Consider the following 51,974-nt stretch of genomic DNA (forward strand, 5'->3'; position numbering starts at 1 on the left):
TGAGCCGGTCGGCGCCGGTGTTCTCCTCGTCCTTGAAGATGATGTCGGGGTTGTAGTTGGGCGTGAGCTCCTTGAAGCGCTCCGAGTTACGCGCGATCTTGCCCTCGTAGCGGCCGCTGGCCCCCAGCGTCTTCTCGGGGACGTTGGGGCTGAACTGCTTGTAGGCGAGCGGGATGAGCTTGCGGGGCGGGCGGCGGCGGCTGCCCACCACCCTGCCCGGCCCGCAGCCGCGCACGGCCGGCGCCAGCAGCAGCGCGCACCCGCTCAGCAGCAGCAGCAGCCGCGCCGGCTTCATGGCGCGCCCGGCGGCCCCGGGGCGGCCCGGGGGACCGGCGGCTCCGGGGGCCCCGCTAGGCTCGGCCGCCGCTCCCGCCGCCCGCCCCGGGGCTCCCCATGCGGCGCGCAGCCGGCGGGCAGGTGCCGGTGCCGGTGCCGGCGGCGGCGGCGGGGCGCGGCGGCTGCCCGGCGCGGGTGCGCTCCGGCTGCCCGGTGCGGCGGGCCGGTGTCGGCCCGCTCTGAGCTGCCGTGGCCCGGCGGCGGCAATAAATAGCGAAGGGCCGTTTGTTTTGGCAGGCGAGCGGCCGCTTGCGGGGCGCGGGGCTCGGCGCTGCCGGAGCCCCCCGCGGTTTGCGCCCCGGCGGTCAGCGCGGCGGGGCTGGAGCCGGAGCCGGAGCCGCCGCTGCCTCCGCTCCCCGGGCAGGAGTGAGAGGGGAAATTGAAGAGATCCGGGACCGGGAACCGCCAGGACCGCACCCTGCCCGTGTCCCAGCCTCCCAGCGCCCTCCCTCCCTCGCCTCCTCCCCGCGGAACCTGCCACGGGCCGCCCGCAGCCTCCTCCCCCCGGCCGAGCCCCGCAGCCCACCCCGCCGGGGGTGCCCGCCGCCACCTGCCCCCCGGGGCAGCCCCGCCACCGCCCCGGGGCGCGCCTGGCCCGCCGCACGGCCCCCACGGGGCGTCCCGCGGGGGGTCCCCTGCGGCGGCGTGGGCGCAGGGTGGCACCCCCGGGGCTCCGGCCCCCGCCGCGCCGCCTGCTCGCTAGGGGCCCGGGCCTGCGGGCGGGGATCAAACAGAGCAGGGAGGCAGCTGGTTGAAATTTAACCACAATATTCTCGCTCCCCATTGTTTCCAGGGAGGCCCGATATTTCCACAACAGGATTATGGCATCTGATTAACTCGCTGAGACAACAATGAGGGGCTGGGATGGGCTTCCCCTTCTAGCTGCCAAAAGGGGAAAGTAAATACAACACCCTGATTTCAGGAGCGAGGGCTTGCAGGGCCCCCCCGGTTCTCCCCTAGCTGTGTGCCGGGGAGGGGTCCGGCACGGCTCTGCTTGCACCCCCTCTGGCTCCCTAAGACCTTCCCAGGTGAGGCAGTGCCTTGGGATGCCCCGGCGCACACAACTCTCTCAGGGATGTCCCCTCGCCAGCCTTCGGTGGGCACAGGGCATGGGTCACTCCTAGGGATACACAGAGAGGCCAGGCTGGAACAGCCCAGCCAGAAGTCCAGCTCTGGCTGCAGGGCTGTGCTGGCCTCAGCGGGACCAAGGAACTTGGGCAAGAGGGATGCAGGCTGGGCAGCCAGCAGGACCCACGGGTTTGGGATGCTGCTATCCAGTGGCTCCAGTGGACCGTTTCCTTTGCAGGAGCTGCAGGCAAAGTGCAGCTGGCCAGAGGTGTCTCCATCAGGTTTTCGTACGCAGTAGCCACACTCCATCAGGGCTTCGTGCTGGTTTTGGGTACCGAAAACCAGTGCCCAGAGCCTCTGTGAAGTCCTGCTACTGTGCAGGATGGTGAGGATGTCCTACTGCTCCTGCACTTGGTGGAGCAAGAGGGTCTGGCCAGCAGTCCCAGGCCACCCCACTTCCACATCTCTTCAGCTGATCCTTCCAGTGAGACGTCCTTAAGGGCATCAGCAGCAGACAGAGCAGAGGGGCCGTGTCACAGCACCACTCACCATCCCTGGCTTCCCAGGGCTGCGGAAGGGGCACAGTTCTCTGCGCATCACGGGCACCGGAAAATTGGAGCCTGGGCTAGGTCCACAGGGTCCTCCAGGCTGGTTCGTACTCCTACTGAAGGAACGAGCCCAGCTCCCCACCTAGCTCGTATCTGCTATGAGGGAGTGGGGAACAGGATCGTCTGGGGTGGCGCTGGGTCCGGGGAGTGCAGCACATCCCCAGGCAGAAGTGCCTTAGGGCTGCCAGTGACCAAACCCAGACTTCCAAATAACCTCTGCAGCCTGCAAGCATGCAGCGTGCATGTCACAAATGTCTGTCCCCCCTCCCAGGAGCTCTGGGCTGACAGCAGCCTTTCCCAGCCCTCACTGGTACAACATTCATGTCCCTCGGAGGCCCAGGGCTGCAGGCAGGGAGCTGGGTTTGTCCGTGACAGCAGCTTCTACCCATGCAGGGGCCCCGGCATCCTGCATCAGCTCTGGCCACAGCGAAGAGTGGCAGTGTCCTGTCACTGAGTGCAGAGTCCGTCACCTTCCCATGCAGCAGGGACCTGCTGGGCTGGCCCTGCTCCTGCACGGGACATGGGACACAGGAGAATCATTCCCGCTCATTAACCACTCTGTGCTGACGAAGAGCTGCTGACCAGGAACTGCCCCAGCTCCAAGGACCCCCGGTCCTGCCCCAGCCCCGCTGCCCTGTGCTGGTGGCAGGGGTGGCTCTGCAGCTGGGAACGCTGCCCCAGCTCTCTGCAACGCCTACCAGGGGGGTTGAGGCAGACTGCGGGAGCACCGCTGCCCACGGCATCAGCATTCCCAATGCCAGCCTGTGCCCCTGCCAGGCAAAGCCTGCTGGCACATGGGGCCAAGTGGGACAGAAGCCCCAGGCACGATAGGGCAAGCAGGGCTGGGTGGGTGGGGAGGGGGCTGGAGGCTGCGACAGGGTCCGTCTAATTAGGGGGTGAGGGGGGATTTCTGCTCGGGGGGGTATTTCTGCTCCGGGAGCTGGTGGGAAGGGGCACTTGCTGCCATAGCACTAGGTCACAGGGAGGAATTACCTTCCAGTGGAGGTGGGAGAGATGCAGCATCCATCCCTGTATCACACAGCATCTCCCAGAGTGCTCAGCCACTCTCAGGCACTGCTGGGATGCCCGGCCACTGCACACTGTTCCCGCCTGCGTCCGGACCGTGCCCAAGTCCCTCCTTCCTCTGAACCTCGTCTTTCCCTACCGCCTCATCCCCCTATCCCTGCCCTGAGCGGGAGGGCAGCATCCCGCAGACACCTCGCTGGTCTCCCCAGGCTGCCGGGGCAGGCAGCATCCCGCAGACACCTCGCTGGGCTCCCTAGGCTGCCGGGGCAGGGGGCACGGGGCTGGCACAAGGCCCCGCAGGGCTGCCCGGAGCCGGGCGCTGCGCAGGAGGAGCGGGCGAGCGGGCGGCGGAGCCGGGCGACGCAGTCTAGGTGGTGCTATTTCTCTATTTTTGCACTGGACGGGGTTGGGATTTTCCTCTCCCTACTCGTTGCCTTGGTCGTCTTCTTCTCCTCCTCTCTCTCTCTTTTTTTTTTTCTTTTCCTTTTCTAAAAATACTTGACAGCGATTGAAAGGTCCCTTTAATCGAGGCCACAGAGCCCTTATTAAGGGCACGGGTCGGGGTGCTGGGCCGTGCCCGGCATAACGGCTTCATTAAACCCTGCGAAAACTAATATTTATGGAATCAAATTTATGGAGGCCGAGGCCGAACTTGTGGCCTTTAATGTGTGTCGGGAGCTCAAATCCAGCCGGCTCCAGGGAGGAGGGGGTGGGGACAGGGAAGGAGACCCCAGCAGGACAGGATGGGACAATGAGTGGTGACACTCCCCGGAGCCGGCAGCAGCCTGGCCCAGGGAGGCACCAGCAGCCCCACGCTGGAGTCTCGGGGGCTGGGGTCCCTGCGGTGGCTGGGGGGGGGCATCGGCAGAGCTCCTTTTCCCGCTGATGTCTTCACTCTCCTGTTTTTATTTACACCCCATCCACGTTCCTGCAGCCCCACCTTCCCTTGCCTTGGGAGCAGGGTGAGTGGAGCGGGATCTGCCTCTGCAGCAGGTCTTTACCCCAACCTCATGTCTGCCAGGGTGCTTGCCCATCCCTTGGGCACAGAGCCTCAGGGGTCCCTGGGGGGACTTACTCTACAGCAGGACAGTGCTCTTGAGCAACACCCCTGCAGCATCCCTCGGACTGGCTTCCATGAGTTGAGCACCCCAGGGAGAAACAGAGACACAGCCTGGGTGCATCTGGCAGCCAGGATGACCCGGGGGTGCAGGTGCTGGTTTGCACCACCCACTCCCCTATAGAGCCCACCAGCCACTGGCACAGCGGGATGGGAATGTGTCCCCCGCTATGTGATGTCCCCTCAGCCCCAAAGGGGACAGATGAGTCCAATGCCCTTGCTGGGGTGATAAACCTTCCTCCTTCAGGTCCCAGCATGCATGGTGAAGCAGCACAAAGCCTGAGCCCAGCAGGGAACTGGGGGACCTGGCTTGGAACAGAGCAGCTCCCAGGCCAGGAGATGGAACCCACATGGGTGGAACAGAGGTTGCACCAAGGGACAACCTGGCGACAGAAGACACATGAAACATAAAGCTGCTGAACTGCTGCCCTGATCCTACCCAGCTGGTAGCAGGACCCTCCCTGGGTCAAGTGCCCGGCAGACAGACCCAAAGCTGCCACAGTAAGATGCTGGCAGGTGGGAGAAGGTAGGATATGCAGCTACAGCTGTCAGCAGAAGCTTCCCATCCCATGGCTTCCTCTTCCCACCATCCACCCTGCCTCGCACTCTGGTCCTTTGGAGAGGAAATATAAAAAGCAACCGACTGCTCTCAGCCTGGGAATGACCAGCCACGGCCCAGCAAAGGCCCTTTCATTCCCCTTCCACAGACACAGGGGCTGCTCCGGATGTTTTTGTTTCCCCCTTGCTGCCCAGGAGAGCAGGCAGGGTGACTGCGGCCAGCCCAGCCGCAGGGAGCAGGGCAGACAGGGGCACGGGCCCCTGCCCCAGGAGAGCAGCACGGTGGGCTGCAGCCTGCCTGCAGCAGCGCTGCCTGGCTCTCTGCCTGCTATTTTAGGACCCAACTCGGGCACAGGAGTGGGGTCCCAGCCCAAAGGAAGCATGTGGAGACAAAGGTTGGAAGAGGAGAGCAGGGATTAAAGGATGGATGGATGGATGGATGGATGGGGCATGGAGGGGCAGAGGTGGTGCTTTGTGTCCAGGGAGCATCTGTAAACTGCTCCAGGGCTGCTCTCAGGCCTGGGAACTTTCAGCTTTGATTGTCCCCTGCCCCTTGGAGGCCAGGGCATGGATTAACCCCATATCACCTGCCCACTAACCCTGGGGGAGCTGCCTGCATATGGAGGGTGGCCCTCGGCACAACCAGGCTGCCTTTGCCAACCAGCTGCTACAAGGGCTTCTCCTGGCTCCAGACACCAGCACATGGTGTGTACCCAGCATGGGACAAGGAGAACGTGGGCTCCACGCCCTCCAGCACGTTGTGCCCTCAGGCTCTGGGGGTCCCCTCATGCACACCCCACCTCGCATGCTGCTCAGTGTGAGGCACAGCATGGGCTGGAAGCTGCTGTCCTGCCCCACGGCAATGATCTGCTGTCACCTCCTCACTGTCCAGAGCCACTGCAAGCCCCTGGGACAGCAGGACTGGCCTGAGGGGGACCCTGCAGCACTGGGGGCTGCACCCCTGACTGGACAATGCGGGCCCAGGGGCGACAGAGCAGGAGGAGAGGGATCTCACCCAGACACAGCCCTTTATTGCAAACCCACACGAGTGCAGCCAAACCCCACGGCTCTGCTGGAGTCCCTGCTGTCCCACACCCACCTGGCAGCATCCTTCCCACTCGCCCCAGGTCCAGCGCTGGCTCCATCATGGGGCAGCATGGGAAAGCTCTGCACCAGGGGAGAGGCAGAAAAGAGGTTCCTGAGACACCACTGAAGAGAGGAGATGCCCCATCACTCCAGCTGGAGACACCTCGGGAGGGGACCATGCCCCAGGCCAGGGTCCGCCAGGAGATGCAGCTGGAGAGGCAGAGGATGTGTGGATGCTCTGCACTGCCTCTCTCAGATGCTGGGGGGAGCAAAGACCCTCGGGGTGGGTGGCAGCAACCTTTCAGCTGAAGAGGCCCTTCGCCTTCTTTGGCTTGGCCTTGGCTGCAGGCAGCTGGGGCTTCTGAGCTGGGGAGGCAGCCGGCTGGAATCAAAGCAGAGGCAGCATCAGTCCACTCAGGGGGTTCACGTAGGATGGGTGTGCATGTGCAAGCAGTGACACCCCCCCACACCCCCGTGGTGGTGTGCAAACCACACACGTGTGCAACAGACCCACACGCTCCCCAGCCAGGATGCATGGGGTTAAGAAGGAACTGAGCTGAGACCCCCAGCCTGTCCTGGAAGGATACAGGGTTGGGATGCAAGGAGGGGAGGGAGTTGCAGGCCCCTTCCTGCTGTTGGTAGGGGGAAGCTGTTTCTAGAGCTGCGCTCACCGTGATTCCCTCGCTGGAAGACGCTGTTTCATCCTCCTGGGATGGAGACGGTGGACAGGGGTGCCCTGCGGTTTCTGCAGCAGGCACCGGGATCTCAGTGGCCTCTGGTACCAGCAGAAAGAGATGCAATTTGGGACTGAGATGAGGGAGCACAGGGCATTGCCCAAACCCACAACAGGAATGGCACCTGGGTGGGGGAGCTCAAGCCCATGGGGGGAAAGCAAAGGGGGAGACTGTTGCATGGAAGGAGCTGCACCCAGGGCCCCACTCCGCTTCCCCCAGGATGGGGGCTCAGCCACAGGGAGGCCAGCTGCTTCAGCCCCTCCCCATCCCACAGCCATGGAGTTCCTCACCTGAGTGCTGCCGTTTCCGAGCCTGCTTGGCCTCCTGCTGCATCACCGCCAGGTACAGCTGCTGCAGAGCGGAGGCGAATGCCTGCCCCTCTCCCGCACCACAGATCTGGGGCAGGCTCTGTGGGAGAGAGCAGAGGCACCGTCACCCTGCCAGAAAATCACCTGCCAGGAGCCGGTTCCTGCCAGGACACCCTGCCACGGTGCCACAGTGGGGCAGAGAAGGGGCTGGGCATCCCTCTGCCCATTGGACTCCATCTGCTTCACCCCGGGGACTGCGTCATGGCTTGCGGGGCCAGCCAGCTCTGGCACTGGGCAGGACACGGCTGCTCCCCAGCCGTGCACACACACGCGTGTGCACACACCCGCACACCTGCTCTGGCCAGTGGGCTGCCTTCCCATTCAGAGGCAGACTGTGGAGGCTTGCAAGTCATTCATGAAACGCCAAAGATAAAATCGCACGGGAAGGGCTGCGGCTTCCCCAGCGGGATCACCGCAGGGGCCGTGGCTGGCTGATAAGGACAGTGAGCCTTGGGCAGGGGCAGGACCTCGGCACGAGGTGGGGACTGGGAAGCTCTGCCTGCCATGGCTGCCTCCAGCGATGTCTTTGCGGGGAGCACAAGCTATCCCCCGTGGACCCACGGCAAGAGAAGGAGATGCAATGGCAAGACAAGGGGTGCCCAGGTTTGCTCCCAGGCTGCCAGAGCAGCTCCTGGCTCCCTGCACACATTTTTGTCTCCATCCAGGCTTGACACAAGGAAGCCCCCCTCTTCCTGCCCTCACCCCCTGCCAGGGCTGCGGGATGCCACCCTTGCCCTCTGGGCCATGCCAATGTGCATGGGGGACCTTGGGTTTTGTGACCGGGAGGCTGGCAGGCTGGGCAAGCGCCATGCTCCACTGGGAACCTAACAGAGCAAACAGCCAGAAATCAAACACGTGCAGGGATGGGGAAACGCGTGTGTGCCCCGGAGGGGGCGGCTGTGTGGGGGTGCATGGGGCACGGTGTGGGTGCACGTGTGCAGGTGAGTGAGTATGCGTGTGTGCATGGGGGACTGTCTGCGCAGCTGTGTGTGTAGATGAGCGTGGGTCTGGGTTCCCAGTCCGCACAACCTGGCTGGTTGTGCGGCAGAGTGTACATCTCTGTGTGTGTGTCTGTGTGTGCCAAAGGTCTGCGCACTAATCTCTGCTCCGCTCCACGCCCAGACAGCAGGAGAACAAAGTGTAACAGATAAGGCCGGATCGTCTCTCGGCCAGGGGAGTGGGGAGGGGATGGGGACGCTCAGACCCACTCAAGGCCAGAGTCCGAAGCCTGGCCCTGGCTTCCCAGTGGCAGAAAGGGCAGGCTGAGCCCCCCTCGCTGCTCCCCGCCAGACGGGGAGGGAGGGCAGGGCTGATGCCAGGATGGGTTGGCTGGTGCCCAGAAAGGTGCCCTCCCCGCAGGTCTCATCCCTCCTGCTGGAGCTGCAGGCATCAAAGGACCCTTAGCTGTAGGACACGCATGCCATCGGGGTCTGCTTTTTGGCCAGCTTCTGTGCAGAACCTCCTGTGTCCCTGCCCACTGCCACAGGAGGGAGCGATGCTCTGGTCCCAGCACCCTGCCAGCATCACCGGGATTGCTTGCCACTGGGCAAACACACCTCCCAATGCCTCCTTGCCTGACCTCCGAGCCCTGAGCTACACTGGCCCATCACAAGGTCCCAGGGAGGAGGAGGGATGCTGAGCACCTCGGACACCTTGGGGATGCTCTTGCCCTGGATGTCTCAGCCCCACGGGGCCAGGGTTGCACCCAAGATTGCAAAAGCAGCGTCCGAGGCCAGGAAGGCGACCGCACTTCAAAGGCAGGAGAGGGGCTGGCAACGGGTGGCCGACACAGCCCAGATCAAAGGCACAAGCTGGAGTCATAATTCAGAGAAAAGCAAACAGCAGCTCCCAGGAAAGCCAGGAACGGTGGTGGAGTGAGCAAAGTGTACTAGATAGCAGTGCACGGGTCAATGCCCCAGGAGGGCAGGAGAGTCCCCTGCAGAGCCACCCGGCCCTGGGTGACACTACTCTGCTGCCCACCCCCTCTCCCCACCACTGAGGGATCCCCAGGGAGGGCCAAGGCAGTGGGGCAGGCTGTGCACCCAGGTGTAGGGTGCTGCCCATCCCCCTGCGCTCCAACCCAGCGGGAACACAGGCTGCAGTGCAGGATGGCACCTGGGACATGCCCCGAGCCCCGGGGCTGCGCAGGCTGCTCCTCTTCCCAGCATCCAAGTGAGGATTCGGGCAGGGCAGCTGCTCTCCCGGTGCTCAGCCGCAGCGGCCCGGAGCCAGCACAACGTCCCCATGGTGTCCCTGGGGACAGGGCAATGCTGTGGAGTGCCCACCACGCTTGTAACCGTCCGGTGTCCCTGAGACCTGCACACACGCACCTGCTGGGGTAGCACCCCGGGGAGGCGCTGGAGAAGGGCGCTCAGTACTGCCAGCCCCCCAGGGAGGGACAGGCATCTGGGGTGGTACAGGGGTCCGCAGGTGCAGGGCACCCACTGCCCATGCCTCCAGGAAGGTCCCAGCTCCAGCGAGCCTGGGGTGGAATTTGGGAGTCACTGGCCACCTCCTGCCATTGCCCTTCCCGGCGGACCGAGCCTGCGGGCTCAGAGCCACTGGGCTGCCGGAGCTGGCCCGCGCCGGGATGGGAGGGCCGCACTTGACAGCCCGGTAGGGAAATGGGTTTATAACCAGAGCTGGAAGCGTTTCCCTGCAGAGCCGTGACTCAGCAGGGAGCGGAGCGTGCTGTGCCAGCCACCGGCCACCTGATGGCCCCGGAGGCTGAGAGGGACAAGGAGGTGTCCCCAGAAGGGGCTGGGTGGGGGACAAGCCCTGGGTACCAGTCACTTTCCCCTCCCTCCTTGCCCCATTGCCCCAGCACATCCCCAACCTGAATCCCACTGCAGCCAACTTCTTGTCTCCACTGCGACGTCAGTCCTGGCCTCCAGTGACTTGTTTTTCTCTGATTACCCACCTCTGGGATAAACACGATGCCAGAGCTCCGGGAAGGAGCACGAGCAGAGAGCTGGCACCCGGGGGAGTGCCGGCCGGGTTGCCCCACGCAGCTCACCAGCACCGGGCAGCGCTGCCCAGGGAGCTGGCATGGCTTGTCCCACGTGTTATGACTACCTGGCCACAAGGCCAAGCGGGATGCCCTGGTATCAGGAGCGACTCAAGGCTGCGACAGTGGCACGGGAGGCTCCGCAGCACACGCTGAACTGCGATTAGCCCAGCTGGGGGGGGCTGCCCAGCGAAGGGGGGCAGGCACCTGACCTCGTGCTGGGAGCAAGCCGTGCTCGCTGGCAGCCCTGCAGTGGTAGGGGCAGCTCATGGGGAGCTGGACTGCAGCCTCACGCGGTGCCCCCCATCCCGGAGGGCTCTGCTATGGGGCTGTACCCCAGCGTGGAGGGCGCCAGGGCCAGTGGTGGGCAGGGTATAGCATCCATCTCCCCGGCATCCTGCCTTCACCCATCCCTGCCCAGACTCCCTTCTCAAGAGGCCATAAGAGACAGCGATTTGGATGTCCTCTTGACAGAATGAGCAGGAAGGGCACGTCACCCAGTCCAGCACTGTGCCACCGATGCAGAAACATCACCTTCCCTTGGCCTGAGCCCAGCGGGGGTTTGCAGGCAGGCTGGACCACGCTGGGCCCCCACACTGGTGCCGAGCACCAGAGTCTAAATCGGTCGTGCTCAAAGCTGGGGACTGACCCTTTCATTATCACACCAGACGTTCAAAGCGGTTACCAACATTCTTCGCTACAAACCCCACATTCCTATTTTTTAATATATTTTTAACTGGAAAACAGAGCAAACGGGGCCTGTTTGGAAATTACAGCCTGGCTGCTGTGGCTTGTATGTCAGATCTGCCCACATTCCCGTGGCCAGCCTCAGCACATGCTCCACAGGGGCACACTTAATAATTCCTGCCGGGGCCAGGAGCCAAGGGGTGTGGGCCGGGGGGGGCATGCTTTCCCTGGGCTCCCCCTGCCAGCGGGCTCCGCGGAAGCGGCGTGGTGGAGCGACAGCCCGGGAACGGCGCACCAGCTCTGCGGCGATGGGCACGGCCGCCACCGTGCTGGCACAGCTGAAGCCTGGTGATGCTGCGGCAGCCCCTGGCAGGCAGGGGAAGGGCTCCATGGCCAGGGCGTTCCCGTGCCTCGTGTCCAGGCTGCCCTCAGCACTCTCCGCTGCCGTGAGCTTTGTGCGTGCTCCTGGGAACGCGGCTGGCGTGGCTCGCTGGATGCGTGCTGGGCATCTCTGCCTGTGGTTGTGCCCGTGTCGGTCAGGCTGGGGAGGGATCCACCCTGGGATCCAGGTAGATGAGCACCAATTTGTGCTAGCCGCTCACCCAGCCTCCGACAACAGCACCGGACCAAGGGATCCCACCAGGATCTGTCTGCAGGAAGACAGAGGTGAAGGGGGTTGAACTGCTCCCTCCTGGCTGGGGTCAAGGGCAAGCAAAGGGGCAGATCATCCCCCTGGGATGGAGTAGGACACGTCAGCCTGGCCTCCCGCCCCAGCTCCCTGGTGGGGTGGTGACCCTCTCTCTTGGGGCAGAGCTGCCCCAAAGCACCCCGAGCTGCCCCGCACTGACCACCAATGGCCTTTCCCAGCTCCACCAGCCCTTAGAACTGCTTGCTCACGCTCACCCCAGCTTGCAGCAGACCTTGGGGCACTGCGTACCCCAGCGGCGGACTGCTAAGGGACCTGCTCTGAGCTCACGCAGTCCCCATCACCCTCTACCACGCACACCCCTGGGGATGCACAGCAGCAGCAGCTAGGAGAGCTGGCGGTGCTGCCAGCCCGCCCGTGGAGCAGGCAGGGGCAGGATGGCCAGGGCTTCCCAGGCAGGGAGCCAGGCTGAGCACACCTGGCAGGAAGCGGCGGTGCCGGCAGGGGAAGGCAGCCGGAGAGCTGCCGAGAGGTGAAGGGGTCACCCTGGGGAAGAGCGGGCGGTGAGGCCGGGACAGCCGAGCGTCCCAGCCCGACCCAGCCCAGCCAGGCATGGCCCGGCACTCCTCCCAGCGCCGCTCTGGCCCTGCTGCGGGCAATGTTTTCCTTTCCCCCTGACTTTCGGGGCCTTTCCAGCGAGCAAATGTCAGGAGCATAAAGAGCGGCACTGTGAGCGGAAGATGGAGCGAGAATGCCTGCCCGCGTCCCTCCGTAAGTGCTGTCTCACACTTCATCAAGGCAGCCTTTGCAAGCGAGGCACCCGCTTAACAACCAGCAGTCTATGCTGGCTGGCGACCGCAGCAGCCCCGCCGCTCAATACCCTTTTCTTTTCTCCTTGTGCTGTTTTCACGGCTTGGGTTACAGCTTTTCTCGTAGACACTGAGCGGAGGGGCGCGGTGGCAGCAAGGGCTCTGCATTGTGCCTCCTCTGTGCTGGGGTGAATGCCGGTTCCACCCAGTGCGGGGATGCTGGGGGGGTCCTGCCCTGCCCACCCACTGCTGCTTCCAGCTCCCAGGGATAACTCCCAGGGAAAGGAGGGTCAGCAGCCGCGCAGAGGTAGGGCAGGAGGTTGCAGCATCTCTTCCCTCGCCACGCGAGGACCAGCCCACCAGCAGCAGCCGGGGGCTTGATAGAGGGGCTAGTGGGGGGGCGAAGGCCTCCAGCCCCCAGTGGGCACAGCCCCTACCCCATCACACCTGGAGAGAGGTCATCCCGCCACACTGTCCAGCAAAACCACGGGCATCCGAGCCCTCCCGCTGCCCAAGTGCCAACAAACTCCCTGAAAATGAGTGAGGTCCAGCAGAGCAGCCCTTGCTACAGGCACCAGCCTTGCCTACCTTCCTGGGCAACTGTGCAAGAAGCTGACCATGGCCACATGTCCTCCCGTCCGGCAGCCCATGGGGCAACAGCAGGAGAACCTCCAGGGCAGCTGGCATTGGGTGCCAGTTCGGCAAGGGAGCTGGACAAGGAGGACACCCTGAAGAACAGCAGGTCCCAGCACGCCAGGACTTGTGAGGAGTCGCTGCTGGCTTCCAGAAAGGCAGAGCTACAGGCTGATGGCACCTATGGGCATCACCTCTGCCAACCTGGTCCACCACTGACGCAGGGTGCCTTCTCCAGGGGCCAGTGCAGGCAGGGGAGGGAGTGGGCAAGCCCAGGAGCAGAAGACATGGAGACCTGGTGGCCAGGGTCCCTCCTGTCCCAGGGGGACAGCTCAGGGACCCCTCTTCACTGCGAGGAAGCTGGGTGGCTCATACTGTCTTGTTATTGTAGGGTGGCTTGGTGAATATGGACACATCACCCAGGCTTATTATTGTAGGGTTCCTCCGCAAAGCGTGCCAGCTCATGCGGGTTTATTATTGTCTGTCCAGGAAAGCTGGACACATGGCGCTGGTTTGTTATTGTAGGACTGCTCAGGAAGGCCGGCCAGCTCATCCCAGCTTGTTATTATTGCGCAGGGCTCGCGGGGGGCTGGCCGGGAAACTTCCTGCAAAGTGGGGTGACGGAAAAGGAGCCACACCTGGTGAATCACAAGAATGCTGTGTGGCGATATGGAACAGAGAGGGGTGGGATCCAGCACCCCAGCTCCACCCGACGAGGACAGGCCACTCATTCACAGGCACAAACACTCGCTGCTCCCCTGGGACCCGTGGGGCAGCAGGGCTAGCGGAGGCAGCAGGAATGTGGGTCAGGGCTGGGGACTGGCAGAACAGCCCGCAGACCCCTTGAAAAGCGAAATCTGGGGGTGATGGGGGGAGACCCATGGGGATGCTGCACTCAGCGCGTCCCTAAACCCGGCACACAAGAGATTAGCGGAGTTAACAGGGCCCAGAGCGGAAGCTGGGGCTGAGCCAGGTGGGATTAGGGGCTTTGGGGGGAATCTGGGTGCGTTCAGGACCGGGCTGAGCGGGAGGCAGTGGCCGCTCCACCCCGGCGGCTTTGTAGTTCCTCCCAAGAGCGGGTGCAGCCGGAGGGGCAGCCCCTGGGGATGCTGCCCCATTGTGACCCGAAACTGCAGCAGGAAGCATTGCTGCGTGGGGCAGTGGCGGCAGTGGGGCTTGTCCCCGGGCTGGGTCAGGCGGCTCCCCAGGCACATGGCCCCGTCAGGGCTGGATCTGACATGCCCCAGCAGCCCTGGCACAGCCACTGGCACTGCCACTGAGTCAGCGTCACTTCCCCTTGCTCTGCGACAGCCCATGTTTCCCAGCCCGGGCAGCTCGTTGGTGTCCCTGCAGGCAGTGCCCAGCTGTGCCGGGTGCCCAGGTGTCCGCCAGGCAGTGCCCAGCTGTGCCGGTGCCCAGGTGTCCCCCAGGCAGTGCTGGATGCCCAGGTGTCCCCCAGGCAGTGCCCAGCTGTGCTGGTGCCCAGGTGTCCCGCGGGCAGTGCCCAGCTGTGCCGGTGCCCAGGTGTCCCGCGGGCAGTGCTCAGCTGCTCAGCGCAGATGTTGGTCCCCAGCCAGGCAACAGGATTGAGTGTCAGGCGAGCTCTCCGTGCGCAGCAGCGGCGGCAGGAGGCCAGGCTGCCCTGTGAGTACACAGCCCCTTCATTCATGGCAAAAAATAGCCCCCCGGGGTGTGGTCCAGCCTGGAAAAGCCCCCTCCAGCCCCAGCCAGCCCATGTTTATTCAGTATGGGGGGGACGCACTGCCCTCCCCCTGCCCACCAGCCCTGCGCGCCATCTCCCTGCCAGAGCAGCCGCTTTTGGATGCAGTTCCCCGGGTCCCCCCTGGCCAAAACACACAGGCTGGGGTGGGGGGGGATGGCAAACCCCTAAAAAGCTCTGGGTTTGTCTCTGGGAGGAGCAGCCCCCGGTGATGTCATGATAGTTTGCGAGTGGCCACATGAAACGGACTTGCTGCCCAGGAAATCCACAGGTCCATGCTCCGCCAGACAAGCCAGCGATTCTTCAGTGGGCCGGGAAGGAAACCTCGGGGAGCCCGAGCCAAGCCTGCCCTTGGCCCAGGGACAGAGCCTGCCCCCAGCCCCACAGCCCCCCAGGGTCCCCAACCCTGCTCTGCAGTCCCCCCATATCCCTTTCTCAGCATCTACAGTTCACGGCAGCCCAATCTCTGCCCCCAAATTGCCCCCTGATTACCAATCCCTGCCCTGTGGTCCCCAGGGCACCAAGCCTCGCCCCGTAGACTTCCAGCATCTTAATCCCTGCTCTGCAGTCTCCAGAGTCCAGACCCCTGCCCCACAGACCCCAGACCCCAGACCCTCTCTCTCCGCTGGCCTGGGGGGCAACACCCCCATTTCCATGGTGATCCATCAGGCTGGGAGCAGCAGGTGATTTAGGGCCAGGCGGCGCTGCCACCAGACAACAGGGATGCAGCAGGGCAGGGGATTCTCTTTCGTGAGGGATTACACTGGGGACAGCTGGGAACACACAGACACAGCCCCCCCGGCCCCCTCCCCAAAAGCCAGCCGGGATCTCGCCCCGCTCCGGCGGGCACTGCAGACATGGGCTGTGAAACCGAATCCGCTGCCCAGGGCCTCCCCTCTCCGTTTCCCACGGGCGCAGGATGCAGCAGTTGAAGCGATGGGGAGGCTCTGCTTTCCTACTCCTCTCCACGCAGGAGACACCCCTGGGCTGCCATCCAAGCCCAGAGCCCCAGCTCTGCACCCAACTCTGCCCTGCATGTCCGAGCCCCACCATGGATCCCTCATCGCATGGGAATTGGGGATGGAGCTGCCTCCCCCGCCCCATCGCCGGCTGCAGCCCAGAAGGAGACGAGTGGCCAGTGAAGATCAGGGTGGCTTTGACTTCATGCTCCCAGCACCTCCCATGCACCACTTCAGGAGGCTGCAAGCCCGTCCACCTGCAACTTGCCCATGGAGACACTCTCCTGCTCCACTTGCTCCATCTCCCCCTGCACAGGCGCAAGGTGACACCTCTCCACACCCAAGGGTGCCTGGGGACCAGTGTGTACCCCAGGCTGGTGCCGCGGCTCATGGGGACACCGGCTGGGAAATCCTCCGTGGAGCAATGGACACGGGTGTCTTCACAGCACGGTGCTGGGGCAGAGGAGTCTTTGGGGCCAGCTGAGCGGTGACAAAGGACCCTGTGACTGAGACCCCACTGCCCTCAGCAGACAGAGGGTTTTTGCAAAAGGGCCGTCTCTGAGCAGACCACAGCCTGGACCATCTAGGAAGTGGGGCATCTCCATCCTGGTGGTACCCAAATCCGTCCATGACAGCGCTGGGCTCACGGAAGGGGCAGGGCCAGCGGAGAGGAGCCAGGAGCCCCCAGGGTCAGCGCAAGGCTCGCAGGGCCGTTCCCTCTCCCTGACAGGAGCGGGGTGGGATGTTTGCTCCTGCTGTCCCTGTCCCAGCGAAGAGAGGGGACTCAGTCTCTGGGACTGTCAATCAGGCACCTTTCACCAGAGCTAAAAATGCACTCTCAGAAGGAAAACAAAATAAAAACACAAAACAAAACAGAGAGGTGAAAAATTCCTTGACATTTCTCTCCTGCAAGTCCCCAGGGCCGGCAGAGAGGCGAGAGCCCCCGGAGTTTGTCAAGCAAACACTTTCACACCCTTGGCCGCGCTCGGCACACTGCCACTGGAATGCCAAATATATATTTAAGCCCTGCTCATCAAAGGAGTCTGTTCGAAGTCGGTCTCGGGCAACGTGCATGTGGGTTTGGCCCGGAGAGAAAACCAGAGACGCTGAGAACATTTCTTGAGGATGGGAGACAGCTTGCACACACACACACACACACACACATACGTGAGATAAATGACAACCTTCAAGGTCGTGTGGCTGTAAGGTCGCGGGCTGGGCATGAGATACCTGCCCGCTGCAGCACTCACCCTTATCAGCTCCCGTCGCACCACGGGGTGGGGATGTTTAGGCTGGAGGGAGGCCAGCTGCCATTCTGCATTCCAGCGCACTATAAACTTTGTCAAAGCTAAATGAGCTCAGCCAACAAAGCCGGGGTCTGGGGAGACAAGCAGGAAGCGACACTGGGAGAGGACAAGCTTGCAGGGACACGGAGGGCTGGCCAGGGCTGTGCACCCCACGAGGAGGCGATGAGTATCCTCAGCCCTGGCACAGCACCGTGCAATAGGGAGACGCAGATACGGCGAGTCCAGGGTTGGTGTCTGCCAGGGTGCCACAGCATCCCTGGCTGCTGCACGGATCCTGCTCTGCCTTCCCCCAGCACTAGCTGCACCAGGCAGCCAGTCCCAGCCCTCCTGCAAGGCACTGCTGCTCAGCGGCTGCCAAACCACCCCGGCCCCTTGCTTGGAGGAGCTGAGGGCAGGGGGCTGCTCGCTGCATCTGCCCCACAGCTCCTCCTCCCAGCCATGGCTTTGCTGGAACAAGCTGTCTGGGCACAGCAAGAAGCACTTTGGGAGGGAGGCTGCAGGCAGCAAAGGGGAGAGCCTTTCTGCCTGGACGAGTCCTGTTCCTCTTGGTTTGCTGCAAGACGGCCCAGGGACCTACGCCCATCTCATGGACCATCTTAGAGCCAGAGAGATGGGGGAGTTTCTGCCTTCATCCTCGTCTGCATCAGGTTTGCTCCCAGCCATGGCAGTGCCGTGGTGTTTGCAAGGCCCTGGTGCTGGCTGCAGACCTGAGATGCTCCTGCCCCATCTCTGGGAGCTGCTGCACATAGGCTGGAGGGCAGGGCAGGAGCTCCATCTCCGGAGATGATGGGCTGGGCTTTCCCCTCTCTATCATTGCTTCAGCCAGGAGCAAAGAGGTCTTAGCCTAAATCTTGTGCCTAATCCCAGCTGACAGAGCTGCAGGTCAGGGTCTGGCCAAGGTCTGGAGCTGGCCAGGGCAGGAGAGATCATTGCCACGAGCAAACAGAGCACGCTGGAGCTGTGAAATCAGGCATTACGCGCCTGTCGCCTGCGGCAGGACCAGCCTGTCAGGCTGCTGGCGAGCCGCTCTGGTTACGGCGGGGGTAATCCCGGCACCGGCAGGGCCTGACCCTGTGCAGCCGTGCCCCCCAACCCGGGTTCATCTCCAGGTGAGGGGAGGGATTGCTGGGCCACAGGTTGGATTTCAGGCACCTGCTGCTAATAAAACACTCTGTCAGGGCACCTTCACCCTCTCAGCCCTTGGAGAGAGGGATGGGGTCCCTGCGGTGCTGCCTGGAGGGGCACAGAGGGCTGGGGGACCTGTGAGCCACGGCCCCAACCCTGCCCCATGCTGCGCCCCTCTGCCCTGGCGAGCAGACCTCCCGTTGCTGCTGCAGCCCCATCCATCTCTGCCCTGCCAGGTTCTGCCGCTACAGCCCGAGTTGCTCCTCGTTTTCGAGGGCAGGGATCCCAGCCCACTGGGAGCATGATGCTCCGAGCCCCGCGGCTCTCCCGTGGGCGATGAGGAACAGAAACCTCCCCCAGCTCTGGCGACCACTGCTTTTTCCAGCCCCCTGCCCACTCGTCACGCCGCTCTCTCCATTCACGCTTGCCTTGCTCCAAAGGGTCCACCCAACCCTTACCACCTCCAGACAGCAAAACCATGCCCTTTGGCTAAATACAGGGTTTTTTAAAAGCCTCACCATTTTCATCACTATTTTTCTAGGTGTTTTCTTCCATGCAGCACTATCTGCCATCAGCAGCACTGGAAAATAAGGTACTCAGGGTGCCTGCTTGCAGCTCCCCTGTGCTCATGTCAAACCGCATCTGTCTGTAGTCACTCTCTCCTGGACCACCATCACCCTCCAGTCTAAAAACTGGTTTATCTTTAACCTCATCTGTAATAACATGCTCCAACACATTGTGTCCTATACGGTGCCAGGCTAGAAAATCCTCCTCCATAACTTAAGCCCTTGCCACCCCCATGGCCCGGCTCTTTGCCAGCCTCAAAGACATCAGAGGGCTTGGCAAGCTGGATTGTGCTCGCTCCTGCCCCGGCTCCCCCTTGCCAGACCCCAGCTTTTGGTGGGGCTACTGCCTGGCTGGGGGGCCCAGTTTCCAGAGTTGCTAGGGCACTGTGCAGGAGGACCTTCTCCCTCCCCAGCCAGGTCTTTCCACAACCTCAGGGGAATGGGGGAACCTCTACAGCCCCCCTGCACTGCCCTCAGCTGCCATCAACTCAAAACAGGAGCCTGTCACTGGGAGACACAACAGTGACACTGGGGGAGCTGTTTCTTTCCTCCCCAACAACCCCACCTCCTCCAGCAGACCCAAAGCAGGAGCCGCGGCTGGGAGACAAGCTCTCCGAACACATGAAAACTCAAAAGGTAGCTCTCAAAGTAGACATCAGAGCCGCGGTGAGGGCTGGGCTGCTCCTCGCCCTGCCCGGGCTGGCTCCTGGAGCTGGTACCCACAGCCCGCTGCCTCCTACCAGGCTGCACATCTGCAGCCTCCACCCGGGCAGGAGAGCAGGAATCAATTACAGGGCTGGCAAAGGCAGGGCTGCCCTGGGGCTGGCGAGCGGCACCAGCTCCAGCGGCCGCAGAGCACATGGCACGGCACCGGAGGCAGCCCGCCGGCCGGCCCTGTGCCTGGGCTGAGCACAGATATGCCACTGGCTCATGGGGAAGAGGCAGGGGAACCACTTGAAAGCCATGGTATGAAAGCGCTGGTAAACCAGGGCCACTCCTCTGCTCTTCTGGCTTTGCGCGCTATTTATAGTGCTTCGGGTGCCCACCCTGGGGGAGTTCAACCCCTGGGGTGCAGACTTTTGCCAAGCCAGCCCTCCTGTCTGCCTTGCAGTTCCCCAGACCCCCAGCAAGGTCTGAAAAAGGTCCCGGACCCACCTGATAGCTAAGATATTCTAGGGTGGGGTCTCCCAGCAGGGTCTAGGACTCAGCCAGCCACAGGGGCTCACACCATGGCCACATCAGCCTGCACTGGAGGGACCAGCCTGCATGCAGCACCCTCAGACAAACCAGCATGTACAGCAGGAACATATGGACAAGCCCCACCACGCTGGTCTGGTCGCAAGGAGAGACCCAGCCAAGCCATGGTCACTCCTTGGAGCCCCACCGTCAGTAACCCCAGGTGGCTGCAGCTGGGTGGGGGGGAGATGTCCCTGCTCTCTCCAGGGCTGGGTGGAAAGGCTGTGGGGAGGCTCCCCTCAAGCTTGTAGGATGGTTTCCTTGTTGCATGGGAGGGTGTCAGGCCTCAGCCTCGTGTCCCAGCACCAAGCACCTCCTGGGCATTTGCAAGGGCCTCTTAAGTTACTGCAGGCAGAGGAGAGCTGAGCTTGCACCGGTGAAACATGATTCTGCCAACCCACCCCTCCTGCGGGCTGCTGGAGGGCTTCGGGGAAGCTGGGCAGCGAGGAAGAGCACCAATGCCATGCTCTCAGCGTCTCCCAAAGTGCCAGCCCCACATCCTCTCCTCCTGCCAAGCAGCATGCACAGGCATGGCTCTGCACCTAACCCCAGCTCTACCGGCTGCAACGTGGCAAGCACAAGCCGCAGGGAGGGATGCCAGCACCCCCTGTGATGTGGCTGGGGGGTCACAGCCATCAGCAATGGCAGGGCAGGGGACAAGGCAGACCCCTCTGACAGTCTCTGCGGCACAGACACCCACCGCTTGCAGCCCCATGGGGCGGGACAGCCACTGCAGTGGTGGTGGCAGCTGGGGGACGAGACAGGCAAACGCCAGAGCACTGGGTCACACCATGACGGCAGGGACAAGGACCCGGGTGCCTGGGGGAGCAAACATGGCCATAGCCCCATGCCTCCTCACCCCCGCCAAGCAGAGGTGCAGGGGCTCCCAGCATCTCCTGAGGGCTGCAGGGTGAGGATGCTGCCGGCACAGCCCAGAGCCGTGGTGACGCCAGGGGCGGGGGGGTAGGACCGTGCTGATCAGGAGCAGGTGGCTGCTGCTGGCGGTCCCCCAGCCAGCGGCCAAGGAGGAGCTAAATTTATTCCACCAATATGTGGGCAGCGGGAGGGGACCAGGGGGCTCCTCTAGCCCATCTGCCCCATGCACGGCGCCTGTCCCACCGCCCTCCTCGGCGCTGGCGTGGCCGACCCTGCCCCGACACCAGTGACGGGAACAGAGCCCTTCTGGACCGTCTCTTTGGCACCCGCGTGTCCTGATGACTGGCCCTGAGCGGACCCAAGTCCTTCCTCCCCCAACCACAGAGGGGAAAGTTTCCAAATTAAAAACCTAAAACTGGCAACAAGGTGCCCATGGCAGGAACCTTTTAAACTGGCCATTAAAGTTTATAAGTTAGACGGGCACCAGGAGTGAGCGTCGGAGCTGCAGGAAAACAGCCGCCCCTCCTTGAGCAGCCTAACCACGGCTGTCCCCAAAGCCGCAGGGCTGACGTCACGGCATGACTTCACCTCCATCACCCACCGCCTGGCCGGCCCCAGCCCCGTGTTTACCCCTGCCCATCCCGCCACTGTCCCTCGCAGCCCGCTTTTCCCTTTGAGGTCGGTCGGGCAGCCCCGGGGCCTGGCGAGGAAGAGGAAAAGAGCGGAGAGAAGGAAACCAAACCTCAGAGCCCACAAGGCGGGCTGCAAAACACGGAGCCCCAGAGGCTGTGCTGCGGGGACGGCGGGCTCCATCCCAGCCCTCCCACCTCTCCCTGGCTGCATCCCCCCTTCCTGCCCCCAAACTGCTGTCTCTGGGGTGGGAGACTGGGAAAACTCCTGTGGCCAGGGCTGTGCCTGTTGTTATTCTCCCATTTTCCCACAGCCAACACACTCTGTGCCCTCGGCAAGATGGGCTGTGGGAGGGTATCAGACCTGACCTGGTGTCCCATCCTGCCCCGGGACACTGGGATGCACTGCGGGTAGCTGGGAGGACCCAGCCTCTGTCCCAAGGGGTGAGATGCTATGGGGTGGGTGAGATGCACAGCCTGTCCCCAAGCCCAGCTGGGAACATGTGGCCAGCCCCAGGGTGAAGCACAGCATGGGATTGCAGCTAGAAGAGCTTTGGGAGTAGCAGAAACAGAAGTCTCGGGTGCCTGGGCACAGACCAGGGCAGCACCGTTCCCCTGTCCCCTGCCAGCGCGGGGGCACTTCGGCTCTAGACCTCTCAAAGAGGAGTCACCGGCATCAGTGAGGTGTTGCAGGTGTGTGTGATGTAGGTTTGCTTGGCACAGCAGGGTGGTAGGGCAGACGGGGGGGTATAAAACCCCATGGGTAGTGATACTGGAAGAGCCCTGGAAGAAACACCACGGTTGGTTTTGGAGTGGCTGTGCATGGGGGCCAGTGCTGAGCCCTCCAAGCCCTATGCAAAGCCAGTGCTGCACGCTGGAACCGGCCTGAACGACGCGCTTAGCTTGGAGACGCACATTGCCAGAACATGGGTGAGAGCCACAAAAGCCACACGGGTTCAGGAGGTGCAAGGCTGGGAGCTGCGCGGCCACAGAGCTGCCTGCAGTAAGCCCAGAGCACCGGTCAGAACAGGCTGGGAAAGCCACTGTCCCCATCGGCTGCTGTTCGGAGCCTCCCGGGGCACATTTTGCCCACTGTCATCTCCCAGAGAGGTCTGTGGGTTGCATTTTTAGACTCAGCCACAGACCCTGGTCCTTGTCCTCTGGATCACATAGTGCTGCCCCTGCATCCAGAGCATCTCCGGGAGCGGGGAGCTGCGCCGACCCCCTCTGTGCCCCAGTGAGTCGGTGCACACACGTGAGCAGCTCGCACGCCTCCCCACCAACATCCATCGATGGGGAAGCGCACACACGCGCGCGCACACACACAAAAACAGGGCAGTCTCTGCAAACAACTGCTTGTTAAGTTAAAATTAAACTCTGCACAAATATTGACCTTTGGAGGGGACAGAAACTCTGCCAATATATTTACCAGCTTTATAAATGGGCCTGACCACAGTGCCCTATACGCTGAGCTGGAGGAGATGAGGGCTGCGGAGGTGCCCAAACGAGGTGCATCCCTCCCTCCCTGAATGGTGCTCTCCCCGGAAAATGCCACTGTGGCCCCCAGCTGCCCCCCACCCTCCCCAAAGTCCCCACTCCAGCCTGAAGGAGGATGGATGGTGGGCATGAGGATGAGTTGGATCCACTCTTCCCCCCCTCAACTCGGTGTTTTTCGGGGGAGCAGCCAGCAGCTCATGGACAGCCCTGGAGCACTCAGGGGAAGCTCTTGTCCCCTCTGGGCTTGTGAAACTGGTCCAGCAGAGCAGTCCTGAAGCTGCTCCTCATCTTTCAGCCCTTCCAAACCTCTCCATTGACCAAAGCTTCACTGTCTGGCAGGGGCACCCACTGCCAAACCCCAGCTGCCCAGCATTCGGGCAGGCTGTTCTGCCCATGAGTGTCCCCTCCGCAGTGAGCCCAGCACATCCTGGGGGGTTCCCATCTCTTGAGGGGGGCCCAGAGCTCAGGGCTTAGTCCTCTGTCTAGGAAGGCTTCGGGAGCTGCAGAAACACCAGCAGCCTGCAGCCGAGGGGCAAAAAGCATCCGGCGACAGAAATGATGCGAAGCGAAGGCGCAGCACTGCTCTGTGGTGGGGAGTCACCGCTTGTGAACGCACCAGGGTTATCGGAAGGCGGCAGCATGTGCAGCTGAGGGTACAGGGGGATGCAACGGGACGGGGAAAATACTTAGGGCAAGGTGTTTCCCCAAGGATGGCTAAACCAGCTCAGCTGTCATGGGAGAAGAGGCAAGCTCTTCTCACAGCCTACGCCTAGGGTAAAGCACAGGAGGCAAGTTGGAGTAAAGGGTGGCTTTTGCAGGCAGAGGGTACACAGGAGGCAATCTCAATGATTTTAAACTCTTCAGGGAAGTCGGAAAACCTGCTGAGTGCAACAAGTTGCTGTTGAATAGCTGGGTAACGAAGGAGACATGAAATCAGTGCTGATAAATGCAGCACAAAGGACATGGGGAACAACCCCAGCTACGCGGTGCAAGGCGCCGGGGAGACATCCCCATGTTAATGCAAGGGGAACACACCAACCCAGGGCTCAGCAAGAGAGAATAGGACCCTGCGCATCCTGAGGAGGCCAGGATGAGGCCAGCGTGCCTGGGGCTGTCACTGCCCCTCAATCCTTGATCAAAGAGGATGACAGGGCATCGGGCACAGGGTCTGGCCAAGCATGCACCAGTGGGCAGTGGTGCTCAGCATGCAAGAGGGATGATGGGGGGTGGATTTAGGAGATGGCCCCGAGTAGCTGAGCGTGCAAATCCGAGGCTATGCATAGCCAGGAGAGGGGTGCAAAGAGGGTGTGCACGCAGCAGCCATAACTCCTGCTCCAAGAGCAGTGCATGCACCGGCTGGGTGGTGGGAGGAAGGCTTGTGCCCGTGCCAGCTGCCCAGTCCCTGGCCCCGGGGATGCAGGGAAGAGAGCACGACACATACAGCAGGGGATGCCCAAGTTCCAGCTCTCGGAAATACTGAATAGAGTCTTATTCAGGCTGATGTAAAACACTGTTAAAACACACAAAAATCCTTTGAGTAATGGGCGAGCGGGAAAGAGGCATCTATAATTAACAGTAACTGTTCGAGACGGTCGCTGCCCAGAGACGTGTACTGTGCAAAACCACTTGAAAAGGCCTCGTCTGAAAGGCGAAGCCTGGGGTTTTTCAAGAAGCCCGTCATGTAACGATCCTGGCCCTTCCAAAATAATTCTGCCATATTAAAAAAACCCAAAACCTCAGCTTAATCGCCCTGCAGCACTGGGACTGGAGAGCTCTGAGAAGAGGGGAAGGGAAGCACAACCGGCTTCCAATTAGAGCCTCGTTAGAAAGGAAAGCTGGGGAGCTATTAGAGAGCGGGCCAGGAGTGAGCTGAGCTGAGCTGAGCCAGCTGCCTGGAGACCCGCTGCAGGAGGGGTGTCCCCACCAGCCTTGCCCCTTCTCCCACCTCGGTGGGTGCTCTGGGCCCCCAAGGGTGGCATGGTCCCAGCTGTGGACACTTGGCCTGAGCAGATGGAGAAGAGGTTGCTGCAGTCGCATGCCTAAAAGCCCCCTGGGAAGTCCTGGCCCTACACAGGGCAGGGTCTGGGGATGCTCATGGAGCTGTGTAGGGAGCACCAGGGCTGGGAGAAAGGGGAACTGGGGCTAGAAGGATGCTGAAGCTGGAGAGGGGAAGTGAAACAGGGGTCTGTGGGCTTCACTGCCTCCTCCCGCCCTCGGAAGCACAGAGCTGGGACCAGAGACTGCCCCAGCCTGCGTGTCCCCATGACACCAGGATGGGGGTCCCGGCTCTGCCAAGCCCTTGGCTTGCAGCTGCGGGAGGAGAGGACAGTCCTGCCACGAGCGCATCCACCCTCCTGCCCCGCACGCACACCTTGCCACCCTCCCTAGCACCCTGGGTCCCCGTCCCCTCCCATGCAGACCAGTGTCTTCCAGTGCCCGCCATGCCTGCAGCCCAAGGGTGGCTTGTGCAGCAGCTACAGCCAGTCGTCAAAGTGCCAGAGCCCAGCCAGGTTGGCGTGAGTGCCAGAGCATCGTTGCCCACAGCACAGGTTCAGCCAAAGCATCCATCCCAGGCCATTTGCTTCATCAGCTCTGGCTTTAATTGTGCCCGCCACCCCTGCCTGCCTGGGCCAGGGCACTGGGCACCCGCTTGCCCGCCTGCAACACAGCTCCAGGGCCGGCCAGGCAGGAGGCACGCTGCCCGGAGCAGCCTCCCCTTCCCATCCCACAGCCTGGGACCCATCCAACACAAAGTTAATTTCTAACCATGGGTAACCACCAGTGCCCGAGCTGGGATGATTTATCCCCTATCTGCCTGGGTCGGATTTATGAGCCACACATCCCCTCGGCTGCGATAAAGGCCATGTCTGTGCTCCTCCAACCCCCCCCTTTCTGTAGCCCCTCCATGCGGACTCGCTGCCCCCCGCCCCCATTTACAAGCCTTCCCCCAGCGCGGAAACCTGACAGCCCACAGAAGAACAGTAAACAGCACAGAAAATAGAACATGCTGGAGGCCAAGGAGAGACGCACCGGCCGGGGAAGCCACAAATGGTTCCTGCTTTCGGGACCTGTTCAAGAAGACAGACTGGGACGTACCCTGGGCTCCCACCAGCCTTTGAAAGGGGAGAGGGGAGCTGCTATTAATAGCCCAGCCAGGGCGCTGCTCGCACGCAGTGCTGGGTCGGACGATGCCACGGCTGTGCCGGGGACAGCCCAGCAGTGAGGAGTGGTCCCCGTGGCACTGGCTGGAGGCAGCGATGGGTGGAAGCAGGCGTATCCCCTGCAAATGGGAATTCACACGCAGGGTGAAAATTCCTCGGTGCATTGGTTGCCCCAGTCCATCCTCCCCTGCAGATGGTGTTCGGCAGCCCAGTGCCTGGGCACGCTGTCATGGGGACGCCCCAGATTTGCACTTCAGGCTGCTCCAGGATCTGACCGTGGTGGTGATGAAGGCATGTGTCACCTGGCTCCGTTTTAAACAGGGTCTGAGGCTTCTCCCCTGTGCCAGGAACACGAGTAGCCACTGAGCAGCGCTGGGCATTACTGCAGTGCCAGCAGCCTCTGCAGCATGCCAAAATGTGCAGAGAGCTGAATGCACCTGGATTCGTTTTCTGTCCCTCCACCAGCCAGAGGCTGCCTTGCCAGCGCTGCGGTGCTCTGCATGCACCACAGCAGCCGAGATGTTCCAGAGCCTTGTGCCACCACCTTTGCACCAGCACCGAGGGCTTCCAGTCCCCGCAGCCAGCCAGATGCACAGCCCAACAGGTGGGCAAATGGGCCAGATCCTGGCAACCTGGCCATACAGACTGCGGTCCTGAGCTGCACCAAGCAGCCCAGCCCAAAGCAGCCCCCACCAGTGGTAGCCAGCTGGGGAGGGAGCAAGGGGCAGCAGTGACAGCCCTGGGGTTTGCAGGATGAGGCCGTAAGGAGCAGGATGGATGAGGCTGCGGGCAGCATCCCAGCTCTTGGGGTAGGCACCGCCAGCCCCCCTCCATCCCCCATCCCTCTGCAAGTGCTGATAGCGGCAGCCCCGGCAAGGGAGAGAAGAGAGCCTTGTTCTGGGGCCAAGACTAAGGCGATTCAGTGCTCCACTCCCCTGAGGTTTCTCAGGTGAAACCTGGCTCTGTAATGGCTGTGTCTGTAAAACGTATGGAAATGCCCATAAAACCTGTATCAAATGCTATATGGATATATATGGATATATGGAGAGAACTATGAAATTGTTGCACGCGAGGAATTGGGGCAGGACGGCTCCCTCCGAGCCGTAAATACACACAAGTGAAAGGCAGGGGAGGCAGCAGCGCCGGGAGCCACGCAGACAGGCCGGCACGGCCAGGAGCCAGGGGAAGGGCACCCCGGCTCCGTGTTGCACGGCTCTGTGGAAGCCGGCGCCCGCAGAAAGCCTCTGGGATGGAGGGACTTCTCTGTTGGGCTGCATAGGACAGACCCCTGCACAGGGCTGGGGAAGCCTCACCAGGGCTCTCCAGCAGCCCAAACCCTCACTGCGGCCAGGGGCAGGAGGGCCTGGCTGCGGGGATACCCCAGCGGTACCCCTGAACTGGAGGCAGCTTGAAGATGAGCTGCCAAAGTGATGAGTTGGAGGCTGGAGAGGGGAGATGCACAAAGGTCTCTGCTGTGGATGACAGCAGCCCACTGCAGTATCAATGTCTGAGAGCCCTCAGGAGCCTAAAGTGAGGGATGAGAAGACAGGGCAGAGGTGCAGGGGCAGTGGGAAAATAACCACTGATCCCAGTGGGGAAAAAAGATCCAGCACTGGCTGAGCATGGCAGAGCAGCTGATGGCAGCCCCAGAGATGCAGCAATCTATACATCCCTCCAAGTATGCCCTGTCCCCAAGGGCGAGTGCCAGCGCAAGAAGATGGCATGGCACCAACTAGAGCAAGCGAGTTCTCTTTTTGCTCCAAGGGCACATACCAAATGCAAAGCACATGTGCAACCCCAAACAGGCAGCGCTCCTGAGACGGGCCCACAGCACGAGGAGCTCTTGGGGGGTCTCTACTTGCGTGCTGGGCTTCATGCCCTCCTCTGCAGGGGTAGTGATGAGAGGACATGGGCAAAGGGACACGCTGAGCCACAAGCACAGCCTTGCTGCCATCAGCATCCCGTCATATATACCGGCCCTGAGCCAGCTGAGCCCCTATGATCCTATACAGCAGACTCGCCATTTCCTACAATTGTGTCACTTCGAGAGCTGAGGTTTTAGGAAAATCACTAATATCAACAGGTTTTGCAGCAAAATCATAAATGAATAGGCAAATAGAGGGCCGTTGCCAAGGAGTAAGCAATAAATGATGAGAGAGGAGGTAAGCCATGGCAGTTTGCTGTCACCACTGACACTGCTCCCTGCACTGTGCTGGGCAGCACCCAGTTGGCTCCAGTCCTTCTTGCCTTGCCTCACCTCAGCAGGGGCCGGGGAGCTGGGACCTCACATCCAGCCCTCTGCTGCTCCCACCGAAACCTTTCCTCTCCTTGTAGCCTTCCTAAAGTAGAAAACAGGCCCAGAATCCCCAAATTTGGGGCCTAACCCCACTCATCTTCCCTGATCCATTTGCCTTGAGAGCAGTGAGCATAGAGGGACCTGTGCAGCAGGGAAACCCACGGCGGGATCCAGACCCAGGCACGTCCCTGCTCCTAACCCCCATGGGGCTGATGCTGCGGCGATGGGGGAAAGCTCCTTGGCTGCTCCACTCGGCATCCCTGCTGCGTGACAGCCCCTGCGTGGCTCCCCGCTGCACTGCTAACCAGGGCGAAAGCACAATGCTGGTACCAGCCCCGCTGCCCAGAAGCATCCCTGTCACAGAGACTGCAGCCAGGGCGATGCAGAAATGCAGTGCCAGGGCTGCAGTGATGCAGTGCCCGGGATGCAGAGAGGCAGTACCATGGCTGCAGAGGTGCAGTGCCAGAACCGCAGCCCCAGGCGGCCTCTGACCAGTGACAGGGCGCCATCTGCCGCGTCCCTGTCACAGGCCAGTGCATGGCATGTCCCCAAACCCACCAGCACAGAGCCAGCCCCCGTACCCAGCCAGGCGGGCACGTGCTGCCTGCTCTGCTCACCCTGGTCCCCTTCTACCTGCGGGCATGACAACCAGGAGAGGTCACAGCCCAGCACAGGATGGGCGCAGTGCAAGGTTTGGTGCTTCTGGGGTGCAAGGGCAGCTGACAGCATTGGGGGGGTGTGGGTGACAGTGCTGAGCTGTCCCAGGGGGCTGCAGGGACAGCTCGGAGAGCCTCGGCCACCTCCCGGTGGCTCTGACACCCAGGACACCCATTTTCTGGCAGTGTGGTGGTGATGAGGATGCAAATGCCTCCAGGCTGTCTCCTTTGGGCTCCAAGCCCCTAGTGCTGGGGCTGGGGGAAGAGTTAGGGTTGTCCTACAAGATAAATCCGGGAAGCAGGGTGGTTAGGTGGCCATGCAGGGGATACTGGCAGCAGAAACAGAGAGGGACAGAGAAGGGGCAAGGGATGGAGGGGATGGGATGGAGTGTTACAGGGGATGGAGGTACCTGAGACTCTCCTGGCACTCCGCATCACCAGGCTCAGACCCTGCCAAGGGCCTCCAGATGCACTGGGCAGCTTTTGCAGGACAGGTTTAGGGGGGTTCCCCACCAAGGCAGGGGTGCCCGGCAGGGGCAGGCCTGCAGGGACTGGAGACCATGCCAGGCTGCCGGGGAGAGCAGGGAGACGGGAGGGTCCCTGTTCCCAGACGCTACCCATGGGTCTGCCCGCCTCCGAGCTCAACTGGGGGGCCACAAAACGGGGCAGCACCCAGGAAGAGCGAGTCCCCAGATCCCCATGGCAGAAGCAATCCACAGCTCAGCCTGTGCCAGCACCCAGGGCCATCATTCCCGGCACCACACGCTCAGCCCCAGCCAGTGGCAGGTTGGCACCTCCAGCTCTGCATGGTGCCACCTTCCTGGGCACCATGCTGCCAAGCAGGTGAAAATCAACACATAGGGGCTGCGCAGTCGAGGGATGCGACATGAATATGGATGAGGCGGAGTGGGCTCATGAATATTAACACCCGTTGTGGCTTTCAGGAACACTAATGCAACGCAAAGATTTAATATTACTCTTGGCCATGCAAATGCAGCAATATCCTCACGTCAACCCTGACTGCCCGCTGCCAGGACCGTGCCGGCTATGCCCCAGCTGGCAGGGCTGGGGTGGCATGCCTGGACTCAGTCCGTGCCCCCAGGCTCTGTGCCTCAGCACTCCGGCAGCCCGGGGAGTGGCATGAGACCCCTGCTCTCTCTGCAACCCCAAGGTCCTGAAACGCAGGGAGGAAGAGCCAGGTGGGCAGGGAGGTGACTGCTCTACGACTGTGGCACCTGCACCGTGCCAGGCACGTGTGGCCGCGGCACGCCGGGAGCCAGGCGAGGGATGCTGCCCAGGGAGCAGGGGAGTGCGTGGGGCTGGCACACCCTGCGGCTGGGGAAAATCGCACTGACCAGCTCCAGCCCCTCTGGGCAAGGGGCAGCCCAAGCTGGCAGCGTCTGCATGGGCCAGTAATGCTTTAAAAAGCACCACTGATGAAGGTTACAGAGCCAGAGGGAGGGTTCCCCAGGGAGCATGCCACCGGCAGGCTCCAGAGGAGGGGAGGGCAGGCAGGGTCTCAGGGAGGTACGGAGACAGCAGGTGGGATGGGACCACACTTGGGACACACACCTCCTCCCTGTCTTTGGGCAGGACGGGACCTGGGGAGCAGCTGCCCTGGGGATTCCAAAGGATCCCAGGCCAGTGAGCTCCCAGGCTGGGACCTGAAGAGCAGCCACGCTGAGGGCCATGGGGATCTAGGGATGCTCCCCTAGATCCATCCTTCCTCCCGGTGCCCCGATATTCATCTGCATCTCCCCTCAGCAGCCACACCTCCCAGGACAGCACTGCTGCCAGCAGGGACACAACCGGGAAGAATTTTAGGGGTGTAAGCCTTTTGGCTTGGCAGAGCATCCCACTGCATCCCTCCAGCTCTGGGCTGGAGGGTGCTGCGGGCCACCCTGGCCCCTTGGCGAGGCTGGTGGCCCCGGGGCCAGCGCAGCGGTCCCTGGGCACGGCGGCAGGCTCCCGCGCTCGGCCGGTGCAGCGTGAGGTCACACCCAGGCCCGTGAACCCGGGCAGGCACAGGGGGAACCTTCTAGTCGCACAATTACTATATTATGTAGCACTAATAAAAAAAAAGGGGGGGAAAAAAGGGCTTGAAGTTTTCTTAGTGCCACATAGTAAAGTATTTATAGAAAGCCAGGCGTGAATGGGCCGCTCACAGGCCACACTCCTCCTCGGCGTCAGGATCTCCAGGAATTATTCTGTGCAGTCACATTGTTGTATTCACCCAGAGATTGAGTTTAATTACAGACACGCGGGCGAACAGGCTGTCAGTGTTCCAGCCTCGCCGGGGAAAGGGCAACTGAGCTCCCTTTAATGAACGTATTTTAAAAAGACCCAAGGTTGAAATAGAGAGGGGGAAGAGGGGGGCTGGTAGAGGCAACGCTGGGGGTGGCGGGGACGGGGAGAAGCGGCCACAGGGGGGGTGTGGGGTACTGGCAGAGCTGCAGGGGCTCTCTGGGTGGGGGAACAGGGCTGGGATGCTGGGGAGAGGATGGGGATGGCAGGCATGGGGTGTGTGGGGCACTCAGGGCAAAAGGCGCGTGGTCCAGATGTGGCCAGAGCTGCTCGCAGGATGCAGAGCCCCGAGCATCCGCTGCGCGCGGGATGGCAGATCCCTTTGGAGACCCAGAGGAGCTTCCCAAAGAAAACGGGGGGAGTGGGGAGGGCTCCCAACTTATTACAGAGCAGGGTATAAACAGAACAAATAAATATAGAGCTGCTTTATTACAAGGCTGGCCAGATCTGGTGGCTGGCTGATTACAGGGCAGGCTGCTCCAGCGCTACGCAAGCCCAGACCTCAATAAAGGCCAGATTGGAACTGCCTTTTGCTCATTGACAACTTCGGCGTGCTCCCACCATGCCGCTCAGCTCCAGCACAGCGCTGGCTGCCCCTGCACCCCAGCACGGGGCGAAGGGGAAAAAAAAAAGCTTAAACAAATAGTGAGTAAGCGACGAGCAGGGGCAGGCGGGATCAGCAGCCTTGCAGACAAGCACTAAAAATACAGTTTATTTTCCTAAGGACCCAGCAACTTCCAAAACTGGAGATTTAAACAAAAAAAAAAAAAAAAGGAAAGAATAAAATGCCAAAAGAATTATAGATCCATGGCGGGGGTGGGGGAAAGACCCAAGAACAAGGAAAGAAAAACACAGTGATGAGTAAGACACACACATGACGTACATAAATACACCGAGACGGAAATGCATAAGCCTCCTGCACACAGAGGCACACGCAGGCACACGCAGAGGCACACGTGCGGGATGGCTCCCGGCTCCCAGCTCCTGGCGGGGATGGAGCCAGCCCGCGCTCAGTCCTCTCCTCTCCCCGGGGCTGAGGGCATTAACCTCTGCACACACACACACATCTTTCCAGGGATCGGGCTGAAAGGGCACTTTGTCTCCTGGTCCCCGGCACTCTCTACACCTGGGCTCCCAAGCCACCACGGCGAGGCAGTGGCCACTGTCCCCAAGGGCTCCCATGACCACCTCAGTGCTGAATCCCTGGCACCCAGTGCAAGCCACGAACCCTGCGGTGGGGTGGAGGGTCGGGGCACGGACCCAGCCAGGCCAGGAGCCTCCTGGCCAGCAGCCAAGGCAGCCCCATGCCCGGGCAGCTGGCCAGCGCGCCAGCCCCTGGTGTGCCCGCAGGAGATGAGGGAGGGATGGAGACCAGCACGTCCGTGGGGCTGCGGGTCAGGAGGCTTTAAAGGAGTTGATTTAGTATTGTCCCACCTGCCCTGAAACGGGCACTTGAGCAAGGGATGGAGGTTGCCTCGGGTCATCGTAGTGCTGAACAGAGCCCTTATAGCGTGGGGCAGGAGAAAGGGGCTGCTTGGGGTGAGCCGGCTTCCCTGGGCACAGCTGGGTGGGACTGCTGTGGTCCCACATGTCCCCGTGCACAGCTCTGCCAAGGAGACACCCCCCCAAATACCTCCCCACGGTGATGATGAACATCACCCTGACCACCAGCCCCACCAAAGTCCCTATGGCGCCTCGGCACCACTACACCCTCCCCAGAGCACGAGTTTGGGAGAAGGGGCAGAGCTGGAAGGGAAAGCAGGCAGTCCCGGTGTTGTGCAGCCTTCCTTGGCGGTTTGCAAGGGTCCCTTCCCTGAAGACATCACCGTGTGCCCCAAGGGACCCCGGCCCCCAGCCCCACACACTGCCCACCCTGCTCCACAGCAGAGACTGGCCATGGTGCTCTCGGGGAAGTTGAATGGGGCAAAGCGAGATACAGCTGAGCCCCAAATCTCCTTCCACGCCCCATACGGGATGGCAGCACCTGGGCCATGCCAAGGCACCTGCCATCTCTGCACTTCTTCTGCCCTCACCATCCACCATCACCTGCAGGGGCAGGTCCCCCACTGGGCACACGGTGCATGACACACGGTGAGCCCGGGGCTGGCCGGGGCCACCGTGGCAGACCCTGCTGCTGTCCCCCCCCTAGCCCGGGGAGCGGAAAACGGATCTCTGCAAAGGGCAGCTCATGCGGAAGCTGTTCGCATCCCGTAGTGCGGGCTTCACGGGTGAGGAGCAGGGCAGCTCCCGGGTCGCCGGGTTATCGGATGATAACAAGCCAGCACAGCCCGAGCACGCGACTTCCAGCAATGCAAGGCTGCTTCCTTTGTTTTGGGAAAACAAGAGGGGAACGAGACCTTTTCTGGCACGTTCCTGCCTGGCCTGAAGCTGTCCCCCACTTGCACCGGCTCAGAGAGGAGCCATCCCCTCTGCCCCGCTCCCGGCAGGAGGAGGGGGCCGGGGCCAGCCCTCGCCCTTTTCGCCTTTCCCACCTCCACGAGGAGCAGGGCTGGAGCCGGTGACTCGCCAAGCAGGGCCGGACGGCTGCTCCTTGCACCTGGTGGGGGTCCCAGCTGCCTTCCCAGCCTGGCTGTGCCGTGGGCTCGCAGCCCTGCCGGAGACCCCCTGGTCCTGCCTGCACAAGCCCATCTGCCAAGCACCCTGAGAGAGCGATGCTAAAGCTTGTGGGGGGCCAAGACACCCACGCTTTGGGCTGCGGGGACACTACCACACTCCCCCATCCCCAAATGTGGGGCTGAGCCCTGTATGGGGGCAGGAGAGAGGCACAGGGCGGCACAGGGCTCACGCAGCCATTCCCACCTTCCTCTCGGTCCCATGGACCTGCTCCATCCCTGCAGCGGTACCCCCCACTCCCTGGATTGCTGCGGGTTTGATGGGGGTGTGGGAGACCCCCCCACCCCTCTCCCAGCGGAGGAGGAGGAAATATAATAAGAAAAATAAAATTTATAAGCGAGGCAGTAATTACAGTGTGGCTACAAAAGGCTGCCTCCTCAGGGCCATCATTATGTGGCTAAATTTAACGCCCTGCGCGGCTGCTCGGGGAGGGGGGAGCCGCGTCCCGGGGCTCTGAGCATCCACACAGACGCCGGCTCCTGCTACCTTCCCTCCGTGCCGGCCAGGGCAGCACAGCTGAACGGCAGCCAAGAAAGCCATAAAGCAGGTCAGAATTTTTTTAATAGTCTATTTACCAAGATGCTGTTTTTACTGCCGAGGTTTCTCTCTTTTTATCTCTGGCTTTTTTTTTTCCCCTCGCTCTCTCTTTTTCCCCTGACTCCTGAACAGACTGGGCTGTATTTTCTGTTTTAGGTTCCTCTCTCTCACTTGCTCTAAATACTATTTTCAGAACTCTAATTTTATACGGTATGTCCTTTTTTTTTCTTTCTCTTTTTTTTTTTTTTTTTGGTAAATATTTGCCATGACTAAGCCAGGACACATCCCGTTTAAAAGGCTCCCATCCCACAAAACATCAGCCCTTTAATGACATGAATCTCATTAGCTCTCCCCATGAAAAGAGGTATAGAAAGGGAGCATCACTCAGCCCCTCTGAGTTCCTGTATCTGCACAGACATATATTTAGCCGTGTGTACTGTACAGTCACAGGAGGGGACAGTCTGGGCACACGCACACCACCTCATTCAACCAGAGGGACCCAGAGCGGGGGCCCCTGGGACCAGTGGGTTTTGGGATATCCGTCTGTCTGGGATGGGGTTGGGAAGGGCTCTGGGCCCAGCGGAGCCAGAGCCGGTCCCCAGGAGCTGGCAGCCAGGCACAGAGGAGCCTCAGAGCCCCTCAAAGCTGGGATTTGGGATCCTCTGAAGGACCTTCTCCAGCATGGGGGGCCAGCTGTGTAAAGCCCACCTGTGCAAGGAGCAGGGCTGTGAGAGGAGCCCAGGCACTGCCCTCTCCAGACACTCAGCCTCACCGGCCAGGTTTGGCACTGGGTGGCAAACATGGGCTACACACTTGGAGCTTGATCCCGAAAGGCCAGCACAGGGTCCCTGGGAAAGGTACTGCATCTGACAGCTCAGAGGGTTTTCCTTACTGAGGTGAGGGTCTGTCTTCACCCACCTACAGATACCCAACACCAGAGCTGGCAGAGCATCTGCAGCCCAGGTGCAAGCACAGCATCCCTGATGAGCAAGCAGAGCTCCCAAGAGCTCAGGTTCTTCCAGCCTTCCTCCCAGCAGAGAAGGAGTCTTTGTCTCCATCCATAACAGCGTCTTCTGTTGGGGAACCTGTCCATCCACAGTCCCATGCTGGGCATGGTCATCCCTACTTCAGCATGGTCTTCCCTTCCCCAGCATGGCCATCCCTTCCTTGGTGTGGTCTTTCCTTCCTCAGCATGGTCATCCCTTCTTTGACATTGTCATCCCTTCCTCGGCATGGTCATCCCTCCCTCAGGATGGTCACTCTTTCCTCTTGGTTCAACAGCTGTCTGGTACCAGAGAGTGAAACCCCAGGAGATGCCACAGGCTTCCCCATGGCTGAGATCTCAGACGCAGAGCCTGAAGCCAAACGCAGCAGGAGAGATCCATGGAGAAGAATTTGCTCTCTTTTTCCCAGATCCTCTCTGCATTTTCCCTCTCATTTCTAGTCCAACCAGGTTACGGTGCTATTCCTCAGCCCCCCCACATCCCTACCACGCTGGCATCAGGTGAGCGTGTTAGCATCACCTCCTCCAGAGCTGTCCTCAGCAAGCCGGGTGTGAAAGCTGTGCAAACGCACTGCTGAGCTCGCAGCATGGGGCATGGCTGTGCTTACCACATTCACATGGGTGCTCCTCTACATTTGGGAGGAGACAGCAAGAGAAATAACCCCAAGAAGGGCTGCAGATGGGCAGTGCTGTGCAGAGACCAGCGCCGCTGCAGACGTCGCACTGACAGAGCCAGCACAAGCTCTCCAACCCATAAATACCTGGGGGGATTTCACTTCCCTGCCATTTCCTTTAAATTGCTTTAAAGATTTTGTTTCGGCAGTGAGGAGACCCAGCATTAAGCAATACCAGCTCAGGCAGCAGATGCCCACAGTCAAAAGATAACACACCCATGCTGGCTGCATGCATGCTCTCTGATATGGGACCCTCTCCCCCTCAATGGGGCCACATTTCCAAGCGTTTCCACAACCCAGAGAGCAAGACACGACTGGAGGGGGAGACTCACACCTTCCCAAGTGCGTGGCTCCCAGAGCTGGGGCTTTCTGCAGCCGTGCCAGGAGCCAGAGCCCGGGTGCCAGGCGGGGCTCCGCGTGCGCATGCCCTGCCGAGCCAGGCTCCCCCCCGGCCCCCAGCAGCCAACATTAATTCATTAACAGTCCCATTAACACCCAGCTGTGGTTTCCCCCCAAACTCAGGCAGGGACCCGCTCCCCTGTGACAGCTGCTGACAGGCCAAGTTTCCACCTTCAGCCCTTCTGGAGTTCTGTATAAAAACAAGCGGGGCTTTTTTTCAAAAGGAAAACTGTATTTCCCCTACCCGCACGCCCGCGCATACGTGCAGGACTCGCAGCAGGAATTTGCTCCAATTTCCCCCACCCACAAACACATCGCCTTTGGCCAGAGACCAAACGAGGGCATTTTCAGCCCAAAATACCAGTTTTTTCAGCAACCAGAAGACAAGAAGCTGGCGTGACCCTGAGCTGGGCTAAATAGGGAGCCTGCTCCCCAGCCAAGGGGTGCTGGGAGACCCAGTGGTGCTCCCACCAGGGCCTCATCCAGCATCCCCAGCAAGGCAGCTGCCAGCACCTCCCGAGGAGTTGCCCTCCTGGCATGGCCGAGCATCCTGTATGGGATTTGGTACCCAATTTCTATTTTCCCCTTCTCATTGTCTTTCCCAGGCAGCCGTGAGCACCAGATGCTCCAGCATCCCAAGGAGATGCCCAGCCCTGCACGTATTTGGGACCTGCTACTCAACATCTATTTTCTCCTTTTCCACATCATCATCTTTCCTCGACAGCCATGAGCACCGGTTGATGTTCAGGAGGCAACCGCTGGCCCCCCAGAAGCCCTGGACCACCCCGTGCCCCAGAGAGGCTGATATCCTTGCCCTACTGCATCCCGCTGCACACCAGGCTCTGCAGCCTGTGCCAGCAGCACAAGAGCTGGCCCTCTGGGGCTCTCGCTGGGAAACTAGAGACCAGGGACCAGAGACCTCTGTGAAATGCAGCCCCCAGGGGATCAAAGCACTGCTTGGGGCTGGCTGGGCGTGCTACCTTGGGTATGTCACCAACGGGGTGGCTTCAGCTCCCTGGAGAGGACAAAGCAAAGGCCACCTATCTCCCAAGGTGCCTGGCTGCTAGCAGAGCGCCCTGCATCCCTTTGATCCAGAGGTGTTTGCCTCGCCGAGAGCCCTCTAACTACTCCTTCCTTTAAATAGCAAAGCTTACAAATGCCCTATATGGCTCCATGTCTATACGTTGTCTATATATTTGTGTACACACACGCAGACAACACACAGAGATTTATTCGTGTTTTCAGAGCGGTTCAGGATACATTCCAGGACGAAATTCCAGCTGGCACTGGAGCCAAGAACATCAGTGGCCCCGGCATTCGCTGCCCCCTCTGCCTGCGCACACACTAAATACGGAAAGGGAGAGGTATAAATAGAGAGAGAAATACATGAATGGCCCTGTTTCCTTACCCATATACATAGGACGCGAAGGTTCGAGCGGAGTGGGAGCAGGCAGCCTCAGGAATCCGATGGCTGTGCTCCCTGGAGTGCAGAGCAACCCCTCCCCGGGTGCTGCTGCCTGCCCAGATGTGCCCAGCTGTTCAGTACCACCTCTGCATGGGCTGGCACAACTCGGCATTGGCCTGAGGGATAGGGAGGGAGCAGCTCTCAGAAACACTGGAAAAAGCTGCCCCTGGATGTCACAGGAGAAGGGGCACAGCTAGGGGTATGGAGGGAGCTGGGGAAGGGCTCAGGACACGCAGGGACATGGTGAATAAACCTGGCAGCCCGTTTCAGGCAGAGCGGGGGTGTAGGGAGCTGGGGAAGGCAGCACCAGGGGTGCAGGCAGCACCGCTCCTCTGCCCTGCTCGTGGCCAGTGGAGCCGACGGGGATGGCAACGCCCCATTCCAGACCCCATCAGCTGGGGACGGAGAAGCCGCCACATCCCTTGCGGACACAGAGCAGTGCCTTTAGAGCCCCATCAAAGTCCACCTTGTTCTCCTCCCCAAAAGGTCCTTTGCTTGTAGGAGCTGCTGCCACATCCTGAGCTGAAGGGCTGGGACAGGCAGCTGCGGGGCGCAGCGGCAAGGGGCAGACCGTGCCCTGCACCTTCCTGCTGCCAGACAACCCCACATCCCCCCTTTGCCCTCCTCTAACCCAAACCCTAAGCCCCAGTGAGCTTAGCCTGGCAAGGCTGGGACCCCAGATGCCTGCTCGCTCCCCACTGCCCCCCGCACGCTCCCCAGGGACAGGCAGCTGCCTGTGGCCATGGGGCCAATAATGCCCAAGATGTGGGAGTGGGGCCGGGGGTGGCAGTGGAGGGATTGCTGCTCCACTTTCCGGAGGGGGAAGGGGCTCTCCCCCTTCAATGCTCCCATTCGAGCTGAGGCCTGGCACTGGCTCAAACCACCGCTTGCTGACACGAGATCAATCATCCCCTGAGTTGAGCTGCTCCTTGGCAGCACCGCGCGGTCGGTGCCCATGCATGGGCTGGGGCGTCTCCTGCAGGAGCGGGGTCTGGGCCCTTCTGCCAGGCTGCCTGTGACACCCTTCTGCCTGCTTGCAGCAGCACCTGGCACAGCATGGTGTGGCGTGGCATGGCACAACATGGCACAGCATGGCATAGCATGGCATGGCATGGAGAGGATGAGGAAGACTCCGCCTGTAAAGGAGGGTTCCCTGCATGTGCCAGACCACATGCCACTGCAGAGCCAAAGGCCGTGTGGTGCCCCAAGGAGAGGGGCTGTGATGGCGCTTGTCCATCCCTCCACCCCCAAAAAAGCCACCAGGTGATGCTGGGCTGAAGTCGGCCTGGGACCAAGCAGGCAGTGCCAGGGCTGTGGCCAGCCAGGCACAGCCCCAGTCACAGGGGGTCGGGACGTGAGCCCCCCCACATCCCCAGCGGGAGCATCCCCACAGGGCTCCCGGGACAGCAGCCGCTGCTGCCATGGCGCATCCCCATCTCCGGCAGATGCAAGGGCTGGAGCAATCACGGCCAGCCTGTCCCTGGCCCGGCTGCTGGGGGCTCACTCCTTGCCCGCAGTCTGGGCACTATTTCAGGCAGGCTGCTGCCCCGGGGCGCCCGTGCCAAGTCTGGTTTTAGCAGCGTGCAGCTCCACTGACTCACTGCTTGTGCAAGCGGCCTGTGGCTGCCGGCAGCAGCCCAGAAAACGCACCCTGGCCAGGCCCCCCTCACCTGATCAGGCCTCAGCAAATAAATAAATAATGCCGCAGCGCTGCCCACCACACACCTCCACAGCAAACACTGCGGGCGGGCCGGTGCCCATGCAGCGGACAGCCCCCACGCAGTGAGGCGCGCCTGTGCTCCTCCCCAAATGCCCCACTGTGGGCATGAAGCACTGGTCCTTGGCCCCCGTCCCCTTCAGCCATCAGATGTGGCACTCTGCCCCTTGCACCCGTTGGTGCCGGCACGCATGCTCCTGCTCTTGTGTGCACACTCGTGCTCTTGCACATGTGCTCACGCTGAGCACGAGTGACCCTCTGCTCCTCCTGATTGCAGCAATGTGCAGCTCCTTGCAAACACGTGTGTGCAGGGCAGCGTGTGCCCCGCTCCCCAAAGCATGACTGCAGCCCACCACATTTCCAGCATGGGACCCGGACCCCAGGGCAGCAATGATATGGGGTGACCAAGGCTTATTCAGGAATGAAGCAAGGACCCCACAAGTGGCCCCAGTCGAGAACAGGATGCAGGCACCCATGGGTCTCACTGAATGAGCACAGCACAGATGCTTGGCTGCACACAAGAGCTTACTCTGCTCATCCGAGCACCCCCAAAAGCCAGCCCCACGCTGCCACCTCTCCCCTGAGCCAGCCCGCCTGAGGCCTTACAACTTTTGCACCGCTCAGTCCTGCTAGTAACAGCGCCGCGGTCACTGGCTCCTTCCCCAGCCCCGTGCTGAGGGACCCCAGCCTGGCCGAGCGCCCGCAGCATCTTCTCCCCTGGGCCCTGCACCCTGCGTGCAAGCAGCCCACGTCGTGCCCATGCCGCCAGCCTTGCTCTGGCCCGGACGCAGCTGCAAAGCCGCAGCTACCTTGCACTAATTAAAAACATCCCTCATTGGAAGGAGCCAAAGGACCGCTTCCTCCCCGCTGCACGGGGCTGGCGCAGGTTTGAGGGATGCCGTCCCCACCCTGCAAAACGTGCGGCCCACCGCCGCCTTCGTCCTCGGCCAGACTGCGGCAGCTCTGCTCCTGGGGGCTTATTTTTAGCGCCTGTTAAAAAGGAGAGGCAGGACATTGGAGGCAGGCAGCAGGCAGGCAGCACGCAGGCAGGTGCCCAGCTGGACCCCAGGGCAGCGATGGCTGGCGGCTCCGGTGGGCACCCAGGCCACCCTCCACCTGCCCTGCTGGCCCTTGTCCCCTTGCGGGAGGGGGACGGGTGCCTGGCCTCCATCCCAGCACCGGTGGGGAACAATAAGAGGGACGCTGACCCCCAGGTGCCCTGACGTCAGCCAGCACCGCCGCCGGCACCGCCGCCAGCCCCGGCTCAGGGCTCCCACTCGCCCTCGGCCAGGGCTGCACTGGAAGCTGCCTGTTTGTTTATCTTCCTCTCCGGCATTGCTTGTTTTGATGGCACATCCTCCTCCTCCTCGCCGGGCCCCGGGGTCGAGCCGTGAACCCACTGCGTCCTGTTTGCTGAGGTCCCGCGCTCGGCTTGCGGAGGCACGGAGCAGCCGCCCCCGTGCGCGCCGGCTGTGGCAGATAAAAATACGCAGGGCGAAGCATCCTGGGGCTCGGGGGCTATATTTGCACTGATGGTATCAGTGAGTTTGTCCCTGGCGTACCTGTCCCTGCCCTCCCCGGGGTGGGGGGCATGGTGCCGCAGGGACCCCCTGCCCCCGTCGCAGAGCCGGACCACGGGCTCTGGCAGAAGCTGTATCATGAAATGCCGACCATAGCCAGGCCGGGGCAAGCTCTCAAAACCCATGGGTGGGCACCCCACGCTGCTCTGTGGGGTCATCTCTGCGACCCAAAGGGACACCTGGGGACAAAATACCCCCGATCCACTGGGTCCTAGGCTGCTGGGAAGGGTGCTGGGGCAGCCCCGGGGCGCTGAGCCCTCTCCAGCCGCCTGCTCTTTCCCCTCACGGTGTGAACCCCTGGGCTTGCCAATAAAAGCTGCTGGCTTTGCCTCGGCTCGTGCGCGGCCGCCACTCTCCCTCCAGCTCTGCCCAAGCCCAGGCAGCTGCTCAGCAGTGAACACTTGCCAAAAACTGCATGTGTGAAAGCGTCGTTTCCTAAACGTATAAATATTCTCAGGGCTTTGCTGGAAAACTCCCCATGATTAGTTAAAATGCCCTGGACAGCGGAGTGCACGCAAGCTCAGGGAAAGGGCATGTTTAAGCCGGGAGGCAGGAGCGTCCCTGTTCAGCTCTGCCCTGGGGGACTGGCAGGTCTTTTCCTCTCCATGGGGGATGCAGCAAAGGTTTGGGAAGCGAGCAAAGCTGTGGAACGCTTCCCTGCATCCTGCCAGCCCTGTGCCACACCATCACAGCCCACTTCCAGCCAGGAGGTGCTTACCGCCGCCAAACATCCACAGCCTGAAGCCCCATTTCCCAGAGGGAGAGGCTGGAAGGACCATCAGACCTCTCCTCCTGACCTCCTGTCCACTGATGTTCAACCACGCACATCCCAAGACCAAGCCCAGAAACTTGGTTTTCTTCCAGGTGGGCTCCCAGCCCACTTCTGGAGACATCAAGAGATGGAGGATCAACCGCTGCCCTTGGGAGCATGCCCCGATCACTAATCGCCCGCGGGAGCAAACCCAAATGCCTCTGTCCTAGCTCCAAATTGCCTGGCTCCAACTCCCAGTGCCTGGCTCGTGCTCTGCTGCTCTCCACAAGATTAAAGAGAGCCCTTCACTAACCAGCATTTTCTCCTTGTAAAGACCCTCACGCACTGTAATCAAGGCGCCTCTCAATTTTCTCCCTGATAAGCTAGACGGAGCTCTTCCCTTCCAAGTCTCTCAATACCGGGCTCATTCCCCAGCCCTCAATTCATTCCTGTGACTCCGCGCTGATTGTCCGGCGTCTTTTTGCAAAACCAGACACAGGAGTCAGTTGCAGCGTTCCCCGCTCCCCACGGCATGTCCCGAGGGACCTCAGCCCTTCTTGCTGCTCCTTTTTGGAGCTGGCAAATGGAGTAGAAAATTGCCTGGGGGCTCTAAAATACCTGCCCAGAGACAATGAGATCATCCAGCCCACCCTTCTGGTGCAGGAAGAGAGGGAAGACTAGGCTGAACAGCCAGATTTGGTGGTGGAGAGCTGCAAAGCCATGTCTCGTGTTCCTCACTAACACAAGACCTAGGAGGCATCAGCAGGAACGACGGGGTACCACATTCAAACCAAAGGCAGCAGCTGCTCCCATCTCATGGCTGATTGCCATGGGATGCTACATGGGCCAAAAGCATCATCAGTGGGTTTATGAAGCAACAGGATGAATGCAGAGAGGACAGATCTCCACAGGCAGACTGAACGCACAACTGCATCCCTCCATCAGCCTCTCCTCTGCGGCTGGTGCTCAGACCTGGCTGCCAGGGGATGCAGAAGGGGAGCATCTCCCAAACCCTCCCATTCCCTGTCCAGTGCTCTGGCCCCAAGATGCTGCTCCTGGGCTGTTCCCGGGACACACAGCACCAACTGCCCTCCATCTTTTAAGTCTCTGCCGGACAAGCTCCCTACCAGCTGCTTTTGCACAGCTTTGTACAGGACTGCATTGCTCCCCTCCTGCTCGACCCACTGCCTGAGCAGCCACCCGGCACCACCGAGCACCTTCCCCTGTGCCCCACACCCTACCAGCTCTTGGAGGACTCTGAGTTTCAAGCCTGATGTTCATCTTTAGCAGATGTTGTCCAGCTGACCCTCGGACAAAGACATACTTCATCATCCCCCCCATCCTGGCACATCCGCCTGCATCCTTCCAGCAACAGCACAGAAACATTTACCGACTGCTCCTGCCATGTCTGCTCCAGTATCAATCTTTTTACCGCCTCCGTCTACTAATAAGCTTATCCCATTGCTGGGAGCTTGGGGTTTTCTTCTACTACGCTAAATAAAAGCCTTTCCTTCTGTCCTTCACCATGATTTTTCCCTGATGTCTTTAGCTTCTGTTATCCATTTTCTACACTTCATAATTTCTAATTTATATTGATTGCTATCTACTCCCGCTCTCCCATTTGTTATAAACTGCTCTTTTATTTCTAATTGCTGCCTTCACTTCGCCGCTGAACCAGAACGGGCTCTCGGCCAGCGCTGCCCTCTTTCTTGATTGTGGAATTGTGGTTTTCTGTGGCTTCTGAAATTCTTCTGAAAGAGCTCACCATTTTCATTCACATTTTTCTATCTAAATGTTTCCTCCGAACTGATTTCACTCATAATTTTCCCCCTGCTTTGGGAAATTAGCCCTTTCAAAGCATGAAGGATATAAATTACTGTTTAGGAATGTCCTTTCTTTGCCCAGGGTGAATGTAATCTGGTCATGATCATCGGTCCCTAGGCAACCTCCAAGTTGTAGTCCAGCAGTGAATTCATCTCTATCCATCATAACCAGGGGGAAAGGAAAGTTGCCTGCACTGGATGCAATGCCTCTTGTATAAAAGAGGGATCGTATCTAATTTTTAGAAACTCTGCAGATGGTTTACTGCTGGCTGTGCAAGAGCATCAGTGTGTGTCTCACAAAGCAATGTTCTCTCGAAGCCTGTGTGACACCACGGACACCCTGGCAAGCACAGGACCACTCAGAAGCATCCTGAGTCTTTTTGCATTGATGGGCATCAATCTTTTCTGATCTTGCCACATTGGTTTGAACCATTTTAGTGCTTCTGTGATTATTTCTAGTAATGAAAAAGGATCAGAGGAAGATTCTGTCCTTCCAGCCCCAGTTTCTCCAAAGCACATGTCTGATTTTAGAGCCAAGTGCACCAAGGGGAGAGTGGTGGGCACAGCACAGATAGCAGGCTGAAAGGCACTTGTCCCCACAATGCGCCACTGCGAAGCCACCCCTAAAAGCAGCAGATGAACCAAAAGGAGCAGATGGCTTCTCCTCATTCACCTGCTCCCTGTCTGCTCTCAGCATCAGTGTTTCAGGTCCATAGCAAGTGTGGGAGGCAGGTGAGGATGCCCCAGCGACGGCATGCTCCTGTGGAGCAGCCAGCCCGGCTCACACCCCTGGCAACTCCCGGCAGCCAGGCAGTGGTGAGAGGGTGACAAAACATGATGCCACATCCCTATCCAGCCTGCCAGGTATGCCCCCAGCCCTGCTCACCCTGCAGACGAGGTGCAAGGATGCAAGGAGGGCTATGGGAGAGCCAGTGGGCATCACCCCTCTCCAGGCAAGTCTAGCCATCCCCACCAGTGCCCCCATCCAGCCCAGCACACCTCACACTGGGGCTGCTGGTGCAGCTCCCCAACACCCCTTTGCCGAAGGAGGGAGGACTTGCACCGCTCCTTACCTCAGCCATGAAGTTCTGCTGAAACCTCTCCTCCTGGAAGGGCTCTGTCCGCAGGCGGTCTGCAAAGGAGCGCAGGGATCAGCCCAGGTATGTCTGGGCAGACCTCCGCCCTGGCTTCCCCTTCCCCTGCCCGTTGGGCGAAGGGGCTGCAGGGGAAAGCTCCAGCATGCTCATCCCAGAGGCAGCAGGAGAGGCCAGTGGGTCCCTTGGGCTAGGGACACATCACCCGGTTAGCAGAAGGTGCAAGGACCACAGGGAAGTGGGGGAATAAGGTTGAGCCTGTTGAAGCACACAGCAGTCAGGTAGCAGAGCCCAGAGCTCACCCACACTTGCCCCAGCACCCTCCCACAGAGAGGAGCAGGGGACAGTGTCAGGACACGCTCAGCGCCATTCCCAGCTTGGAAAAGCTGCCTGAGTCTGAGCACCACACAGCCATGCTCCGTGAGACAGGGGACTGCTTGTCTCCAGCTGTTTTTCTGGAGGGGTGAGCCAGCCTGTGTCCTTCTCTTGCAGGACGGGGACAAACTCCCTGTTATCCCTCATTCTTCTCTGTGCCTCCTTCAAAGCACTAATTTTTCCCCATCATTGCTAAGATGTTGTCTGGAGAAGCACCTGGCCAGATTTGCTCAGCAGTGCTGGTGCAAAGCTTCCTCCCATCTTCCTGCACTGACCAGGCAAGGGACAAGAGAGGCCACCTGCCCACCAGCATCAGTCCCTGGACCCAAACCGGGTTGTCCTGGCTGCTTCGAGCCCTGCAGACTGGCACGCAGCAGGAGGAAAGAAGAGCAATGGCCAGCTGGCGCAGCTCTAGTGCAGCTGCAGGGCAGATCCTGGCTCCTGTGGTGGGGTACCTGATGGTACAGGGTCTGGATGACATCGTCTTCCCGGCCATGATATGCAAGTCAGGGCTGGCCCCCATCGGACCCCACATCCCAGGGGGGCAAGGTTCCTGCAGAAAGGCAGGTATCACCTCTGGCAGCAGGACAGAGCACAGTGCTAGCAAGGGACGACCCAAAAAGTAGCGTCAAGCCAACCTCCATGGGCAGAGGACACCCCACCCCAGATGGTTCCCCCAGGCAGGTCCTGACCCACGTCCTACCCGAGGGGGCTTCCTCCCGCTAGGCTGGGCGTTGGAGGGGGGCCCACATGCACGGCTGCGCTTCCTGTGGCGGGGAGAGCCGGGAGCCCCTGGTTGCTCTCCAAGCGCTCGGCGAGCTACTGTGCTCAGGAAGGGAGCCTGACACCGCTCCAGGGCCGGCCCTCGCTGGCATCCCCGCCGGCTCCTGGGGAGCAGCCAGGTGCTCTCGGTGAAGCGGAGAGCCCCTTGGCGACTCCCCAACTCCTCCGGCTACCTGTCAAGGGCCAGTCCTCCCCCAGCTCTCCCCAGGGGCTGCTCCCCAGCCTTCTGCCTACCGTCTCACTGCTGGCACGGCTGAACACGATACACAAGCCTAGCTGGGTAATAGCCAGAGGGAGCAGAGCACGCCAGCCCTGCGCTAAGGAGGAAGCTCATTCCCTGCTTGCTCCTCTCTTGGCCCCAGGCATCCCTCCTCACCTCTGCTGAGAGCGGCCCCACTCTCCCTATAGTCTTCAATCTCAGCATCCTTCTGGAGCAGCAGGGAGGTCAGCTCTTCCACCTGGTACTGCAGTGCCAGGCTCATCCGAATCAGGGGCCGCACGAGGTGACGGGACACCTAGGATGGAGGAGGGACACTCTAGGGAAGGTCCAGGGATGCACACAGCTGTCCATAGAACTGTCACAGCTGAGCAGCCAGCAAGGTCATAGCAAGACCTGCACTCCTGGTCATGCAGGGCTCCCCAAGATACCCCGCATCTCACCCAAGACATGAGCTGGGAGAAGGGAGGCAGAATGCCTCCATCACAGTCCCATCCTTTCAGAGCTGAGGCCTGGAGCAGGAGAGAGCTTGGGTGGGAGAGCCCGATGGGGACAGGGTGCAGGGGTGGGCAATGCTCCACCCGCCATTTGGGGTGCAGTGGGAGGCAGAGAGCCCCCCATGTGCCCCATGGCTCTGCACACCCCAAGGCATGTTCCTACACAGGAAACAGCTGGACGAAAAAACAGGAGAACCCGAGGTATCAAACTGCGGCTCGAGGAACAGGAGAGACTTTCCCAGGGAGGTGAGATCAAGAGCAGCAGGGATCCCAATGTGCAGGACTCTCGCAGGCTGCAGCTCCCCATTGCAGCCCACTGTGCCCGCCCTTAGCTTATGGCCTCGCAAGCCCCATGCAGAGCCCTGGGCACGTCCCCTGCCCCAGAGCCAGACTGGGCTGCCCTGGCCCACCAGGTGCACGAACCAGCCTCCTGCCCATCACCTCCCACAGCCCCTGGGAGGGCGTTTGGGATTCCCCCGCTGCAGCACGCCCCTTGTCCTTGTGGCCAGGCTGAGCTCACGGGTGAGAGGGCAGCAAACCCAGCATTGCTCGCGAAGCTTTCTTGCTCCTGTGGCGAGCCCACGGTGGGCTCCGTGCTCTGCTCACCCCCAGGCACGAGCCACAGAGGTGACGGCCATCAGCCACCCAAGGGCTCAGAGGGCACCGTCTGCAGCAGAGCTGGGACGGGACAAGCAGTGGTTTGCCAGGTGGGCTCCATGCTTGCCTCGAGCCCCTGGCCAAGTAGAGCTTAGCAGGGCAGAGTTGGTCCCCATTCCTGCATCCACACCAGTCACGTTCAGCACCCCAGCTGCTTCCCACCTCCTGGGTGCCTTGCAGACATCCAGCACGATTCCAAGCAAAGGGAGAAGAACAGCTACCAGCCGAGAGCGTGGGCTTTGCACCTTCTCAGCTCAGCCTCCATGCTTCTTGCCCAGGGAGGGACAGCGAGTCCCTAGGGCGAAGCAAGCCAGGACCCCGAGTTTATTTGCTCCCCGGTTCAACCCTGAAAGCGAGGACAGACACCCCCAGAGCGGCTGGGGAGCCCGGCTCTCCTCCCCGTGACCCCCAAACGCAGCCATTCACGGGGGAGAAGGGACCTGCCCCGCAGCAGGACCCGGGGGACCCGGCGGGAGGGGGGTGTCGGGGATTTAGGGCGATGCCTCCCACGGCCGCCCGCCGGCAGCGGAGCCGCAGGCCCTGCCTCGGGACCGGGGCTGCCGCCGGAGGCTCCCGCCGAGGCGGTTAGCGGGTGCCGGGCGCCCTCTTGTGCGCGCAGGGCCGCAGGGCCCCGGGGTGCCGGGGGCGGTGGGGACCGGCCCGGGCAGCCCCGGCCCCGCAGTGCCCGTCCCGCCTGCCGGGGGCCGGCGGAGACGCTGCCGCAGCTTGCGACAGCAGGCTCCAGGGTCTGCTTCCCGAAAGCCAAAGTGTTAGGCAGCCCCGCGGTAAGAGCAACCCCTTAAAAGCTGGGGGACCCCGCTTTAATTCCCTCCATCGCGACAGACTGCCTGTGGGTCCTTTGGGGGTACCCGCCGCTCTGTGCCCTGCTTCACGGCATGCACCAAAGCAGAACAGCATCGGGGCGCTGGCAGGGCATCATCCCAGACTGGACATCTCCCCGGTGCCCTGGCAGCAGCACGTGCTAGGCCGTCCCTGCCTCGCTGCAAGGCACCAACCGAGGTGCCGAAGCCTCAGTGGGAAGAAATGGGGACAGTGAACCTCGGGAGGGGCAGCAGGCAGAGCCAGGCACCCTACAGCCACCAGCACAGCCCGAGACCACCCAAAAGCCTCCAAGCATTAGAAGACAATCCTTAGTTTTGGCCATACCCTCCTCAAACTCTCCCCAGCTTCACTCACCATCTCCACAGGAGCAGGGCAGCAGTGGAAGTCCCAGTAGAAGGGCAGTCCCGAGAGCTCACTCTTCACATGCAGGCTGAGGCCACCAGCAGCACGGTGGCAGGAGAAGGAGGTGGCGTCGTCTGGTTGCCCGGCCAGCAAGGGGCACATCAGGTTGCACAAGCGGTGCAGGAAGGAGGACACGTGGACCGTCAACCGCTTGTTCAGCTCCTGAGGAAAGGCAAGGTTAGGGGTACAGTAACGCCCCAGGGAGCTTGACACTGGGAAAAAAGCAGCAGAAACTCCAGCACAGAAGGAGCCAAACTACTTCTGCGTGTCCCAGCGCTGCAAAAAGCCATTCCTGGGCCTCGGCTTCCAGCCCCGCCACAGGACATTCCCCACCAGTTCTCCCAGGCCAGCTGAGCTGGGAAGGCTCCCCCTGCCAGCCCAGGAGGGTCCGGGTGATGGGCAGGGTGGATGGCTTCCACTAGCACATCTGCCCCGCATGCCACCATGAGTGTCACAGGCTGGCCAAGAGCTGTCACAGCTCAGCTAACCTGCCAGAGCTGGGGAATGGCTACCACCACATGCCCACCCCTCCTGGCACCAGCCGCTCAGTACAGCCACTCTGTGACAGAAGGACATGGGAGACAGGGGTGGCACACAGGGGCCTGGGCACACGGACTAGGGTGAGGGGATGAGGCATGTCTCCATGTGTTTTGGGGGCCGTGCTGACAGGACACCCCGTAGCCTAGCTATGAATGTGAACAGAGGTCTCTCCGTCACCGGTGGGAAGGCAGCCTTGTTTCAAGCTTCTCCTTAGTACACTGGTCCTGGGGAAACCAGCTGCCCATTCAGCCCACAAGTGAAACGAGTGTGCCAGCCTAAGCGTGCAGCCCCAGTAAACACCTGGCTGCCCTGGGCATGCTAAATAGCCTGGCCCACTCTCCCAGGAGGAGGGTGCTTGGCCAACTGGGGTGACAGAGCTTGGGCAGAGCCACCCGGGGACTTCCCAGCCCAGGTGTTTGCACCCAAGCCCTGTCTGATCCAACAGCCATTGTGTCATCAAGCAGTTTATGCTGGGACGTCAGCTGTTGCAAGGAGAAAAGGAGGTTCCTGGACTTTCCAGACACTAACCTTGGACCTTTGTCCCACAGCCTCGGCGTCTGCACTCTCGTACCAGACGCTGCTGAGGTCGGAGATCAGCAGGATGTAGCCGGTATCCCTGAAGTACGCTTTGGCAAGAAAAGCAGACTCGCCAAAGCAAACAGAAGCCCAGGGCTGTGTCAGGAGGCTGCTCTCCAGATCCTCAGAGCCCTCCATCTGCAAGAGAGCAATTAGGTCTCTGCCTCACCCCCCACCCAGGAAGACCCCAGTCCCTGCTGGCCCCTCCACGATGCCAGCCCCACCTCACACCCCAGAGGTGAGGATGCTCAGCCAGCTCTCGTTACACACACTCCTGCACATGCACTCAGCTCTGAGCTTTTTGGGAAGCTCTGTGCAGGGCAGTTCCTACCCCAGCTCACAATACGCACCCCAAATGCACCAGCAGATACATAGCAATGTAACTGCTGCCTCCCTGGCATTATCTGGTGCTTGCTGCCATTAATTCAGCAAGACCTCTACATCCAAATTAACATTTAAGCTGCCCTTCTTGCACCGGGACAGGCAGCAGGACGCTGCAGCCCTCCTCTTCCTCCTGCTCGGACATCCCATCCCTGTGCTCCGCACGAGCCACACGCCATCCCCTGCCTGTACTGATGCCGGCAGAGCGCCGGCAGCAGCCCACGCCACCCACGAGCACTGCCGCTTCCCGCTCCTCCCTGTGACAGGTTCCGTGCCTGCCAAAACACTTGGGGATCCGGCATCCCTGGGGTGCCTGCAGGACTGGGGCTCTGCGGAGCCAACAAGTTACCCAAGGGCAAGAGGAGCAGGCAGGCCAAAGGCTGTTCGGGCGAGGGGCTTTGCAGAGGCGAGCCATGCCGGGCCGGAGGCGAGGGCCAGACTACGGCTCCCAGAATGCTGCTCTCTTCCGTGGCGTGCGAGGGAGCGGGGCACGTCGGGAAGGTCACCGGCACCGGGAAAGGGCCATGGCCCTTGCTTCCTCCGTGCCCAGGGTGTGACTGCTCCTGCTCCTGCTCCCTCGCCTGCTGATGAGGACAGGGGCCCGAGCTGGCACGTCCCTCTTGAGCATCCCCAGTTGTCACAGGAGGCGCCACGGCCAAGATGCTGTGCAAAGCGATGGGGACTGAAATGTCTTAAGACTTTGTTTTGCGCTTGCTCCTGTTATGAAATGTCCTGGTGCAACCGCCCAGCTGGGGACAACCCTGCGGACACAGTACAGCCTGGAGAGGCAGCAGCAGCCGGGGGCTCCTGTCTCTTGGCCCTGGGTTTACTCCTCAGCCCCAGCAGCTGCAGCGTGCCTGTGCAGGCACGGCTCAGAGCATGCACCTGCACCACTGCTCTCCCAGGCTTGCGCTGGGACTCGGCTGCTGCACCCCAGTGAGCACCGCATAGCTGCGGCTGCAGGTGCCTGTGTCCCCCATGCCCAGGGACTGGGCTCACAAGCCACCACAGAGCTGGGCTGTGCCAGCCTGGCAGGGGCCGTGGACACCGCACCCCCCCCAGCCCTCCAGCCTCCTCCACACTGAGCACAGCCCCATCCTTGCCCCGGACACTGACCCCCACCCCCACGCGCTGACTGTGATCTCCCACCTGCACCCCATGCATTGAGGCCATCCACAAACTGTCCCCCTGCACCCATGCGCTGCCCCCTGAGCCCCCCATTTGCACCCTATTCACACCCCCCCACTCACCCCCTCTCCCTGCGCGCAGGCTGCAGCCGCCCTCGGGGCGGGACCAGGGGAGGTGGTGATCCCAGGGAGTTTGCATCCCAAGGCGGTGCCAGGGGAGGTGGGAGCAGGCAGGGTCTTTGGGGTGCAGGACTCAGGCAGGGTGCAGGACAGGTTGAGTTGAATGGCCAGGTTAGGGTGCAGGAGGGTTTGGGGTGCAGGACCCAGTTGGGCTTTGGGCATAGCTAGAGTGCAGAGCCAGGTTGGGGTGCAGGGTCCAGGTGGGGTGCTGGACAGGGTGCTGGCTGGGTGAGGCTGGGCTGTGTGTTGCATTCCGTGCCCACTGGGTGCATAGAGCCCAGCTGTGGGGGTCACAGACAGCTGGGGAAAGGGGGGGTCACCCCTAGGGACCTGCATGCACAGCAGCACCCCATCCTTCCTACTCTGCAGCCACCTTTGTGTGTTCCTGAGCATCAGGGCGCTCCTCGGGACCAGGTGGAGGGGTCCAGCCCAAGCACGTCACTCCCGTGAACCAGGTCCATTGTCCTCCCAGCCCAAGTCTGTCCTTCCTTCGAGTTTGCACCCGGGGCCAGCTGGCATCACCCAAGGGCTGCAAAGCCCCAGTCTTTTCCTAGCTCAGGGCTGGGCTTTCGGAGGGCGGTTCAGACAGCGGAGGCAGCAGTAGGAGCGCAGGGTCCTGCCTGCAGACTCTGATCTGCTGTAAATGCTGGAGCAGCAAGCAGGGCTGGTGCAGACTCTGCTGCAGGCGGTGTAACCAGCCGGGA

At 61.3% G+C, this 51,974-nt stretch overlaps 2 protein-coding genes across 2 annotated transcripts in view; both read right to left on the reverse strand.

Annotated features, from left to right (window-relative positions):
• IHH (Indian hedgehog signaling molecule) overlaps positions 1-295 on the reverse strand; it is a 10,565-nt gene extending 10,270 nt beyond the window's left edge. The window contains exon 1 of the mRNA XM_059820650.1: positions 1-295. This exon is cut by the window's left edge and continues 8 nt beyond it. Coding sequence (XP_059676633.1) covers positions 1-295 — 295 coding nt within the window.
• Positions 296-6,041: 5,746 nt separating this feature from the next.
• NHEJ1 (non-homologous end joining factor 1) lies at positions 6,042-50,361 on the reverse strand. Its single transcript, XM_059820687.1, has 8 exons — positions 50,313-50,361; positions 49,535-49,720; positions 48,419-48,628; positions 46,227-46,365; positions 44,672-44,730; positions 6,824-6,941; positions 6,471-6,574; positions 6,042-6,181 (listed from the first exon to the last, which is right to left on the reverse strand). Exons 2-8 carry the CDS (start codon positions 49,718-49,720, stop codon positions 6,101-6,103), a joined length of 897 nt encoding a protein of 298 aa, XP_059676670.1. The 5' UTR covers positions 50,313-50,361; the 3' UTR covers positions 6,042-6,100.
• Between the last annotated feature and the right edge of the window lie 1,613 nt (positions 50,362-51,974).

The sequence above is a fragment of the Gavia stellata genome, chromosome 8 (genome assembly GCF_030936135.1).
Source record: "Gavia stellata isolate bGavSte3 chromosome 8, bGavSte3.hap2, whole genome shotgun sequence".
In the NCBI taxonomy this organism is placed as follows: Eukaryota; Metazoa; Chordata; class Aves; order Gaviiformes; family Gaviidae; genus Gavia; species Gavia stellata.

Excerpts from the sequence above, each read along its gene's own strand:
- NHEJ1 (XM_059820687.1), bottom strand. The coding sequence starts at position 49,720 with ATGGAGGGCTCTGAGGATCTGGAGAGCAGCCTCCTGACACAGCCCTGG. Across the intron at positions 48,629-49,534 it reads CTGTGGGACAAAGGTCCAAG|GAGCTGAACAAGCGGTTGAC; the intron begins GTTAGTGTCTGG and ends GCCTTTCCTCAG. Across the intron at positions 46,366-48,418 it reads GCCCTGCTCCTGTGGAGATG|GTGTCCCGTCACCTCGTGCG; the intron begins GTGAGTGAAGCT and ends CCTCCATCCTAG.